The following is a 71,260-nucleotide window of genomic DNA, read 5'->3' as shown; positions in this document are numbered from 1 at the left end:
CATGGATAAATGTGATAAATGCCAAAGGTACGGTAATAATATGCATAGACCTACAGAGATGCTACATCTGGTCACTACACTGTGGCTTTTTATGAAATGGAGGATGGATATCGTGGGTCCACTATCACAAGCAAAAGGACAGGTAAAATATTTGCTCGTACTCACTGACTATTTTACTAAATGGGTGGAAGCAGGAGCATTCAAACAGGTACATGAAAAAGAAGTTAAAGATTTCATTTGGTGGAATATTATATTCCGATTTGGTGTACCAAAGGAAATTGTATGCGACAATGTCCCTCAATTTATAGGCACGCAAATCACAGAGTTTTTTCAAAGTTGGCAGATCAAAAGAATTACATCCACACCTTATCATCCGATGGGTAATGGGCAAGCTGAGTCAACAAACAAAATCATTATCAACAATTTAAAGAAACATTTAGAGGAGTCCAAAGGTAATTGGCCAGAAGTGTTACCTGGTGTTTTATGGGCATACCGCACAACAGCAAAAACAAGTACAGGAGAAACACCATTTTCATTGGTTTACGGAGCTGAGGCTTTAATTCCAGTAGATATAGGAGAGACAAGTACAAGATTTACACAAGCATCAGAAGAGTCTAATAACGAAGAAATGCGCATAGATCTTGATCTACTTGAAGGAAAAAGGGAAGCTGCACTAATAAGAATGGCAACACAAAAGCAGGTCATAGAATGATACTACAACCGAAAAGCACGCCTAAGATTCTTCAAAATTGGGGACTTCGTGCTCAAAAAGGTTTTTCAATCTATGAAGGCAGCTAATGCCGGGAAATTAAGTCTAACATGGGAAGGACCCTTAGGATTCATGATATTGCAGGTAAAGGAGCATATGAGCTGGAAACAATGGATGGCAAGATACTACCTTCACATTGGAATGTTGTTCACCTGAAGAGATACTATTTCTAAGGAATACCCACGGTTAGGTATCTGTATTTTAAAATTTAATTTTTTAATTGTTAAATTTTACTAACGATTTTAGATGATAGGCAAAAAAGCTAGCCCGTACTAAATGATGAGACACGACCTGCAAGGCACGTGGAATAAATTAAACTTTTCGGTCTAGGGTTACAATTATTCTGATAGAAATTTAAACGAGCTAAGCAGTCTTCATCTATAATCGCACCTTTGAGTCCCGTATGTTTTTCCTTTTCAGGGAAAGGACCAAATAAGAGGAACAGTCAAGTGCTCGAGGCTTCATACTTCAACGCTCAAACACTTGGGGGACTATATAATATACACAGGCATGTGTATAAAGAAGGCAAAGAAGATTGGGAAATAATCAAAGATCAAGCCTGAAAAGGTCACCCAATGAATGAGTCAAGTACAGAGCAAAGTCACAAGCTAAGCCTAAAGGAAGACCCTACCATAGCTAGGGTAAAGGCAATGTACTGAAACAGGTTATAAATAAAAATCTCGTGTTTATTTTTCTTTTTTAAATCTGTTAGGAGGAAAACAGTTACGAGAAAGTTATAGATGTAATTCAAATACATGTAAAGTGTTATTCAAAACTAGACAACGTTCAAATAAAAATTTGTCAAAGTTATTTCAAGAAACATGTGTATCTCTATTTCTTTTATCGTATATTAACACCGTTATGAAGTTGAGACGTCTTCTTCATTAAGTGTCGAATATAAAAGGGCCCTCTTTTATAAATTCATGATTAATTTAAGCATTCACGAAGTTAACAGAAGCATTTTTGAAGAGTAAAAATGCAAGTTATTCAGTAAGTTCTTAGAAATAAAGGCAAGAATAAACAAAACAAAAGTTCAAATAGTAACGAAAAACTTCTTAATATTAAAAAGCTTAGACTAAGTATGAACTTAGTCATAAACTGAAAACTGTTTATACATATTGCCCCATAAAAGGTCTGGGGACTTAAGTTTCCAAAACAAACCCTCAAATGAGACCAAGGGTTTTAACCACAATTTTTCAAAAAGAAAAAAAGAGACACAAAGGAATTTAAACAACTTAAACTTGTCACTAAGAAGATGAAGGAACTGAAGCAGGTACATCAACAACAGCGGGTTCAACTTGGCTTGAAGGAGTGGGGATACCTGTATCATCTTCAATATATGCGGAAGCTTGGACCACGGGAGAAGGAAATTCTTGGTTCTGCTTAGTCTTCTCAATAGTTTTATTGATCTTAGATAACTCAGATTCCAAGTTAAAATTCTCTTGGATAGCGTCAACAAGGGTATCACGGCGAGAATTCAAAAACGCCCAACTTACTTCAATGGCAGACTTATCTTCAAGGGTCTCATAATCTCTTTCCCAGTCAGCGATTTCATTCTTTAGCTTTTCATTTTCAGCCAAGGTAGATTAATAAGAAGCTTGAAGAGAGGCATGGGAATTTTCTAAGGAACATACCTTATCAGAAGAAACCCGGAGGTCTTCTTGGGCTTGAGTCAAATTCTGCATGAGTTCACCAGCATAGGCTTCTTTTAAATCCAAGAGAGCCTTCAACTCTCTAATATCCTCACTTGCCTAGGAAGGCTGCTCGGAAAAAGAAGTTTCAAGACGAGCCTTTTCCTTGTCTGCTTGACTAGAGGAAGCCTTTTCAACTGCCAATTCTGAAGTCAAAGCCCGCACCTGCTGCTCCAAGGTACTTTTACTTTCTTCTAAGTACTCCACGTCGATCTGAAGACTTTCATACTGTTCCTTCCAATTATATGCCTCCAATTGGTAATCACACACTAACTGCTCTAAGAGGGTAACTCTTTTCATCATCTCCGTGCCGATGAGATTGGCCTTAAAAGGGGGAAAGGGAAGGAAATGAGAATCCCAAAGGTAGAAAAATGACAAAGTAAGAGTTAGAAAAAAGGAATACCTTTAAAGAAGCATGCACAATGTCATTCATCAATGTCAAAGAACTATGGCTCTCTAGCTTGGCTCTCTCAACAGGACCAATTAAAGGCTTTAGCCACACATCTGCTTGACCCGATTTCCTTAAAAAGTTGCCCACAGTAGGGACTTCAATAATCATTTGCCTCATAGCACCACTCCTACTTGAGGAGCCAACCTCAGCACGGTGAGTAGGTGGAGGAGAAATTGTCGAAGGAGGAACAGTAAAAGTAGTAAAATAGCCTGGGGAGGAACGGACGCAGCCATAATAGGCAAAGTAGGAGTCACAGGCATGGGAAGAGAAAAAGAAGCCAAGGGAGCTTCATCAGAAACGGGACCTAAACTTTCACTACAAACCCGTGGTCAAAAATCTGCTCAACAGAATCACGAGCAGCAGCGGGAGCATCATCAACATCATTAGGGATCACTACAAGGGCTTCAATAGATTCGTTAAGAGGAATAGAACGTCGGTGGGATGCTTCTGCTTCATCATCAGAAATAATGCGTCTACGAGCCCGTGGCCTTGTTACCAAGGAACCCCCGTCTTCCTCTTCTTCGGAATCTTGGTCATCAACGGCTTTTCTTTTTGTTGAAGAGCCCAGAATTATTTTTGAGACATTTCCAAAGAGATACGAGAAGCTGCAACCACCTCAGCAGTAACTCCTCTAATAGAAAATCCTGATAGAAAGAAGGATTGAGATAAGTTTGGGAAAAAACAATATGTAAAATAAAATAAAAGCTCTTACCATGAGTTTTTACTTTCCAACCAAAACGTTGGGAAAGGGTTTTCCAAGATCTACCATCCATTGGTGCAATACTCAACAGCCTTCCTACCCAGTTACAAAAATTGGGAACATCTTCCACAGCTCCCATGGTTGCTAAAAGAAAAGTAAAATTAGAAAAATCAACAAAATTGAAGAAAAAGGTACGAGAAAGTTAGAAGACTCACGTGCAAAATTTCACTTCTCAGGGAAGGGAACGTTTTCATCACCCACTAAACCAACAGTGGGGGCAGCAATAAACCTGGCATACCAGCCACGGTCTTTGTCATTTTCTGGGCTAACTAGAACTCTTTTGCTCCTGGCTACTAGTGTAAAAACACCATTGCGAAAGAGTCTATAGGAGTAAAGATGAATTAGATGTAGGAAAGTAAAAGGCACACTAGATATGTTGGTCAAATGCCTCAAACAGACAATAACCCTCCATATTATTGGGCCAATTTGACCTAAGCAAACATTAAAGAAATGACAGAACTCGAGAATAACAGGATCAATAGCAGGTTTGAATCCTAATGTGAAAGGGTACATATAGACAAAGGAAAAACCGGTTAAGTAAGAGGTAATTCTTTGATTTGGATTGGGAATAAAGATAGGAAAGTCATGACTCCAATGGCAGTCTCTGCGGTCTAAAGAAATCAAACCTTCAGTGATTTGAATGGTATAGATATCAACACGATCTAAAGAAGATACTTGATTTCTAAGAGATTCTCTGTCATTATAGAAAGATAGTTCCGTAGGAAATATCTCCTCTACTAGAGGTTCACGAAGAGGATCAGCAGATTCTTTACCTCTAGAAGAAGATCTGTGTGAAAGAGAACCTCTAGTTCAAGAAGAAGGGCCAAAACTAGGCGAAGGAAGAGAAGAACCACACAAGGATGAAGATCCTAAATTACGAAGCCTACCTCCTCTTCTGCTCCTACTGGGGGCATTAGGGAAGTTATCAACTATGGGGAAACAATAATTATGTAACGTAGCATTTAATGTCTTTAATTGTCTATAATGGCCTTATTATGATAAAGGCAAAACACATATTTCCAAGATAGCTATAAAAGGGAAAGAATGGGTCAATTGTAAACACACAAAATACAATTTGAATACATTGGTTTTACTTTGTTATCTTATTCTTGGCAAAAATCACTTTCCTTTATTCATTCTTTGATTATCAGTAATCCGAGTTCTTATAAATTAAGGCTTTAACCAAAATTCCACTTTTTGGTTAAATAAATTGGTTCCGTTACCGGGAATATGATAATCTATTCCTTTTTAGTTTAACTTTCCTTGTTGCATCAACCATGTCGAACAATAATGACAACATTCAAGAAAACCAACAACTTCAGGGAAATTTACAAGATAATCACACCCCGGTCCCTTCTCCACAAATCTCTCCTCGGCGGTCTCGAGAAGGCACTCCTGATGGATCTCATACAAATGGAAACGCTCAATTTGAAAATGTTGAAGTTGTCGATGAAGCTTTGCAAAAACTAATTGCTGAACAGGTCAATAAAGCTCTTGAGGCTTTTGCTAGCCAGTTACCAGCTGCACCACCTACACCCACTCCAAATAACAACACTTTGGAGAACCCTCGCTCTGGGCTTGTTAATTCAGGTAGTGGTGGAACCCCCAGCGAATCACAAGAGGGAGTACCAGGTAACTTAGTCAATTCTGATTTACAAAATTTAGTATTAACATTGCAGAAACAGCTCAAGGAGCAAAGTGACCGCATAGAGCAAATACCCGGGGTGTTGCCCGTAATCAAAGGGATAGAAATGGATAAATATTCGCAACAACCCTGGAAGCCAAGTTCTGCTCCCCTCCCAATTCCAAAGAAATTCAAAATGCCCGATATTCCAAAATACGATGGAACAACTGATCTACGAGACCACGTGATTGCATTCACAACAGGCGTAAAAGGCAACAACTTGACCAAACAGGAGATCGAATCAGTATTGGTCAAGAAATTCAGTGAAACACTCACTAAGGGTGCATTAACATAGTATTCTTTTCTACCCAAAAATTCTATAAATTCTTTTGCTGAGCTTGTAGATTCTTTGATCAAAGCACACTTGGGAGCTCAAAAAGTCGAAAAAAGAATGGTAGATATTTTTAAAATCAAGCAAAGGGACTCAAAATTGCTTAGAGAGTTCGTGGACAGATCCTAACATGAAAGAATGACATTACCGCGTGTACTTGACAATTGGGCAGCTATAGCCTTCACAAGTAATTTGAATGAAAAAAGCTCAGAAGCTACAAGGCGACTCAAGGAAAGTCTTCGTGAATTCCCAGCTACAACACGGAATGATGTTTACAACAAGTATAGCATGAAGCTGAGGATAGAGGAAGATATTATCTCACGGTCTCAAAAAGAATAAAAGGTAAGTTTGAGACGGACGAAAATCGAAAATAGGTCCGGTAAAAACAGGTACGAACCATACATGGGACCAGCGGGAAAAGACTTACGGTCAAAACAGGACAATCAAAGGTATGATCACACGTCGAGGAATAGAGAGTCGGGCTCGTCATCAAGATTTAGGAATGATCAAAACACACGTGAGTCACGAGATGATGATAGAAACTTGAAGGCGAGGTTTGGCGGTTATAATTTCAATGTGAGCACTTCGAGCTCGTAGCTGTTTTGAGAAGCATGGGTGATAAGGTACGATGGCCAAAAGAGATGAGATCGAATCCAAACAGGCGCAATCCTGATCATTGGTGCAAATTTCACAACGATCACGGGCATAAAACGACAGACTATAGGTTTTTACAAAGTGAAGTTGATCATTTATTAAAACAGGGTTATCTCACCGAATTATTCAGTGAGAAAGGTAAGCAAGCATACATGAAGAATAGGCAAGAGCCCCCTAAACCACCTTCTCCCAAAAGGACCGTCAACGTTATAAGTGGAGGTGAAGACATCAATGGTGTGACGTACACAGCAGCCAATAAAATTTCAAAAGTCACAATTACCCAAGGGAAGCGGATGCGATATGTCTTAGAGGAAGAAAGCATTACGTTTGATGATGCAGATGCGGATGGTGTATTATCTCCTCATAACGATGCACTGGTAATATCTCTACTCGTACATGATACTAATGTAAAACGAGTTTTGATTGATCCAGGTAGTTCCGTGAACATTATTCTATTAAGAGTATTACGTGAGATGCAAGCTGAAGATAAATTAATACCAAAGGCGCATACTCTATCTGGATTCGACAATTCCAGTGTCGTGACGAAAGGAGAGGTAATACTTACTACATTCGCAGAAAGAGTTGTCAAAGATACAAAGTTTCATGTAGTATATATGGAGATGGCTTACAATATGATCCTTGGAAACCATGGATCCACGAGATGGATGTCGTTCCGTCAACCTTGCATCAAGTTATTAAATTCCATCACCATAGGAAATATGTCAAATCCATAGGGACTAACGTACATCCAAGAACATCAACTCTGTAGCGAATTCAAGTAGGAGAAACGAAGAAAAATACCAATCACAGAATCCAGTTGAGGGTACCACAACACAAACCTCAACTGAACGAGGGCGAGCAGACGTGGATTCAAGGCCAGATACCATTCAAGAACCAGAGGAAAACGAAAATATCAAGATAACAATTGAAGAACTAGAGGCTGTGGTGTTATTTGCACAATGGCCTGATAGGAAAGTTTAGGTAGGGGCCAATCTAAGCCAGGACATGAAAGGTAAGTTGATTGAATTTTTGTAAACTAACGTGGAATGTTTTGCTTGGTCCCACTCTGATTTGACAGGAATACCATCGGAGGTAATGACTCACAAATTAATTGAAGACCCATCGCATCCTCCTATCAAACAAAAGAAGAGAAAGTAAGGAACTTTCAAAAATCAGGTGATTCAAGATGAGGTTCAAAAATTACTAAAGATTGGGTTTATCCGTGAGGTAAAGTATCCTAATTGGTTAGCCAATACTGTTGTGGTACCGAAGAAGAATGGTAAGGGGCGAGTTTGTGTAGATTACATAGATCTTAACAAAGCTTGTCCTAAAGATTCTTTTCCACTACCACATATAGATCAACTAATTGATGCTACTGCAGGATATGAATTATTAAGTTTTTTAGATGCGTATTCAGGATACAATCAGATCAAAATGGATCCGATAGATGAAGAAAAAACTTCCTTCATAACTGACAGGGGGACTTACTGTTATAAAGTAATGCCTTTTAGTCTCAAAAATGCTGGTGCAACATATCAAAGACTAGTGACTAAAATGTTTCATTAACATTTGGGGAAAACTATGGAAGTCTATATAGACGACATGTTCATCAAAACTCAACATTCAGGGGATCATATATCACACTTGCCTGATGCATTTCAGATTTTGCGAAAATTTAATATGAAATTAAATCCTAAGAAATGTGCATTTGGTGTTGCATCAGGTAAGTTTTTAGGTTTTCTTATCTCTAACCGTGGTATTGAAGTGAATCCCACTCAGATTAAGTCCATTGAAGAAATCTCTGACGTTCTTACAAGTAAAAAAGAAGTGCAGAGGTTGACAAGAAGAATTGCAGCCTTGGGAATATTCATTTCTAAATCATCAGAAAAGTGCTTTACATTATTTTCAGCTCTTAAAAATCAAGATCATTTCGAATGGAATGAGGAATGTCAACAGGCACTCAAAAATTTGAAGACATACTTATCAAATCCGCCACTGCTCGCAAAACCAAAGGTTGGGGAAAGACTACTCATCTACCTTGCCATTTCAAAAGTAGCGGTAAGTATTGTTTTAGTCCGAGAGCACCAAGGTAAACAATCTCTGATCTATTATGTCAGCAAATCTTTATTAGATGCGGAGACGCGGTATCCTCAATTAGAAAGCTTGCACTTGCATTAATCGTGGCATCTAGAAAATTAAGGCCTTATTTACAATGTCATCCTATTGTTGTAGTAACTGCTTATCCATTACGCAATATATTACACAAGCATGAATTGTCAGGTAGGTTAGCCAAGTGAGCTATAGAATTAAGTGAATATGATATCACATACCAACCTAGAACTGCTATAAAATCTCAAGTGTTAGCTAATTTCGTGGCTGATTTTAGCCAAGGGGTGCAATTAGAAGTAGAAAAAGAATTGCAGGTGCTCAACGGAGCTAACCCAGGAATTTGGACCTTATTTGTTGATGGTTCATCTAACATAAAGGGTGCAGGCTTAGGGATCGTTTTGGTACCACCTACGGGTGAAACCATTTGACAAGCCATTAAAAGTCATTTTATAACTAACAATGAGGCAGAGTATGAGGCAGTGATTGCAGGTTTAGAACTGGCACGAGAACTTGGCATTAATGAGATTGTAATCAAGAGCGATTCACAGCTCGTGATTAACCAAGTGCTGGGGACTTATACCGCTAGGGAAGCACGAATGCAACAGTATTTAGAGATGGTACGGGATCTAATCAGGAAATTCCAAACCTGGAAGGTTACGCTAATACCAAGAGATGAAAATGTTGAGGCGGATGCCTTAACTAATCTCGCATCTACAGCAGACGTGGCAAGTAATAAAAATGCTTCTGTAATACATTTGTTTCATTCAGTGCACGATCCAGATAAAAATGAGGTAAATTTTAATAACTTAACGTGGGATTGGAGGAACGAGATTGTTGCCTTTTGCAGATTGGTATCGTTCCTGAAGACAAGAGGAAAGTTCACGCGCTTCGAAAAAAGGTTGCTCGATATTGCTTAAAGCAAGGCAATCTTTATCCGAAAATGTTCGGTAGTCCCTTAGCAAGATGCCTCAGACCTTCTCAGATAGAATACGTGATGAGAGAAATACACGAGGAGCATTGTGGGAATCACGCAGGAGGAAGATCATTGGTAAGAACCCTAATTAGGGCAGGTTATTATTGGCCCAAAATGGAAGAAGAAGCGGAAAGTTTTGTGGCTAAATGTGATAAATGCCAAAGGTACGGTAATAATATGCATAGACCTGCAGAGTTGCTACATCCGGTCACTAAACCGTGGCCGTTTATGAAATGGGGGATGGATATTGTGGGTCCACTACCACAAGCAAAAGGACAGGTAAAATTTTTGCTCGTACTCACTGACTATTTTACTAAATGGGTAGAAGTAGGAGCATTCAAACAGGTGCATGAAAAAGAAGTTAAAAATTTAATTTAGCGGAATATCATATGCCGATTTGGTGTACTAAAGGAAATCGTATGCAACAATGGCCCTCAATGTATAGGCACGCAAATCACAGAGTTCTTTCAAAGTTGGCAGATCAAAAGAATTACATCCACACCTTATCATCCGGTGGGTAATGGGCAAGCTGACTCAACAAACAAAATCATTATCAACAATTTAAAGAAACGTTTAGAGGAGTCCAAAGGTAATTGGCCAGAAGTGTTACCTGGTGTTTTATGGGCATACTGCACAACAGCAAAAACAAGTACAGGAGAAACACCATTTTCATTGGTTTACGGAGCTGAAACTTTAATTCCAGTAAAGATAGGAGAGCCAAGTACAAGATTTACACAAGCGTCAGAAGAGTCTAATAACGAAGAAATGCACATAAATCTTGATCTACTTGAAGGAAAAAGGGAAGCTGCACTAATAAGAATGGCAGCACAAAAGCAAGTCATAGAACGATACTACAACCGAAAAGCACGCCTAAGATTCTTCAAAATTGGGGACTTCGTGCTCAAAAAGGTTTTTCAATCTATGAAGGCAGCTAATGCAGGGAAATTAAGTCCAACATGGGAAGGACCCGATAGGATTCATGATATTTCAGGTAAAGAAGCATACGAGATGGAAACAATGGATGGCAAGATACTACTTTCACATTGAAATGTTGTTCACCTGAAAAGATACTATTTCTAAGGAATACTCACGGTTAGGTATCTGTATTTTAAAATTTAATTTTTGAATTGTTAAATTTTACTAACGATTTTAGATGATAGGCAAAAAGCTAGCTCGTACTAAATGATGAGTCCCGACCTACAAGGCACATGGAATAAATTAAATTTTCCGGTCTAGGGTTACAATTATTCTGATAGAAATTTAAACGGGCGAAGCAGTCTTCATCTATAATCTCACCTCAGAGTCCCGTATGTTTTTCCTTTTCTGGGAAAGGACCAAATGAGAGGAACAATCAAGTGCTCGAGGCTTCATACTTCAACGCTCAAACACTTAGGGGACTATATAATATACACGGGCATGTGTATAAAGAAGGCAAATAAGATTGGGAAATAATCGTAGATCAAGCCTGAAAAGTTCACTCAATGAATGAGTCAAATACAAAGCAAAGTCACGAGCTAAGCCTAAAGGAAGACCTTACCATAGCTAGGGTAAAGGCAATTTACTGAAACGGGTTATAAATAAAAATTTCGTATTTATTTTTCTTTTTTAAATCTGTTATGAGGAAAACAGTTACGAGAAAGTTATAGATGTAATTCAAATACATGTAAAGTATTATTCAAAACTAGACAAAGTTCAAATAAAAACTTGTCAAAGTTATTTCAAGAAACATGTGTATCCCTATTTCTTTTATCGTATATTAACATCGTTATGAAGTTGAGACGTCTTCTTCATTAAGTGTCGAATATAAAAGGGCCCTATTTTATAAAATTCATGATTAATTTAAACATTCATGAAGTTAACAGAAGTATTTTTTTGAAGAGTAAAAATGCAAGTTATTCAGTAAGTCCTTAGAAATAAAGGCAATAATAAACAAAACAGAAGTTCAAATTGTAACGAAAAACTTCTTAATATTAAAAAGCTTAGACTAAGTATGAACTTAGTCATAAACTGAAAATTGTTTATACATATTTCCCCATAAAAGGTTTGGGGACTTAAGTTTCCAAAACAAACCCTCAAATGAGACCAAGGGTTTTAACCACAATTTTCCAAAAAAAAAAAAGAGACACAAAGGAATTCAAACAACTTAAACTTGTCACTGAGAAGATGAAGGAACTGAAGCAGGTACATCAACAACAGCGGGTTCAACTTGGCTTGAAGGAGTGGGGATACCCGTATCATCTTCAATATTTGCGGAAGCTTCGACCACGGGAGAAGGAAAATCTTGGTTCTGTTGAGTCTTCTCAATAGTTTCATTGATCTTAGCTAACTCAGATTCCAAGTTAAAATTCTCTTGGCTAGCTTCAACAAGGGTATCACGGTGAGAATTCAAAAACGCCCAACTCACTTCAATGGCAGACTTATCTTCAAGGATCTCATAATCTCTTTCCCAGTCAGCGATTTTGTTCTTTAGCTTTTCATTTTCAGCCAAGGTAGATTCATAAGAAGCATGAAGAGAGGCATGGGAATTTTCTAAGGAACATACCTTATCAGAAGAAACCCGGAGGTCTTCTTGGGCCTGAGTCAAATTCTGCACGAGTTCACCAGCATAGGCTTCTTTTGCATCCAAGAGAGCCTTCAAATCTCTAATATCTTCACTTGCCTTAGAAAGCTGCTCGGAAAAAGAAGTTTCAAGACTAGCCTTTTCCTTGTCTGCTTGACTGGAGGAAGCTTTTTCAACTACCAATTCGGAAGTCAAAGCTCGCACCTGCTGCTCCAAGGTACTTTTACTTTCTTCTAAGTACTCCACGTCGATCTGAAGACTTTCATATTGTTCCTTCCAATTTTATGCCTCCAATTGGTAATCACACACTAACTGCTCTAAGAGGGTAACCCTTTTCATCATCTTTGTGCCGATGAGATTGGCCTAAAAAGGGGGAAAGGGAAGGAAATGAGAATCCCAAAGGTAGAAAAATGACAAAGTAAGAGTTAGAAAAAAGGAATACCTTTAAAGAAGCATGCACAATGTCATTCATTAAAGTCAAAGAACTATGGCTCTCTAGCTTGGCTCTCTTAACAGGACCAATTAAAGGTTTTAGCCACACATCTGCTTGACCCGATTTTCTTAAAAGGTTGCCCTCAACGGGGATTTCAATAATCACTTGCCTCATAGCACCACTCCTAATTGAGGAGCCAACCTCAGCACGGTGAGCAGGTGGAGGAGGAATTGTTGAAAGAGGAACAATAGAAGTAGTAAAAACAGCATGGGGAGGAACGGAAGCAGCCGATAGGAGTCACAGGCACAGGAGGAGAAATAGAAGCCAAGGGAGCTTCATCAGAAACGGGACCTAAACTTTCACTACCAAACCCGCGGTCAAAAAGCTGCTCAACAGAATCATGAGCAGCAGCGGAAGCATCATCAACATCATCAGGGATCACTACCAGGGCTTCAATAGATTCGGTAAGAGGAATAGAACAACGGGGGGATGCTTCTACATTATCATCGAAAATAATGGGTCTACGAGCCCGTGGCCTTGTTACCAAGGAACCCCCGTCTTCCTCTTCTTCGGAATCTTGGTCATCAACAGTTTTTCTTTTCGATAAAGAGCCCAGAATTATTTCTTGAGCCCTTTCCAAAGAGATACGAGAAGCCGCAACCTCCTCAACAGTAACTCCTCGAATAGCAAATCCTGGTAGAAAGAAGGATTGAGATAAGTTCGGGAAAAAACAATATGTAAAATAAAATAAAAGCTCTTACCATGAGTTTTTACTTTCCAACCAAAACGTTGGGAAAGGGTCTTCCAAGATCTACCATCCATTTGTGCAATACTCAACAGCCTTCCTACCCAGTCACGGAAATTGGGAAAATCTTCCACAACTCCCATGGTTGCTAGAAAAGAAAAATAAAATTAGAAAAATCAACAAAATTGAAGAAAAAGGTACGAGAAAGTTAGAAGACTCACGTGCAAAATTCCACTTCTTAGGGAAGGGAACGTTTTCATCACCCACTAAACCAACAGTGGGGGCAGCAACAAACCTGGCATACCAGCCATGGTCTTTGTCATCTTCAGGGCTAACTAGAACTCTTTTGCTCCTGGCTACTAGTGTAAAAACACCATTGCGAAAGAGTCTAGGGGAGTAAAGATGAATTAGATGTGGGAAAGTAAAAGCCACACTGGATATGTTAGTCAAATGCCTCAAACAGGCAACAACCCTCCATATTATTAGGCCAATTTGACCTAAGCAAACATCAAAGAAACAACAGAACTCGAGAATAACAGGATCAATAGCAGGTTTGAATCCTAATGTGAAAGGGTGCGTATAGACAAAGGAAAAACCGGTTAAGTAAGAGGTAATTCTTTGATTTGGATTGGGAATAATGATAGGAAAGTCATGACTCCAATGGCAGTCTCTGCGGACTAAAGAAATCAAACTTTCAGTGATTTGAGTGGGATAGATATCAGCACGATCTAAAGAAGATACTTGATTTCTAAGAGATTCTCTGTCATTATAGAAAGATATTTCTGCAGGAACTATCTCCTCTACTAGAGGTTCACGAAGAGGTTCAAAAGATTCTTTACTTCTAGAAAAAGATCTGTGTGAAAGAGAACCTCTAGTTCTAGAAGAAGGGCCAGAACTAGGCGAAGGAAGAGAAGAACCACACAAGGATGAAGATCCTAAATTACGAAGCCTACCTCCTCTTCTGCTCCTACTGGGGGCATTTGGGAAGTTATCAACTATGGGGACCCTTCTTGGGTTAGGGTTTGATAAAGACATGATAGTACGAGGAAGAAACAAACAAAGATTCAAGAACTGAATATTTTGAGAACTTTATATGATAAAGACAAAGAAGAAAACTATATTTATACTGTGAAGCAACCGTCAAAGGAAAAAGTGCAATGATGGAAAAGTCGTAATGAGAACTGACGCTTCGTGGTTAATGAAGCCGTGAAAAAACCCTAAAAAACGCTGCAAAGTTGCAGAACCAGTAAAAGGGGTGTCGCGCATGAAGAGCATTAAATGGAAGTGACAAATGAAGCGTTGATTCTTCTATAGCATTAATGGTGACAAAAATTCCCGTTTTAATGAATTCCACTTCCCATATATTCAATTTATGAATAAATGGCAAGTGGGGGGACTATCTGTATAAAAAAAAAATTGAGTTTACATATTAAAGTGATTCGAAGATGACATGTCATGACACGTAGACTGGTCAAAGAGTTATGATTAGCAGAGAGGCACGAGTTGCAACAGATACGAGCAAAGGCATAAGAGGAGGCACGAGCGGATACTCAAAAGATTCAACGCCCGTACCTATTTAAGTCCAAGAATTAAGGAGAATGAATCTGACAGCACAAGAGAGTACAGATACAGTATTTAATGAGCATTAAATACTAAAAACGTTAGAAAATCTGTATTAAAATACAATGATTATGTAACGTAGCATTTAATGTCTTTAATTATCTATAATGGCCTTATTATGATAAAGGCAAAATGCATATTTCCAAGATAGCTATAAAAGGGAAAGAATGGGTTAATTGTAAACACACAAAATACAATCTGAATACATTAGTTTTACTTTGTTATCTTATTGTTGGCAAAAATCACTTTCCTTTATTCATTCTTTAATTATCAGTAACCCGAGTTCTTCTAAATTAAGGCTTTAACTGAAATTCCACTTTTTGGTTAAACAATTGTCATCATTCTATGACGAAGTCTCTACATAATTATTCGAGTTAAGTATTGCAGTAACAATATTTGGAGATAATTATTATTACTACAAGTTTGAGAACTCTCTTAATCAATTAATATTAAAGATAATTTCATACTCTTTCTACGTTTAGTCAGCTGTAATAAACTATTTATTCCAACTGTTTTTTTCCCTCTTTTGGTGAGAAATGAACTCTTATACTCAGGGGCGAAGGCACGTTGAACAAGCGTTGTCACCCGTCACCGCTTGGTGTGAAGCTCTACAACTTTGCCTAGGAGGTCAAGGGTTTGAAACCTAGTAGGTTACCATATGTTTTTTAGGATTTTTTTTTTTTTTGGGAGGGGAGGGGGGGGAATACAGAAAGCAGAGATTGAACCTCCGACTTCTAACCTAAAATGGTGTAACTAAACCTATTGAGTTGCCATATATTGAAAATGGAGTACTGAGAACTAATTTTATAAAACCATATTGGAACGTGAAGTTAAGCGTTTGTTCATTAATTTAAATGTCGACATCACTTAACAAAAAATTATCTGTACGCCCTATACCTACTTATAATTTGAATATAACAAAATAGTTATACAACCATTTCATATGTTCTATTTACAAATAGTCTTAAAGGATCATATAATTGAATAACATCTGTAATAGACTACCAACCAAAATTCCTTTAATTTTTTGGTCTATCAAAATATTGTAATAGATACCTGAATTTCTATACAAAGAATCAATTACATGTGTATCACTGCCCATTGGATTAATAGTGAATGGAATATGTATAAGAGAATAATTAATTTTTGTCCTATTTTTAGTGGTATTGGTAGGTGCTTACATGAGTGGGGGATAAATAAGATCTTCACTGTGTCACAGTTGATAATGCAAGCTCAAATGATGTGACAGTAAAAGAATTATCTAAGCAATTAACAAAAATGGGAACTAATTTGATGAATGGTACTCACCTTCACGTGAGATGTATGGCTCACATCATGAATCTTGTGGTCCAGGATGGTTTAAAAAAATCTTCAGTTTCTATTGAACGTGTTAGGCATGCAGTGAGATATGTTAGGCAGTCTCCTGCGAGGTTGAAGAGGTTTCAAGAATGTTTTGATGCTGAACAACTCAATTCTAAGAAAACTTTATGCTTAAATGTTCCAACTAGATGGAATTCTACCCACTTGATGTTGCGCAGGGCTGTTGAATTTGAAAGTGCATTTTCATATTATGCTTCTAGTGAAATTGGCTTGAGACATTATCTTGAGCATTCTTATATTGATGTTGGAATTCCTACAGGTGAACTTTTGAGTAGTGATTGGGAGAATGTAAAAAGAATTACAAAGTTTCTTGAAATCTTCTATCTTCTTACTTTGAAGATATCTGGATCACGTTATGTTACATCGAATATTTATTTTCTTGAAATTTGCGCAGTTTCTGTCTATTTGAAGCAATTGATAGCAAATGAAGATATAGTTTTAAGTGAAATGGCAAAGAATATGAAAGAAAAGTTTGATAAGTATTGGGGTGATCCAGGGAAAATGAACAAGATATTTTTTATCTCGTGTATTTTGGATCCACGTTACAAGATCGAATCAGTTGGCTTTGCACTTGTAAAGATGTTTGGTGTAGATACGGGGGCAACTATACAAGCAGAAGTGACGAAGTACATGACTTCATTATTCAGTGAGTATGTAAAGTCCAGCTCAAAAGGTGTTGTGCTTGCTTCATCTTCAGATTGTTCTTCATTAGACACTTCGACTTCCGGGCTTTCTGGCAGTCAAGCAAGCACCCAAAATATAGGACTTTTAGAATCCATCATGCAAGATATAAAAAAATATAAAAGTGGGAGTGGAGGTGTTGATACTAGAACAGAGTTAGATAAATATTTAGGTGAAGAAACTAAGGATGACACTAAAGAATTTGATATTCTTCTTTGGTGAAAATTGAACTCAGCTAGATTTCCTATTCTTGCGGAGATGGCTCGTGATGTATTAGCTGTTCCGGTTTTAAGTGTGGCATCCGAATGTGCATTTAGTACGGGAGGACGTCTTCTTGATTCATTTAGGAGTTCATTAATTCCTAAATTGGTGCAAGCTCTAGTGTGTCTTCAAGATTGGCTTCGAAATGAAAAATTAAAAAAAAAATCATTAGTGTTGAGGAAGATCTTGATAAAATCGAGCAGCTTGAACAAGGTAATAATATTGTTACTATATTTGTTGTATATAAGTGTTGTTGATATGCTTATATTTATCGCACGACTCATTATTTTAATTTTGTTTTCTTCAGATTTAGCCAGCAATGGAAAAGACCCTTCCATAATTGACGTGTAGTGTTAATATATTTGGTAAGATTATTCATTAGCAATTCTTTTTCTGAAACTCATACTTTCAAACTCAAAATCAGTATATCCCATTTACAAACACTCAGCAATCCGCTTTGTACAAAAATTGGAAGCATAGGCATCCACTTTTCAACTTGTTTTACTGCAACCTTTGTGACTTTCCCGGGACAACAAAGTTGTTCATATTTACACCAGAAGATATCAACTTCTGATTCTCCAAACAAGAACCAGAGGCAAAATTAACAAAGTTCAACATAGATGTTGACACCTACTTTTTGATGAAATTACATGATTATGTTTGTCTGCTTTAGAGTTTAGATGACTTTCTGATGATCAACAATGTCTTTTTTGCACGCGCTCTTTAATAATATGTTTGTCATCCAAATGCAGGTCGAGCATGGCCTTTTGTTTGAGCCCGAGCGTGAAGAAATTGCTCAGGAACCAACTTTATCTGTTGTGTAACTGTGTGTCAAGGCATCAGCCACTATCTTGATCTGACTTTATCTGCTGTGTAACTTGTAAAGCTGTTTGCAGCTCTGCTGACTTATTATTATTAGTACAGCCCTGAAGATCTTTAGCATGCAGCTCTGTTGACTTTATCTGCTGCAATGGTGTTTAACTGTTGTGTAACTTGTAAAGCTGTTTGTAGCTCTACTGACTTATTATTATCAATACAGTCCTGAAGAACTTTAGCATGCAGTTCTGCTGACTTTATCTGCTGCGATGGTGTTTATTTGCTTTGTATGTAAAAGCATTTTTCTGTGCAAAAGAGTAACTTAGTTTTCTTTTTGTTGTTTGATAATGTCTGCTGATTTTATATTCTTGAGTAGAAGTTGCAGAAGAAGAGAGTGAAAGGAATTTAAAGTAATCAAGTTTCATACTAACATACATATTCACTAAATTAAATAAGTAGTGTATATATGTGGCACCACTTCAGTTGGATGTGTCTTTTCCTTCACTGAAAGGCATTAATGGAGTTTACTGTTTAGCACGGTTAATATTTTTGTTCAACATACAACTAGAAAAAAATATTGCCACGTTTTTTATTGTGCTTTTGGTATCATGCTACTCATTTGTGATGATTGGTGGTGTTCTATTCTTTAAATTCAGCTGGGGACTATGATTCTGAAGACAATGTCCTCTAGCACTTTCCTTGTTGGCCTCAATCATCATTTGTGAAACTGGATTTGGATTACTATCTTTCTTTTGGATTACTATCTTTCTTCGTAAAGTGCTGAAACAAGGAAAACGCAATTTAGTGAATATGCATGTTAGGCCGATAAACCGCCCGATAAGAGCTAAATCGATACCAATTCGCCCGATATCTTATCGAGTAGCTAACGGATTAATACATTTAAAAGTCGATAACCGTTAAGCCAAACCGTTAAGAGTAAAAAACCGCTCAATCCGCCCGATAAGCAGCCCTAGTTGTCGTCCATTGTAAAGTTGCTGATAGCAAACCTAATCTAAAAACAAACCTGACCCATTAACCCCACCCATACGGATTACAAAACTCAGGCCATAAACAGAATATTTCAATAAGAAGCTGCAAACACACAAACAACAGAGATCACATTACATGAAATTTTACGTCTGTGTTAATCCAAGTCCCTAGCATAAACACCAAACCCCAAAAATAATTCACAATTCTACAGATAAAAAAAAGGACATGACCAATTTATTTATCTATTACTAATCAACAATTCTGTAGAACTCCATGACATACTTATACAGCGCGTGCTTCATTCGCAGTTTCACCAATGGTTGACAAACCGTTTTGAAATTCTAGGCCTGCAATGAATACAGAGTAAAAAAATTCTCAAACAATTCTCAAACAGAGTAAAAAAAGAAATAATATTCTCTTATACGCAATGAATACCATAAAACGGTTTTTGTAGTATTCAACCAGTCTCTTGGGATCCAAGACTTTCGTTTGCTTGTAACCATCAATCTTGTTGACTTCCTGTAAGGCGATCACAGAGTAAAGTTAGTTATCCACGAAAACTAATGTAAAGTGGATGAGCCGCTATTAAGTAAATCTCCAGAATCTTAGCTCCTATACTTTTATATAGGTGAATCATACGCACTTATGCAACTGCAAAAGACCTTCCATGATCAGCGACGGAACCAGAATTTGAGGTTTATGAGTAGAGATGGACCTACGTACAAGTTAGAGGGGTCACCGACACCACCTAAGCTCGGGAAAAATCTTGTATATATATATATACCTTGGAATATGGATGGATATATACTTGATTAGGCACCCTCATACACAAAGCTTAGCTAGGGGCACTGGTGGCGTCTACAACTTAGTTAGGGATCAAATCCAGCTCGAGCAATGCTTTATAATTATCTAGATTTTCTCCTTTTTTTCCTTTAGATTCCGCCCTTCATTCCCTTTTTCTTTTGATTAGACCACTCTTTTAAAAAATATCAAATTTACTTCTCTCCAAGCTATGATCAGAAACTTAGAACTTATCTCTCTCTGAATTTGTAGCTAGCAATTGGCATGCCTCATGACTATTTTAGGAGTGGTGCCCCCGATGCCTCCAAATCATGGGCCCGCATCTACGTATGGGTTTGGGATTCTAGTTTTTTAGGTTATTGGGTTCTGAACATATTTAATGAATTTCTTTAAACAAATACAAGGTTTGAAACGAAGTTACTGGGATTGACCTAACTCATAATTGACACACTAGCTCCGCCCCTGTCCATCATACATCTTTTCGGAGAGCACTAACATTCATATTGGAATAGTAGTCCATATCTAGTAGTAAAGTAATATTAGTCATACCTCAATCCATTTGGCTAGTTTCGGCCTCGCAGATGTGATATCATAGTTAAACACCTCTTGCAGGAAAATTTGGAACCTTTCGATGAATGGAGCATATGCTATGTCAACCTAATACACCAAAAATTTCTTTAGTATGATGAAATTTCATATTCTGGAAAGATATATCTACACTACTCTAAATTGGTTATATAGCATATTTTACTGCAAAGCTACTATAAAGTAAGAAGTCGTCACCTGACTGAATTGACCGAGGAAGAAAGGTCCGTCGTCAAATTTTGCGAGAGCTTTTTCCAGGTAATCAAATTGTGCTCCTAGTACAAGTGTGAACGAACTACAGTTAATTTACACATGGAATTCTTACCAAGAATACGTAATGAGTTTTGAAGTGCCAAAGCAAAAGAACCTCACCAGCCAGTATCTGTGCATCTTTTTTAAGCGAACCATATACTTCCTTGACGAATGTATCACTATAGGCTATCAATTCTTCAGCAAACTTCTGCTTTTCCGGATCCTACACCAGTTTACAAACTTGTGTCAATTTCAGAACTAATCCTTGGTCTCCCCATTTCTTTTTAAAAGGGGGAGCGGAAGAAGAACGGTCAGTAGCAGCAAGAACGGAATGCTGCAGCTTACATCAGGCAGAAGAGATGGCCCTTCAAAGTTACTATCAACATACTTAATCAGATCCAAACTTTCTCCGATCACTTTGTTGTTGTGCTCCAAAGAGGGTACCTACGATAGCAAGAGGCAAACAAGCATTATAGTCAGTACTCATAGAACCTACAGGCCAATTGCTAGATGTCAAAATGTTAGGTCAAGGCATTACACTTGGTATGCATACATAAATAGTGAACGGCCGAGCAAAAAAACAGCTTCGTGTTTCCGGAACAATCAACAATTACCTTATTTTCCGCGTAAACTTTTTCCTTGTACCAAGTAGGCCTATTCTGAAGGTCAATTGGAACTAACTTGATCTTATCTTGCAAGCCCTGAAATTCAAGGTTTTTGAACTTTATTCAGCTAACCAGTCCCATTGTCAGGTCAAAATATACATGAACTAAGAAAATATTAAGATTGAATAATATCAATTCCCTTTTGAAGAACAATAGGGAACAACAAATTAAAAGTTCCAAGTGACACCCTTCTCCCACCCCATTAAGCATGACTCAAGAAAACATGACAACTTAAAAAGAGGAACACAAGGTAACTCGTTTCTGGTGTTTGGATAAGGGTTAAGCATTTAGTTTTGATACATCAATTTCAAATCTTTTTTTAATCAAACTTTGCATACGTAGAAATTTCAAAAGTACTAGTAGTACTATACGTCACAACTGTACATAGTTTAGAGCGTATAAAGTTTTTGAAACAATCTTAGTAAAAGAAAAAAACTTGGTTCTCTAAACAATAATAATCATGTCACACCATAGCTCGGGATGTGTGGAGTAGGCTCACATCACGAGTTCGAACCCTGTAGCAAACAAAACCCTGGTATTTAAGTGGAGAACGGTAGAAGGACGGGACTAATATGCACCAACTTTCAAAACCCTGTGCCAGTTGGCTCTCAAGATTTCTCGATTATCGAAAAATTCCATCTAAAATTGTAAGATGGTGCAAACATATGAGTCATACGTAGCCAAATCATAAACTAATGAAACGAACCTTGACATTCCTGATAATCCACACACGCTGAGCATAGGGGCACATATAATTGATGTATAACCTTCAGCAAAAAATGAAAACAACAGATCCACATCACCAATCTCCACTCAAATAAATCAACACCATCAAGAAGAAATTACTCTTTTTTCCTTCTAAATGCAGACAAGAAAGAATGAGTGATAGGCCATAAAAAGAGAAGTAAATAAAACCTGGTAGTTCCGTCGAAGAGAGACGGAGGTTGGGAAGTAGAATCAAGTGATGGTGGAAGAACTTCTTGAACACTTCTACACAAATAAAACAAACAAAAATACCCATCAATGCCCATATCAAAAGCAAAGTGAAAATTCAACAATTACATATACATACCTATACAACCATTACTAAGATGCAAGATTTATAATGGCCCTGTTGTATCAGCCGCTACCTATTTTTGTATAAAATTGATAGATTTTAAGTACTATTTTATGAGCGCCGGCTAACTGCGATGCTGGGATTTGAACGTTTTTACCCGTTTCATTAAACACTAGGCCGCAAAAACACCATTTCATTAACCACTAGGTACAGAACCAACACTTGTAACAAGAAGATTCAGAGAAACACTAGAATGTCACACCTGGTTTCTAAACCTGTGACAGTAAATTGTTGAATCATCATTGTCACAGAAAAGTTCTTGCTTCAAGAAAATTCAACAATTGTTATATGTACCAAAAAATTTGTTTTTATCCTATTTACGCGATATAATTTTCTAATTAAAATGATTCAACTAACCCCTTCATTAAACTTAGCTTCATCTTGACTAGGCTACAACCTTGGACAATGTAGTAATTTTTTTTTTTCCAATCCTTAAATGATGTATCAACCACTAATTTCATGACAACTTTTCTAACCCCTACTTTTTAAATTTAATATAAATATAATGCTTTAAAAGATTTAACCATATACTCCCTCCACTCCAACAACAACAACAACAATAACGACCCAGTATAATCCCACAAATGGAGTCTGAGGAGGGTAATATGTACGCAGACCTTACCCCTACCCCGAAGGGTAGAGAGACTGTTTCCAGGAGACCCCTCCACTCCAGTTTAGGTGAATTTATTTCTTTTTTGGAATTCCTTCCAAAAAGAATGAACTCTTTCTAAATTTAAAAAGAATTTAGCTTAAACTTTCAATTCTACCCTTAATGAGAAACTTTTATAATCACACAACTACTCTGGGCCTCTTTTTAACTTGTTTAGGACCACAAATTCCAAAAATCTTTTTTTTACTTCGCGCACAGTAAAATAGATTCACGACGGAGGGAGTAATATACAACTTAGAAAGAGAGCCTAGGAACGATGATAAAGTTATTTCCGTGTGACCTATAGGTCACAGATTCAAGCTATGAAAGCAGTCATCAATGCATGTATGAGGATATTGTGCCTGCATCACAGTCTTAGGTACGATACTTCTCCGAACCATGTGTGAACGCAGTCGCAGGATGGTGCCTGGTGTACCGGCTGCCCTTTTTAGTATATATTTTCAGATGCACTCTTCTCCACATACTGTTATTTCGTCCCTGATCACTGTTAACTATTTGCTACAAATTAAACTAGGTGATCAATTGAAAATTAATGAAGGAAAAAAGAGGAAGCTAAACTAAGACTTACGGGGTAGCCATTGATGCTAATTTTTTGCTCCTATGAATGCCAGAGAGAGAGAACTCAGAAAATTCTGGAAGTATGAATTGATAGGAGTATGAGAATGAGAATTGAGAACTTTATAGAGGATACGAAGATGTTGTTTGAGCAGAGCAGTGACGAAGTTACGAGAAATGCAGAGAGTTTTTAATGTATGTGAAGATCCATGGTAAGAGAAATAGGGTGAATTTTTTCTTTTTTCATTTTGTGTCTGTAGGGAGAATTAATTTAAATTCATGCGGCGTAAGATTTGGTAGAGAGCAAAACACTTTTAACAAATATAAAAATTATTTTTAGGACACAAAATTATGATCTCTGATTAATAGTTTCTTTGGCCAAGTTTTTAAAATCAATTTATTTTAAAAAATATTTTTCTCAAAAATATTTTTCAAAAAAATACTTTTGGTGATAAGCAGTTTGTGTTTGGCTAATTAATTTAAAAATTATTTTTGAGCAATAATTAGTATTTGATCAAGCTTTTAAAAAATACTTTAAATATATTTATCTCAAACGTATTTTTTTAAAAAGTAATTTCGTAAAGAAGTTATTTTCTCCCTTCTACTAAAAAAAAATTATCTTTCAAAAAGTTTGACCAAACGCCTTTTAACTTTGTAAAAAATACATTTGGCAAACAAAGAAACACACTTTTCGCCAATTAAAAAAAAATCTTTGTCCAAATAAGAATCATATTAATCTCAACATAATCTCGGGTGATAAATGGGGTGAACTTCTGATATACATGAAGATGACGTGGTTCCTGAGAGTTATCGATAAGCTCACGTCATTACTGACGCAAATATGATGACATTAATTTCGAAATAATCTGTTAAAGAGTTTATCTGAGACTACGTGGCATTTGGAAATTATTTGCGAGTTGGAAATGTGTTCTGAATGATGTCCACGTTTTGGATTTTCAGGAGACATACGTTGGTGTTTTGAAACATATATTTAATTCTCACTTTTCTGATTTTCTCTCTTTTGTATTTATTTGAATTGTATTATACGTAATCATTTACGAAATAATTACTATGTTTTTTAAAATGTAAATAGCATTATATTGGAAGATAGTTTGTAATTGTTGTTCTTGATCGTTTGAGATGTCAATTCATGACAATTAATAGTGATTACAACTTCAATTTCCTCCACTTAGGTGCTCAAATAAACTCTGTATTGATTTAGGTTTTCATATTGTAGGTTGAATACTTTTGATTCCGAATTTGTATTTAGATCTTTCCAAAATTACAATTATAAATTAAAAATTATCAAGTTTGATCTCACCTAATCTAACTTTTGAGAAATTTGAAGGTGAGATTCATGAATGTATGCAGACGATTTAAAAGTAGGAATACTTAGGACCACAATAATCTGGTGGCTATTTAGGAGGTGAGACTCGCTCCCTCATTATAGAGGTGACTTCTTTTGACTTTGCAATAGAACTGTCTATTTATTGATATATTTTTTTGGTTGAAAAACGAAATTCATTAAAACTTAATTAGTTACAACGTATATCCCATTGAGACTATAAAAAACATCTAAGCAAGTAGGGCTGTTAGAGATAGAGTTACTAATACTACTAAGGCTCCCAAGTTCAGCCAAACTATTTAATACGTTTGTAATTACTAGTATAGTGTTAGGTGCTCCAATTTTGTCCTCCCGAAGACTTTCAAAACATCCCAAGGTGGAGAGCTTAATGTTGTAAGGTGGTTGGTGCTAGCTTGTAACGACCCCACCGGTCATTTCGAGAGTTGTAATCTAGTTCCCCCATTTATTGTTCGTTTTGTACTTTATAGTTGTTATGTGACTTATCAGGATAGTCGGTTCGGGTCCGGAGGGATTTCAGAATGAATTGAGACACCGAGTTTTGTTGATACCTAATTTTTACCTATATTTTTTATATGCATAAATACCTTCAAAATAGCATATACATGCATATATAAGCGTGCACAAGGTTTTTATAATTCTTTTTCATAATTTTAAAGATTTAAATTGATTTATTTCCTTCCCTTTTATTCATAAACCCCAATAATTATTTCCCAAATTATTGTTATGGTGACTTAGTCATTTAATTTCTATATTTATGCCAAAATATGGTTAAAATATTTTTTATGCATTTTCATAATTGCATTTTGTATTTTTAAAGCTAAATTGCATATAATTGCAATATTAGCCCCATTAATATATAATTACGTTTATATGCATAAAATTGATCTCCTATATTTTTAAAATGTTAAAAATATATTTTAAATTATTTTAGTGCATAAAATTATTTTTCAAAAATTATTTATTATTTATTATAAATGATATAAGGAAAATTGGCTATTTAAAATATAGCCAGATTTACATTTTAATTGTAGCCTAAATTGAACCCAACCCCAGCCCAATTTCATATTAAACTACCCGACCCAAACCCTGAACCCGCCTACCCAACCCAGCACCAATTAAATCCTGGTCGTTAATCTCCCAGATCAACGGCCCGTATCAACCCTTTCCCTTTTTAATTCCAACTACACCCTAATCCTACCTCATTTCCAAATATCGCCGCCTCTGTATACTCTCTCTCTCAACCACCCAACCTAACCCTAGCTCCCTTCAACCGCCGCCTCCTTCTCCGGTGACCAACCTTCAACTCCTAAGCCTGTAATGGCTCATCTATTGCCAAGCTCATCTTCTTTGAGGCCTTCAAGGGCCCTGGGCCACGCCGGCTTGTATCTAGGGTTTTTTATCTGGCTGTTCATGGCTACTACGGTCTGATTTCGAGCAAAATCACACTGTATTTGTTACGATCTTTGGGTTTCTAAACAAGTTCTTCCATCTCTACTTGGGTTTCTTCTGAAAACCTAATTTTTGTTTACAACTCCTAGATCTATACGATTTTTAAACAATTTGAGTCTGTTCTTTTGATATTTTACACTGTTCTTGAATCTCTTTTACAAAAATCATCGATTTCAAGTATTTTTTACCTTTTTCTCAAACTAGGATTTTCGGAACTTCTTCTACACTTCGTTTAAACCGATTCTTTATGTTTAAACTTCTATCCCTTGCATATTTCGACTGATTCTATGATTTTACTCCTTTTTTAACTCGCTTATGTTGAAAACCCTAATTTCTTAGTTCTAATCTTGGGTTTCTGAGTTTTGTTTGATAACATGTTCAGTTAATCTGTATGTTTCTATGATTCTATGATTTTTGCCTTATGTTTGCTTGTTAGGGTTCCTAATTGTGGTTATCCCTGCCTATTGTGTGATTTTGCCTTATTTTGTTTACCAATGTTTTGATTCTTCACTTCTCCTACCTGTCTTAGCTTACAAATTCAGACTATGCTCTACATGAATCCCTAATTTTATATATATAATTCTTGTCCTAATCGACCTCTTAGGGTTCTGGTTTTGCTTACCATGTGTTTGTTCTTATAAAGTGGTGCTAAATCAGTACTATCTTCTATTTTTGAATCCCTGAATCTTTGTGATTGATCCTTCACTGATTCCGCATGATATCTCTACTGATTGTTACCTTGTAGAATGTTTTCTAACCTTATTCTATGGTCAATTATGCTATTAATTGATTTCTTAAGTCTTTCCTTGATTGAAATATACTGAACCTAGCCTCTAATATATGTTGTGTACTTGTACTATGCAGAAAATATTTTCTTATTTGTCATGTTCAGCCTTATACGATTTCCTTCCTTATTTGTCATGTGTCTATTACCGTTTGAAGTTAACTCCTCAATTAAAGGGAGTACTTGCCTTGATTTCCTGGCTGGCTGATTCTGAGTTCCATAATTACTGATGGACTTTGATTTTTACCTTATTTTGCTACATGCTTTCAAACTATATATACACACTCTCTTATCAGCACAAACACACGAACACTCTTGGTTTCAAAATTCTCTCTCACACTTAAAATTTTTTGCTCTCTTTTGTGCTACTTGCTACTACTCAAAGTTAGTCGGCTGCAAGCCAAGGCTAGCCATTGTATTCTCCTGCTCTTTCACTTTGCTTATTGTTCTCTTTACTGGTATGTTCTAGTTTCAATTCAAAGTTCCAACAACAATATGATTCTTTTATTGTTTTAGTTCATCCTATTTCTGATTTACTTATATTTATGGTTTTGTTGTGAAACTTGTAGTTGATGTTTACATTATTATGTACTCCCCTTTCTTAAGATCAGTATGTTACCCCTCTGTGTTGTTTCTGAACATGTCTGCACCAATTATCTCCATGTGTTTACCACCATGTGTTCCATGTATCCCCAAACCCCTATCAACCGTGTATGTGAGTTTGTTCCTTATGTCTGATTCTGTGACTATGTCTGGTCAGCTATTTCTGAGCATGTCTATACCAATCCCTAGACCTTTGCTTGATTATGTGTTCACAATTCTATGTATCCCCAAATCCCTTGACCCCTGCTTGACCACTAAACTTGTTTTGGTTCCATGACTACTGGTTGTGTATGAACCTGTCTTAAAGATGTTGTGTTTGGACTTGTGCTGACTACTCCACTCTCTTTCAAACTGCCCATGTTGTGTTACTTAATCATTTTCAAACAAACTTCCTTTTTAATACAGTTTTTCCTTAAAACCTTTCAACTTGTGTCAAGCATTTTCACTCTACTCCTAAGTCAATAAGTCCTTCCCCCTCCAGTATGTGTACTGCCTTGGGATTCTCTTGAGAACCCTCTGAACTCTGGCATACTGAGGCTTTCCCTTCCACACTACACTTATTCAATTTTGGTTATCAAATCTAGGTGTAAGCACTGTCTGGGATCCTTGAGATCCTTAGGGAACTTTGATGCACCTAGACTATGATTTTGTCTATAGAATTGAGGCATTTGAGGCTATTGGAGGCTTTTGGAAATCTGGGCCTAATTGAAGGCTCCCTATATAATAGCTTCTTGTTTTCTTATTTACTTATGTAATTCATTCATATGGTCTGTAATAACTTGTAAATAAGTATTGGGGTAACTAGTGAAAGGGATGGGTAGCTACATGTTTATGGGGTAATATGGGTAGAAATCATGCTCATATGACTTTACATTTAATCTGATTGTTGTATCAAGTAGAAATCATGCTTATAGGACTTTACATTTTGTCATCTCACTATGCTAGAAATCATGCTAGGTTTTAAATAATTCTGTAATAAAATCATGTCTACAATGTCTTAAAATCAGCTTAACAAATAGATGTCATGCTTATAGGATCTAATCCAAATTCTGTTTTAATAAGTGTTTATGTATGTTTCCATGCCTGCAAGTCTTTAAAATCAGTATTAAACTTAGAAATCATGCCTATAGGGAACAATATCAAATTATGCATATGGATCTCGCCTAAGTTTGTTTAAATAACTCAATCCGGTTAACGTTTGATTCGCTTCTGAATTGGTTTAAATAAGTAGTTTATATTTCTGAAACAAGTCTTTTAAAACTGCCTTAATCTGTTATTAGACAGCATGCCCATAGGAATTTGAAGTTTGTTTTAAAATCTGCCATGTTTTATACAAAATGCAGTCATCAGTATTCCGTGTATAGGCAAGCCAGTAGGGCATTTTCAAAACTACGTTTCTGAAACTGTTTCTATAACTTAATGTTTTTCTGATCCTAACAAGCCTTAAGAAACTAATAGGCAACTACTGAAGTCATTACTCCTGAGTTTATAAAAACAAATTGCTTGTCTTCTGCATATTCACCTAGATATCCTGCCTTAGGATGCTGTTTAATAAAAACCCTTAATTGTGTTTGAGTCGTGCTGTTTATATGCCTTGTTTGAGGAGGAAACTTTAAGCCTCTAATTGATCCCTTTTATCTTATGTGCTAAAAGTCCTAATTGTTTTGCATGTCGCCTAGAATTTTCACCTTTAAAACCTTAGGGGTCTGTCTAAAACCACCTATAGGTAGTGGTCCTAAATCCCTCCAGGACCATTAAGAAGGTATGGGTAACATCACGCAATAGATCGTTGACCAAACACTCACTTTTTATGACCACTAAGGGGATGAGAAGGGTAGATATGGGATATGATGATTACGCGCTAATGTCACGTGTAGCCCCTCATCAAGAAGTGCTTATCGGACATTGTGTAGGGTGATCCTGTAGGCTAACCAACCTAGGACTCCTCCTTTACCAAAATTCCTTTTTAAAACCTTCGTTCAAAAATCTTTATCTTATTACTTGAGTTGTCCAATGTGCTTTACCTGCAACCTATTTGATTCAACTGTTTATTTATATGGACTAATTTGTGAATATAAGTTCGGCCGGGACCCACAGTTGTGGACCAAGAGGGGTGCCTAACACCTTCCCCTCGAGGTTATTTCGAGCCCTTACCCTAATCTCTGGTAATGCAAACCAATCCAAGAGTTAATTACTCTAGGTGCCCTAACGCACCGTAATCCGTTAGGTGGCGACTCTTCAAATACCCAATTCCCAAAGAGGAAACGAGTTATTACCCCCATGGAATGTCGAAACCCGGACTTCCCCGTCAAGAAGGGAAAAAAGGAGGCCCGACAAGTTTCAAGGTTGAGATCTTAAGTTGAAATGGTTGACCGGATATTGACTTGTGTGTAAACGACTTCGAAATGGAGTTTTGATGGTTCCATTAGCTCCGTTGGGTGATTTTGGACTTAGGAGTGTGTCCAAATTGGGATTTGGAGGTCCGTGGGGAAATAAGCTTGAGATGGTGAAAGTTGGAAATTTAGAAATTTGACCAAGAGTGGACTTTGTGGATACAGGGCTCGGATTGGAGTTTCGAGAGTTGGAGTAGGTCTATGGTGTCATTTGTGACTTGTGTGCAAAATTTGGGGTCTATCTGACGTGATTTTCTAGGTTTCAGTATCCTTTGTAGAAGTTGGAATTTCCTTAGCTTCAATACGCTTAAATTGGGTACAATTCGTGTTTTGATGTTATTTGAGGTGATTTGAGGGCTCGAATAAGTTCCTATCGTGTTTAAGGACTGGTTGATATGTTTGGTTGAGGTCCTGGGGGTCTCAGGTTGATTTCAAATGGTTAACAGATTGAAAATGAGACTTGGTGCATTGCTAAAACAAGGATCTAGTGGTGTAATCGCACCTGCGGAGCTTTGATCGCAGGTGCGAGCTCGCAGGTGCAAGCTGAGGAGCGCAGATGCGGCCAGGATTAGAGAGGACTGTGGTCGCAGATGTGAGGAGTTTTCCGCACCTGCGTGATCGCAGGTGCAACGTGATGGGCACAGAAGCGGAGTTGTGCGCAGGTGCGATGGGAATTCCGCACCTGTGGTTCCACACATGCGAGGGAAAGGATCGCAGAAGCGGAGGCCCAGCTCCAGTGGTTCACTGCACAAATGGGAGGATTGTCGCTTCTGCGATGCCACATATGCAGTTAAGTTTCCGTAGAAGCAGAAAGGCTGGGCATAACCACAAATTCAAGAGTTCGCGATTTTCTTCATTTTGAACATTTCAAGCTCGGGATTGAGCAATTTTTTAGAGGAGTTTTGAGGGGTTTCTCGAGGTAAGTCACTTGTGCTCATTATTATTCATTAATCTTGTTTCCCCATTGAATTTCCTACCTAGATTGTGTGGTTTTGAGGTGAAATTTAGGAATTTGAGGTTAGGGATTTAGAGAGTTTGATTTGGATATTTGGGTGGCGATTTTGTATCAGATTTTGATAAATTTGGTATGGTTGGACTCGTGGTTGAATGGGCTTTCGAGTTTTGTGACTTATATCGAATTTCGAGTCGTGGGCCCGGGGGTTTGAGTCGACTTTTGATTAATAACTTAGTATTTTCTTATGGAATTGATTCCTTTAACTTGTGTCGATTGTATCATATTGTTTGTGGCTAGATTCAGGCATTCGAAGGTCGTTTCGTGAGGCAAAGGTGTGTTGGAGTAGAGATTTGCTCGGATTGAGGTAAGTAACACTTCTAAACTTGGCCTTGAGGGTTCGAAACCCCGAATTATGTGTTATATCATTGTTGTTGAGGTGACGCACATGCCAAGTGACGGGTGTATGGGCGTGCACCGTGAGAACTGTGACCTGTTTGATTCCATGGAATTGTATAGAGGATTTATTTTATTGATATCCGTATTTTCATCATATGATAAAGTAATTGAGCTGCCAATCATGCTAGAAATCATGTTTAGGCTATATGTTGGTACTGTTGGGACCCATAGTGGTCGTTTCTTGCTGTTGACTTATTGATTACATTGAAATTTCGTACTCAGTCATATGTATTCATTGCTTATCATATATCTGTCTCTGATGCTAGTTATTGATATATCATATCATCATTCTTGGGCTAGTTTCACGATATTATGAGCCCGAGAGAGAGAGAGAGAGAGAGACTGGAGAGATTGATGACTGAGTGAGGCTGAGGGCTTGATTGTGAGTGACATTTATGGGATCGGGCTGCACGTCGCAGCATGTTCTATTGATTTATGCCTGGATCTGGATTATTATAGTGTTTGAGATGAAGGAGCTCCTCCGGAGTCTGTACACACCCCAGTGAGCGCAGTTGATTTATATTGAGGAATGGTTCTTCCCTGGGCATGGATCTTGCCAGAATCATTTATATTTAAGGATGGATCTTCTCCTGGGTTGCATTGGCATTATACAGTACTGATTGACTGACTGTCAGTTGATGTGTGTATATATATATGGGATGGATTTTTTGGGTTGGATTGGCCATATACAATACTGTGTGATTGAGTATTCTGAGAGTGTGAGTACACGAGGCTTTCAGCGTGGTGCATCGCATACAATATGGGCATTGGCATGTAGATGTAGAGAGATTATATTCCTCTTATCATTCGAAATTGATCTCTCTTACTTGTACAGATTTTAACTATTGAACTTAAAAGCATGCCTATATTTTTGTACTGTTAATTTCTATATTGAACGGTACCTGTTGAGTTCGTCATTGCTTTCAGTCCAAAGATTAGATTTGTTACTTATTGAGTTGGTTGTACTCACGCTACACCATGCACCTCGTGTGCAGATCCAGGTGCTTCCGGTCACGGTGGTTGCTGAGTCGTGGAGTCTCAGAGATTATCGAGGTAGCTGCTTGGCATTCGCAGACCTTAACACTCCTTCCTTATCTTTCATTTTATGTTTCAGTTTTATTTTACAGATGGTATACTAGTCTATATCTTTATATAGATGCTCATGTACTCGGTGATGCCCGGGTTTTAGGAGAGATTCTGTATTGAGTTATGATTCTTATTCTACTTTTAAGAGGTTTTCCTTAAATTTAACTGCTTCTGCATCTTTCAAAGTTGTAGAGTGTTGGGAATATTTGAGTAGTCGGCTTGCCTAGTCCTATGATGAGTGCCATCACAATGGGTTGGTTTTGGGTCGTGGCACTTGTGTGGATCCTACTGTAGCCAAAACATGCGCAGCGTTGTTTCCTTTTCTGAAATTATGCCGGATCATCGGATTCCCCAGTTCCTTCAATAATAACCTGCACTCATTAACAAGGTTAGTGTAGAGGGAGCAGTTATCATGGCAAAGTAATTGAAATATTTCAGTAGCATTCGTTTCTATTTTAAACTGTGAAAATGGTTGGCTTGTGCAATGTAAAGGCCATGCTTTAAGGCGAGTAGCTCCATGTAAGTAGCTGTGTAGCCATGAGCGGGCATGTAGTAGCCAAGGATCCAGTTGCCATTTTTATTCCGAAAAATGCCTCCAATACCACATTTTTTAAATTGGCCGTTAAATATCCCATCTATATTGAGTTTTAAATCGGCTGCTGCAGGGGTGCCACCTTGCCATTATAGGGGTGGTGATGCCGTCTTGAGAGGTTCCAAATTTTCTTGCAAGAAGTGTATTTGTTGATGTAGTTCATGCATTTGGTCAAATATAATACTCTTTTTTTCCTTTTGAAAAAAAAGAAGCTAATAATACAATGTCAAATTGAGGGTAGTCTATTAGGATTTTGTGTTAGATTGCTAGTGGTTAATGTTGAGTTCACATTACTCTTTCATTTCTTTTAGTGTCAGACTATATCTACTGGTTATTATTTTGCTTTTTGTTTATGTTCTTGTGATGTTGTTGTTTCTTTCTAAGGTTTATTGATGGTACTGATATACAGTCTCTTTTTGTCTTTTTCAGCCGAGGGTCTATCAGAAACAACCTTTCTACCCCTCGGGGTAGGGATAAAGTCTGAATACACAATTCTCTTCCTAAACCCCATTAGTAAAATTTCACTGAATTATTGTTGTTGGATACACTGTCAATAAAAAATACCAATTCGAACGTTGAGCATGAATATTTTACTGAGTTTAACTTCCAATATACCGAAAGTCTAACAATTTTATGCGGTCAGGTCACATTAAAGTAATTAAAGATTACAATGTCAATAGAATGATAGATACAAAATGAATCCCATTTTATGAAGCAGCTGCAAACAGACACACGGCACTCGGCAGAGATCACATACCAAGTCTATTACTCCTACTAATGCACAAATCTGTAGAACACCACGACACGTTTCATACTTAGGCGCAGTTACTTGTAATTATCAGTTTATCACCATTGGTTGATCCGCAATTTTTTAGACCTGCAAGAGAAAGAGAATGAAAAATCAGCATCTATGCAATTCTCCAACCAAACAATTTGAGAATAACATTTTTCACGCAATAAGTACCATAAAGCGGTTCTTATATCAAGTAGAGCTCCAAATCTTACAATTCTATATACCTAAAAACCAAGCATCTAGCACTTAAAAGTTTAACTTAATTATCATCAAACTGTCATCCGGTAAATACTTATCTGCACTTGGTATTTACACCAAATCAAGTAATTTAACCTTAAAACGTTAATTTTATGCATATAAAAGACATGTGTCTTGCATTTATTAGTTTGGTATAAACATAAGGTATAGTTGAGACTTTACTCTCCTTCCCCCAACCAAACAAAACATAAAACAAGAAAAGAAAACATTCATGTGTTCCAACCTTAGCCTCTAAGCTTTTAATAGCAAGTCATATACTCGGTTACAATGAACCTTCCACGATACATTTATCTGAGAAGTGAATGTTGGTAAATGAATAGTAGTCTTTCTCTCTTTTTTTCTTTAACGAATAGTAGTCGATATATAGCAGTATTAGTCATATATAAGTTTTGGCCTATATATGTAATATCGTAGTTAAACAAAGAAAATTTGGAACTCTGAATCAACGAAACATATGCTATGTCGGCCTATTACACCAGAGTTTTCATGTCAGTGAGATGAAATTTCTAACAAGAGATACATGGCAACATAGTCCACCCCACTTTTTGGGTCGGGGTAGTGATTTTTTTTTTTAAAAGTGAAACGGGTTAGAAAAAAGAGAATGGGTCAATTTAATATGGTGCAGTCATGAAATTAAGGGTACTTTTATTTTTATAGTATAATGATCAGCTTAATAAATATACAAAATTAATACAATTATCTTAGACAAACGAGTCTAGTCATCTGTAATATAGTAATTGAAAACTATTCGATCCTCGTAGCAAAGTGTAATCACTAGTTATTTAAATAATATTCCATCTATTTCAAATTATGTGTTGTATTTTTCTTTTACACGTTTCTTAAGAAACATTGTGTTTAAGGGAGACTGAATTATTTTACCCTTATTTATATCTTAAGATACACTCTTTCTTCATTGAATATTTAATTATTTATGTGATATATCCATCTTCAAAAATAATTATTATTAAAGGTAAAATAGAAATATATAATTTATTTTGCCTTGAACATCTAAAATAAATAATTTGAAACAATTATTTTTAAAAAAACACAACACATTGGGAGTACCAATCTATAAATGAAGAGTTTACCAATAATCTAGGCTTGTCCTATTATATCACTAGGAATCTCACTAGATTGGTTCGATTCCCCTTACCACCCCTTCGCCTTCCCTTGTCCTCCAATTTAATTATTATTATTATTATTATTATTATTATCTATATAGAATAAGAGAAGCAAATTAATGTGATGATGTCAAGTGTAACAACAAATATTTAATAAGTGCCAAATTTTAGGACAAACCTCCAACAAATTTGAATATTCAAAAATTATTTTTAAAAAAATAAAAAGAAAACTCAGAAAGAAGTTAACTACCTAAAATTAACACTCAAACGTGGGTGAGGGTTAGTTTAGCTTAGTTAATTTCTTTGTTTTTTAAAAAAAAATTATTTTCTTTTTTAAAATAAAAAGTTTATTTATTCATTAAAATTCATACAATATTATTGAGAACAATAGAATAAAATTAAAAATAAAAAAATATTTTAAGAATAATAAAATATATATCTTTTATTATATTACAAAAAGAAAGTAGCAGACAAAAATACTAAACGAACTAATATGCTAATAAAAATTTCTATTAACAATATAATAATACTAAACATTGGATAATATAATAATGAAAAATACATAACAAAAAAGTTATTCGATATCAATATAAGTCTCTTTAATTTAATAAAGATTTTATTCATTAAAATTCAGATAATATTGTTGAAAATAATAGAATAAAATTTAAAACAAAAAAATATTTTCAAGAGTAATAAAATATATATCTTTTATTATATTACAAAAAGAAAGTAGCAGACAAAAATACTAAACAAAGTTATATGCTAATAAAATTTCTACTAACAATATAATAATACTAAATATTGGATATATAATAAAGAAAAATATAGAACAAAAAAGTGTCTATATAAGTCCCTTTAATTTAATAGAGATTTTATTCATTAAAATTCAAATAATATTGTTGAGAACAACAAAACAAACTTTTAAATAAAAAAATATATTTAGAGTAATAAAATATATATCTTCTATTATATTACAAAAAGATAGTAGCAGATAAAAATATTAAACAACGTAATCTGCTAATAAAAATTTCTATTAAGAATATAATAATACTAAATATTGGTTAATATAATAGGTAAGGTCTGCGTACACACTACCCTCCCCAAACCCTACGGTGTGAGATAATACTTGGTATGTTGTTATATATAAGTACATTTATTAATAGAGATTTTATTATTTGGTATATTATATTGACAAATAAGATGATAATTAAAATTTATAAAATAATACGATCTAATATGTTCAAATAATCACGATTACAATTTAAATTAATTCATATTTTTTAATATCGACCACGCATCGCACGGGTATAACTACTAGTAAAAAAAGAATACAAAAAAGAAGGGAGGAGTTTTGTGGGCATTTCGGAAGAAAGAAGGAAAAACATCAAAAGATTTTTGTTCTATATGGATTATGGAGTAAAAAATTAGGATAATATTTACCCGATTTAGCTAAGTTTTTCATTTATAAAAAGTAACGAAAGTTTTTACAGAATATATATACACAAATCAGGCCAAAAGCTACATTTATATATAATTTGTATAAAACTTTTTATTGTACAAAATTTGGTCAAAAGGTACAATTTACGTATAACTTATATATAATTTTTTGTTGTATAAAATCCGGTAGAACACGTACAACTTGCATACAATTTATATTTGTTGTATGTTTTTTATATGCCATTTGTACACCCCACTTATAATTTACATATAATTTATTTATGTCTTCTTCTTCAAGTTTCAATTTAAAATTCCAACTAAAATCAACTCAAATATTTACCAAATTTCTTCAAAATTGAGATACAAACTTCAAAAGATATTCCTAAGTAATCTAATATATTATTTTGTATATAAATAATAAATAATATATATATATATAATTGAATGATAATTTTTTTTAAAAAAAAAGGTAAATAAGTTAATAATATAGCAGAGACAATTAAAAATTACCAAAAGAAAAAGATGGAAAAACATCTTCCCCCCCCCCCCCCCCAAGGAACTCCAAACTTCTCTTTATCATCTGTTGCCGTATTGAAGCAGAGAGACCTTAGCTTCAATCTTCAGCAGTTCGATTCCTATCTCCTTTTTCAATCCTCACCCATGACTACCACAGCGGCGCAGATTCCCGAAAACCCTATTAAAACCCTAGTTCATTCCTCCGATCCTAATCCCACCCCTCTTTCCGAACCTCCGCCGCACGATTCCGCAACCGACTCCTTGAAATCACCACAACCATCTGACAGCGCCAAAGACCAGCCCGAGAAAGAGGCGGCAGCGGCGGGGGATGGCGGCGGAGGTCAGGCTACTGATATAGAGAAGAAGATGAAGCGAGCGGAGCGGTTCGGAATGCCGGTTCAGCTTTCCGAACAAGAGAAGCGAAATACTCGAGCTGAGAGGTACTTTTTTTCTTTAAAATTTTTGTTACATGTTTTAGGGTATAGCATTTTGCTTATAAGATACTAAATTATAAAAATAAAAAGATAAAATTATGTACCATTATGGAATGAGATGTTCCGGACTAGAACAGAATAGGTATAGATGATTCATATAGCCAGGGGCGAACAACAACAACAACATATCCAGTAAAATTACACTAGTGGGGACGCTAGGGCGAACACAGTGTTGAACTTATGAGTTCATCCGAATCCAGTATATATGTTAAAAAATCCACCAAATAAGTATAATTAATAGATTTTGAACCCAGTAAATCAAATGGGATGATGTAGAATTCCAACTGAAACCCATAATGGTCAAATCCTGAATCTGCTTTTGCATATAGCTGACCTCAACTAGTCTGAGATTGGTTAGTCTGTTGGTTGGTAAGCTTTAGACTTTTTATTTGTCTTAAGCGATGAAATAGTTACTAGTATTGGATGAGATGGGCCCGAACAGAGAGAATATGTATATAGATGATTCATATAGCTGATTCATGCTAGTTCTGGATTGGGGCATAATTGATTGGTTGGCAAGCTTTATGTTTTGTTCTTCTTGTGTTTATTTTCACGATTTGCAAGGCGTAGTAGCTAGCTGAACTCCTTGTTTAAAACATTGAGGCTTATTACTGCTTAGTAAACTTTAGGGTTTTGTTCTTGTTGTATTTGCTTCCACAATATGTGAAGGCATAGTAGCTGAACTCCTTGTTTAGGTTCATTGATGATGGTATTGGGAAAATCTTTTGCTATCCTTTTACAACCATAGAACTTATCATATAAAGCTATCTCCTAGTGTCACGGGGTCATAATAGGGAATTGTCGGACTCTATCTAAATTTGAATTGCGAGAATAACTATTAAACGTGCCATAAGGGGTCATTCTCCAAACAGTGCGGGACTCGTGCTGGGAAGGTGTTAAAATTTCCCTTTGCCTTTCTTGTCTAGCGAGGTAGTTATCTCTTAGAAGCCTAGCCTTGTGACCTTAAATTGGTGCACGAAACCCTAGCAGAGTGGGGTAAAGCAGCCAACACTGCGTTCCTTTATCTTAGTAGGCCATGAAAGTTGAAATGCTAAATAGCTTATTTGGCTTTCTGTATCCTTCATAAGTAGAAAATATTATTGGAAAGTACAAACTTCCAGCAGCGGGTTCCTCAAATTGCTCATCTTTCTTTCCAGCTGCCATATGATTGATTTTCAAGCCTTACATAGTCCAACAGGCATATCTTGCATTGGTACGGAAATGGGATTACCAATAGCATAGTCACAGGACTTATATGAAGAAAACTTAATTAGTCTTGAACATAGTTAATGACATACCTAAGTTGTTCTTTACATCTTTCTGTTGGACTCTGTGTCAGGTTTGGCACTGCATCTGCAGCTCAGGGATCAGATGCTTTAAAGAAATCGGAGGAGCAGAAGAGGAAGGCTAGAGCTGAGAGGTATCTGTACTATCTATTTGGCCACTGCCAGCTTGGACAGTAGCATTTTTATGAGTTTGTTGATAGATTTTGGTTCTGTCAGGTTTGGGCTTAACCAATCAGACAGTGCTGATGAGGAAGCTAAGAAGAAAGCTAGGTTGGCAAGGTTTACATCTACCGTGAAGGCTGATCCCGTAGAGGAAGACAAGAGGAAAGCTAGGGCCCTCAGGTTATAACAAAACTTTTGCACTTCTTTCTTTATTTAGCTTGCAGTCAACTATATCAATGTTACTTTGGTTTACGGCTTTGGTTGATAGTTGATATTATTTTGCAGGTTTTCACAATCCCAGTCTGGTTCCCAATCACAAGAGAATGGCAAAGGAAAAATTGAGCAGGTTTCATTTTCTACACACTTGGTGAAGTTTGTGGTTTGAAAAGAATTGGGAAAAAAAGAATATTAGTGTGTGTTTGCTTGAGTTTTCTCTGTGATCATGTGGGTGGTATTCATGTGATACCTACCTTTTACTTATACGACTTTCTAATGATTGCATACATTCTTTTACTCAGGATTCTGTTGTGGTGGAGAAGGCCGGAGGAGGAACATAAACCACTCTCAAACTTCGTTCAACAGTGAGGCTTGCTTATAATGTATAGCTTATTGTTGCTGCGCAGTGTAGGAGTTTTCTTTAGAGTGACTTTGAATTCCCTAAGGTTTTGTTTTACCCCTTTTTGGAGATTTTCCCTTCCTTTTTCTGTTTGGCAGGTTAGAATTCTAACATATTGCGAACATCCCAGTAGAATCTAAAACACTATCCTTCAGATTAGGGTAGCGTGGCCTTTTGTCTCATAGTTTAGCCAGTAGCACTAGGATACATGGACAAAACCTCCTTGGTGTCGTCGATCTGTCAGAAGTGACCCATAAAGAATATCTAAAGCGAACTTATCCAAAAAAAAAAAGAGACACAATATTAGAAATGATGAAGTTACTCTCTAAATATTTCCTGCTTGAAACCTTTGATTTGATGACTTCATCATCGGGCTTTCCTCAATTAATCTGCAATTATTCTCTCACATTCTTGTGGTTTTACCTATCACCAAAAAAAAAAGAGTTGTGTGTTGCATGTCAAGGATCAAGTGGCAAAAGCTATTTGTTTATCACTTGTCGAATGCTCAATGTAGTTTTGAAGATATTTGATATTAGATGTTTCTTTTGTTGGGGTGGGTAGGGTACAATCTTGTTTAGATCTAGATGTTCCTTCATGACTTGTTAGTGTAGTAGATTTTGATATTTTAGAAGATAAGTATTCATCCTTCATGACATCCTGGAGGCATCATATGTTATTTCTAGTCTAGCCACATTCTTAGTGATATTCCTAGTTGGCCTTGGCAGTAGGAAAGGTAAGAGTACTTGTTTATTGCATTATGTGGTTGTTAATGCATCTTTGTTTCATCTCATGGATCTCCTGAATAATATTAAGGTACTTAAATTTTGTTTTAAGAAAAAAGAACCACTTGATTGTGTTACATGTTTGCAGAGTTTTTGATTTGAGCAAAGTTGGTATTACTGTCAGTTACTGCCCATATGGTGATGAAGTCATCAAAGCCATATTTATATAATATTTAAGCTGGTGCTCTTGCGTTTTATTGATGGCTCTTTTTTAGTAAGGTTCGTTGGTGAAAAACTATTTTCAGGTTTTTTGTTTCAGATTTTTTTGTTGTGGGTCATATGAGACAGATTAACACCAAGGAGGTGTGTTCAAGTACCTGGTATCACTGGGTGAATCCCTTAGGCTGTAGTCAATAGATGTCCAAATTAGTATAGAATGACTTTGAAGGCAACTGCTTGTTCTTTTTTGTGCTTGGTTATTGAAGTTTAGTTGCAAGGAGTACTTTTGTTACTTGAATTGTAAAGACAGTAAATTTACATTCTGATTTTGTACTCTACAAACTTTCATTGCGCTTGTGGTGGCTTTTCTTCTTTTATTTACTTGTTTATGAATGTTCAGGCCCAAATTACTTGTAAAAAGCTGTGAATGTTACAGGCCAAAATTTGAGGCTCGTTAAGCGTGTATAAAAATTGCCTACAGGGAATTTTGAATGTCAATTCAGGACTTGTAAGAGAAAATGGAGACTCCAATTGGACTAAAATGCCTTGATTAATGACCAGTGACTGGTGCTCATTTCAGGTTTATGGACTGTGAACACAGTTGATATATTCTGATGGTAGGGGCTGGTTAGCTTTTAGCAATTTGAAAAACAATGTAGAGGCGCCAAAGAATTATCTTCGGTGTTAACATGTTCATATCCGGTTTCTTGTTTTCGTTTAACCTGACTGGATATAGGAATTTTTGTTGTGATGAAGGAGATCTATGGTTTATGACCTACGAGAGGTTTTCTACCCAGTGAATGGTTTTGTATACTTATTACCTGTAAAAAGGCAAGTGAAATTCACCTTATCATGTACCATTAATTTAGTAATAGTAAATTTCCTGGTACGGAGAGGAAAATCAAGGAGCTTAGTGTAGGTGAATGCTAAATGGTTGTGGTTTTGCATTGATTGTTTGCTATGGTAACGCATTCTGATCTGGAAGTTGAAAATCCCACGGCATTACCAAAAGTTACTAGACGTCTAATTTTTAGAGGCAATGCTGCAGTTCGACTGTCTCATGTGTCATCTGACATGCATGAAAGGCTTATATTATAATTGCAACGCCACAATCCCAAGCAAATTGGAATTGTTATATGACAAAATCTTCACTGTTATCAGGGGAGTAGAAAAAGGAAGTTTTACGAATTTCTAAAGAGAACTTGCTTGTAAAATGAGTTAAGAAGTTAGACAATAGGGACAGCAAAGGACTAATTGTGATAAGTTTAGAGCCTTAAACAAACTATTGGTAATAAGCCAGAAATACAAGGCAAAAAACAAAGCGATTTGAACATTGAAGAAGCAACGTTCTCGTCCTAGCTTTTATTCTTGCTGCAAACGATCGCAATACTACTTTTTGCGTGTTGCTGTTCTCGCAATATCTTGTATACCTTTTTACATTGCCAGTAACACGAGGCTAGTACTACGCACAGGAAGTAACAATCAATTGAAAATCAAGGAATAAAACAGCGCATGACAATTAAATTACACACAAAAAAACATCAAGAAACTAAAAGGAGTAAAGACACAAGAAATTTGGCTCCCAGACTTTGATCAAGTGGTAAGAGACGTGATGTGCAGATTAGGTGCACACGAGTTCAAACAATGTCACAGACAGAAACCTGGTATTTAAGTGGGAAGAGTAAATGGAGAGTCCATTATCCACCAAGTCTCAAACCATGCGCCAACTTGACCCTCGGGGATTTCTTGGTTATCAACAGAAAGAAAAAAAAGACAACAAGACATTCGAGGCCTCCAAAAGAGAAGCTCTCTTTTTCGGATGTTGTTTTGCACATGTGGTGGTTACAGTATGTTCTGCAGTCTTTCCAAGTGGATCGATTGGAGTGAGAATTCGTTAAGTCTTGGAAACTATCGTTTGGGAGAGGCGGGCATACCTCCTCCTCCTCCTCCTCCTCCTCTAATGGAGAGTATTGGACTTTGAGAAGAGCTTCTATTCATGGAATATGGATCCATAAACACAACCACGACCGTGATATCATCATGGAAATGCCTCCTTACACCTCGTTCAATCTTCTTCAGGTCTGAGTATCTCATTTCTCTTTTCTTAGCTGCCACTCGAAGAGCAGCTTTGATTAGTCTCCTTGCAATCCCCTGGTCAAACAGTAAGAAAAAAGCACCCCGAATTAATAATCTCATTTAATACGAAACGTGGAAGAACACCGACATAAACAGTTCCTTCCCCTCTTAAAATTAGTAGATTATGAAGTTTTTACGAAATCTATTGTACCAGAAAAGCCTCTTTCAATTGAGTGAATTTTCTACTGTATCATGGACTCTTTAGATTAACAACAACAGCAAAAATCCAGTGGGATCCCACAAGTGGAGTTTGGGGAGGGTAGTGTGTACGCAGACCTTACCCTACCCTAGGAAGGTAGAGAGGTGGTTTCCGATAGACCCTCGGGTCAGGAACGATGAAACAAAGCAGACTCTTTAGATTGTTATTTAACAGTAAAATCCTAATGAAGGAGAATATAAAGGGCATTATCCGCTTACATTTCGGGGTTGACTGTGGACTATATCAACAGCCTCCTGGTTACTCAGATGTTCCCAGAGACCATCTGAAGCAAATATGAGGAACTGATCCTTGGAAGTCAACCTGTGAATGAATATTGATGGCTCCGCACTGAGAATTGGCGTAGAGAAGGAGGGCAATCTAAACTTTGCTAATAATGGTGACTGATTGAACTCTGCCTTCTTAAGATAGGCATCACCAATGGACCTTGAAACCTGTAAAGAGGATAACATATGAACATCAACTCTTATGCCATGCACGATCAGCGACACCTTAGGAACGGCTTTCTTCAGAGTAACTTATATAAGGCACATTTGGGAAAATCAACACCAGATGGCCAAAAAACTTAACTCTTCTACAAAATAAAAATAATCACCTGTATGATACCCTTGACACGCCAAACTTTGTGTTTGAGAAGCACAATCTGCGAATCCTGGGGATGCAATGATCTAAGCTCGTCTCTCACAGACTCATTATTAGCGTTGTGCTCCATGGACAATTGAATAGCTGTCACACCCCTTGCACCTTTTTCTGCTCTACCTAATACCACTCGCGAATCTCCGGCATTGGCAACATATAGTAGTCCACTGCAGATTACGCCCACCAAACAGCATGATCCCACTGATGCAATTTGTGGCTTCTCAAACCATTGTTGCTTGACAAGTGACAAAAACTCCTCTTCCGTTGTCAAGAAAGCTTTTCTTATGACATCTGCAGACATTTCCTGATGTTCTGTCGCAAATTCTGCAAATGAAATGACAAATGTTAGTAGAAAAGACCTATTAGCGTTGATTCTACTCCACAAACATGAGCTCAAAACTTTCCAGAATATGAAACAGGTGAAAATGACATTTAGGGGATAATCATATATATTTAGGAGGAAAATTTGATCTTTCTGCGACAAATTTTAGGGTGAATAATGCACATACTGAACACCGATCTATCTGTTCAGTGTTGTAGGACATGTATCACCTAAGACTACTAAATTGACCTAGCTTCCATTGTGTGAGCGGACAACTCTCGCTCAAGTAGTCATGTCTCCAAAACTTATACCATGAGTATTTCATTAGACTGGCCTACTTGTACAGCGATAAAAGAAGTGTTAAATGTAGTAAGGTTGAATCACAAAAGTATTGAAGATTCAGATCAGGATATTTTAAAAAATATAGAGCATCTGGAGATGGCACCATATTTATATATATTCCTAGTGTACCTCTACTCGAGTGTTATTGCATGTAGCAAAAGTTTAGTCATTAGGAGTATAATATTTCTATTCAAAGAGGAAAATAGCAACCTGAAATGTTCAACTGTGATGATGGTTGTGTTTGACGAAACTAAATAAAAGTGACCAGCCAGATCATATATCTCAGAAGTTTATTTAGTGTTCCAATTAGACACCAAATTGCATTAAGAGCACCTCCTAATTATAAACTATCCCGTTAGCTAATACACTAACAAAAGTGTTAAAAGAGCTTATTTGAGAAGAAATGCAAGTGGGGTCTGATTAACCAAAAAGATAGCCTGAAAACACCAGTAGTTGAATTGAAAGTTCTGTAGTATCTTCCTATATTGCGCGGACTCTCCAAAATGCTGCCGCACCAATGTTGGATCCTCCAAAAATGTCAGCACGCATCTGTCGACATTTTTGGAGAGTCCGAGCAACATAAGTGTCTTCAAGGGGGTAAGTAAAGCAATATCGTAGTAAATACTAGAAATTTGACAAATAACTTGAAAATCCTCTATCAAGAATACGCAAACAGCAATTACGATCAATGTGAGCTCGTCAGATATTTGTGGAAGTCACCATTGCAAATGATATAACACTTTTGTAAAGTTAACACCTTCTTGGCTTGTCAATGAAACTTAAGACTTATCAAAAAAATGTAAAAATGGCAAATGGCACAATCTTGTAAAGATCAGATCTAACAACCTGACCTCTTTTAGGAGTTATGTCAAAACTTAAACAGCTTTGGCATTCACAGCCTTATAAAACTCAAATATTATGAGAAATCATTCCATTTGTTCAATCAAATAATTCAATTCCACATAAAAGAAATACCATAGCATGAACAAGACACATAAACAATTTTGAACTTTCAACATAATATCAAGAGAATCAAAACAATAACAACCATTTATGCAATCAAAAAGCTAACAAGACTTACTCTTAAGATTGGAGAACAAAGTGTTGTTTACGAAACGCGACGTTTCCGGTCCTCCATGTCCATCATAGACTCCAACAAATGTTCCATTTGGACCTGATTCAAGACAACTCAATGGCCCTGATTCAAGTTGACTTTGATCCTCCATCAAATTATTGGCTTGTATAATTCCCATTGAAAATTCTCCATTTGCATGAACCCCCAAATCCTTATACCACATTAAACCATCAACCCTACCCCTAGAATCACCACCCCTTCCTACACCATCCCCCTCAACATAAGGCTTCCAACAAGGCTTAATCATCTCTTTTTTGCATACAACAACAACAACAACAAAAAACCCAGCGTACTCCAACAAGTGAGGTCTGGGAAGGGTAAGGTGTACGCGGACTTTACCCCTGCCTTGGGAAGTTAGAGAGGCGGTTTCCGATAGACCCTCGGCGTGACAAGGAAGCAACCAACAATATCAACCACAAGAAAAAAAACAAAGATACAAGGTGGATTTCTATCAAATTACATGTATATGTGCTTTATTCAAAAAAAAGTCTACCAATCTTGATAAAGTTTGTATCTTTTTAAGCCCCCTTTTTAGGTAGTTAGAAAAATTATCCAAAAGAACCAGCAAACAATATATTCATCAATCCTAACCTTAGCTCCAGTTTTTGTTTATGTTCAAAACCCACAACCCCAATTCTTGATATTATATCCCCACCAACACAACAAGGCCTAGTCACCATTAATAAGCAAAAAACTGATAAAAGATGGAAAAAGACCAAAAGGGTATGGGCAAAATTGAAGCAGCAATATGTTCCCTAAGACAAGAAAGCAATAGTTTTTATTTGAGTTCAGAGAATATGGTACAGTGCTGTTGTTTTTGCATACCTTGAACCTGATTTTCAATATATATTGTGGACCTTACCATAAATATTTTTGTGTCAATTTTCAACTACAGACTTAGCTGTTAAAAACACATAAAAGATTGATGGTGACAGAGTTTGTTCCTGGATCAGAGGGATTAAACAGGGAACGGATAACAAAAATAAAAATTTGGGTTTTTTTTTGGGAAGTTTTTCTTTGGGGTCAGAGGATCTTTTGGATTGGTGTCAGAGAAGTCTCAGAATATGATGTAGAGAGACAAAATATTTAGGGCAAAGAAAATCTTTTTATTTATATGCTGACAATTTCTTTTTTATTTTTTTATTTTACTATTTTTGTAGCAGAACCCCTCCTATTTTCTCTCTTTTTATTGCCTTTTCTCTCCTTATTGTTTTTGAATGTTTCAAGTAATTTTGGCCATGTTGCTTTCTATGACTTTTTAATTTTTTAATTTCAATCTCTCCATTCTAATAGACCATAATAAATATAAATTTATATTTATTTTCAAGTCTCAACTTTATTTTTACCCCATCCCACCCCGTCAGGGAGATCAATAGCATTCCCGCTTACTCTATAGTAAGGCTATCCAACGGGATAGGACGGGACGAGACAAAATTAACGGGACGGGACGGAACGACATTTAAGCGGGACGGTGGCAGGACGGAACAAACGGGACGAAACGGTCGTCCCATCCCGTCCCGCTAACAAACGGGATGAGAGGGGACGGGACGGGATGGAAGGGGACAAGACGGGACGGGTTCGTGTGCCTTAAGTGTTTTTTTTTTTTTAAAAACGTCTAGTTTTTTAAAAATTACTATATTTTTAAAGTTTGCAACGACTAGATTTTTGACTTATTTAGTTATTTAATAAACTTAAATATTATTATGTTAAAACGAAAATTAGAAAACTAAGTAAAGAATTATAAAAATATTAAAACAAAAGGCTTGCAATGAAATATTCTAGTAATTATAAATTTATAATAGAGTTATAATTTATTTAATATAATTTCAAAGTATTAACTATTAAGTAACTAAGACAATTCATTAAAAAAAAATCAACGCGTAGATCCTTTTATTTTATTAATAGAACTTTCAAATCTCAAATACAAATATAATTCTTTTGAAGAACACCTAATCTACGCAGCCACCTTTTAGGAAGGGTTCTGTTTGAACTAGGCCTCTTAGTAGTTAATTACAAATTATCATACTAATATTTGTAAGCTCCTATATTGCTTCTTTGTAACTTATCAATAATATCTCTCGGACATTCTGTTGGAATTGGCAATGTTGATTGATGTTCCATGAGCTCCATGCTGTCATCGCTCCCAATGGTAAGTATCTCATTATATTCTTCTTCTTCCCTAATGGTTAATTTTTCAAAACCAAGATTTCTTCTTTCTAAATTAATCCAATCACTGAATAATACGGAAATCTCTAGACTATCCTCCGCTAATGCATGTCTATGATCTCCAATTTGAAATCTTGTCGCTAAAAGCACTCTCCGATGCTACTGATGATGCTTGAATAGCCAGGATATCTCGGGCCATTGTTGAAAGTGTTGGAAAAGCTTTGCCACACTCCATCCACCATGACAAAAGTTGTTCATTGTCTTCTTCGTCTTTAGCACTTTCCAATCCTTGATTAAGATAAGAATCAAGTTCATCATCAATAGAGGAATCAAAACCTGTTATATCATCCATATCTTCTCATAAAACTTCTGCTCTAGACTTAGAAGTAGAAGGAGTAGTTTCAAAACCTGGTGTATCCATAGATTTATATTTATCAAACATTGATCTAGCATAAGAATATATGCTAGCTTGGCAGTCTTCGAGAGATGGTTGTTCATTTTCTTGAATTACTAAATTCTCATAAATTTTACGAACAAGTCCCTTTGCACCTCTTAGTTTTAAAGATGGGTTAAGTAGAGTAGAAATTAAATAAGCTTCTGGAATAGGGAAAAAATACTTTTTAAATTTTGAATCATTTCATTAATGGCCGGTGCATAAACTGGATTTGTTTCATACTTACCAAATACAACAGAAATTCCACAAATATACCATAATATTTGTGTAACAGTAGGATAATATATACTAGAAAATTGTTTTGTAGCATAATAAAAAATTTCTAAAAATTTAGTAAGCTATTTGATCTCATCCCAATCAAAATCAACAATTTGATCAGCGGGGATACCATTATGCATATTAAATACCTTTTGGATAGGCACCCGATAATCATAATCAACTTTAAGCATTTCATAAGTAGAATTCCACCTTGTACAAACATCTTTTGGAACTTTTCTAAATGGAAGGTTAGCACTAGCACATTGTTGAGCAAATTCACGAATTCTACTTTATTTATGAGCACGAAAAATATAGCCACAAGCATGTTGTATTTTACTACAAACATCAAATAATAAATTAAGACCATCTTTCACAACCAAGTTAAAAATATGACATGCACATCTAACATGAAAAATTGCTAGATTAATTGGACAAAGTCTAGATTTTAAGCTATTTGTTGTGGTTGTGTTAGCAGAAGCATTATCTAAGGTGATAGTTAAAACTTTATCAATGAGTCCATAAAAATTAAGTATTTGTAGAACAATAGTTGCAATATATGCTCCAGTGTGTTTTGAATCAACAAATTTATAACCAATAATACGTTTTTGCATGTTCTAGTGATGATCAACCCAATGACATGTAACAGTTAAATAATCACAACCATTAGGACTACGACCTATATCAGATGTGATAGACACTTTACAATCTAAGTGAAAAAATACACAATGAATATACTGAAGATATTCGGTTTGAAATTTAAAAACATCATTTCTAATCGTGGTCTTAGGAAAACCTTGAAAAACAGGGTTATAAGTTTCTTGTATATAATGCACAAAAGCAGGGTGAGAAGGAAAAGTAAAAGGTAAGCCACAGACAACCAATCATTTTTGCTAAGTTCTCACGATCTCTATCTTTGTTATAGAGGTGTATAACATGACCAGAAGCAAGGTCAAGTTGTTGTTGAATTTGATTAGAACCAGATCCACTAGGAGTGCCAGTACTGATGGTAGGATCTATAATTTTTCCAGCTTCTATGTTAGCTTTTATCCATAAAGATTTGTGATCCCTTCTTAAGTGTCTAGTTAAACCTCCCGTCCCACCACTTGTTGTGTGTGCAAATTGTTGCTTACATTTTTCACATATAGCACGATGATTGACTTTATCATGTTTAAAAAATTTCCATACAAGTGATGTTTTGGCATGTTCAGCCTTAGGCTTACCCCTTACAGGGAGTACACGGGGTAAAGCTCCAGACTGAGATTGACTTTGAGTTGGAGCTTGTGTTGCGGGACTAGTGGGTGTTTCATCTTATTCTTCTTCCTCATTTCTTCATCTTCAAAAAAAATATCATTGCCAAATTGTCTTTGTAAAGTTTCATGATCTAGTTGTTCTCCGACATGAACATCATAAAATGCGGGGGGTTGGGAAAATAAAGTTTCATCAACATGAGTCATTTCATCTATATGTTTTCTAATTCTAGGTCTAGGAGAAGGGTTAGGATTATGACTAGGATTAGGATTACTACTACTTTTACCTTTACTATTTTTTTACTACTTTTTTTTAAAAATGCCAAATACATTTTTAGGTGTCATAATTTAAATACGAAATTAAATTAAAAAAGCTAACACAAAAATTAAACACACAAATGAAATATGAAAATAGAACACGTAAAGTAAACACAAAAATTAAGCACTAAAATGATACACAAAAATTATATATTAAAATTAGGAGATGGAACGAGTGCACCGTGATTAAATATTGAAACTTTAAGAAATTGCCCAAAATATTGCTCCAAATACTTGACGAATTAATTTTAAGCTTGAAAGTTGTTCCAAAAAATTTGCCAAATACTTGAAACTTGAAAGTTATCACTTGATACTTGATAGTAACAAAATTGAGAGAATAATATAGATAGAATATTAGAATGTAAGATATTTGAGAGAGAAGATTGATTTTTTGTGGGAAAAATTAAGAAGAATGGGGGGTATTTATAGTAGAAAATAGGGCAAAAGTGTAATTTAATAAACTTAGGGGTTATATTAAAAGTTTGGGGGGAGGGAGTGTTTTTTTGGAGGGGCTGTTTTGACTGTTTATGGCCGATGGCAACAACTATTTTTACAATTTAAGCTGTTACCTAACGACTAGATTTTAAAAAAAAAATCTGGCGGGACGCAGGACTGGACAAACGGGACGAAATGGTCGTCTCGTCCCATCCCGTATCCTGTTTAACATTGGCTATCCCCTTTAATTTGAAGCGGGACGGGACGGGCCGACCCGTCTGGTTGGACAGCCATACTCTCTAGCATGACTCAAATCCTCAAATCTCAATTAATTTTGAGATGAAAACACAATTAATAAATATTTTATAGAATTTTCATCGTATCAAATATTAATGTGATGGCCTAATTAGTAAATTCGCAGTAATATGCATGTAAAATATATATACAGCCTATTAGTTATAACATTAAGTAATTTTCTTATCTGGCAAAATTATTTTGTATGTATGTTGGTGAGAGCTAGCAGATACTCAATGAATAATTAGAATGTGTTCAAGATGACTTGGACACTACTATTATAAGAAATAAGAAATAAATTAATTCATCTAACAATTTCTTTTTCTTTTTTTAAATATTTTAGGGGCAAAAACCTCCTATTTTCTCTCTTTTATTACCTTTCTCTCCTCCTTGTTTGACTATGTATCATGTGATTGTGGCCATGTTCCTTTCTAGTCCTTTCTTTTTCTAAAATTTCAAGAACTCCATCCGATTAGACCGGAATAGAAATAAAGTATATAGCGAAATTTAACTAATTTTGAGATTGAGGCGTAGTTAATTGATAATTTTTAAAGCAAATTTTCATCATATCTCTATTAAACAAATACAACTAATTAGTGAGAAGTCCGTATTCTATGTTGTGAATCAGTTTGAAAATGTTTTTATATAATTTTTAAAATGTAGTGCAAGTCATGCTCTATATATTATTATACTCCACAGATCACACCTACAATTAATAAAATAAAGTTTCACATAATTAAGATGCTTAAGTGTCACTTTCTTTTGATTTTATGGTTTTCAATTCATGAACTTTTTTCGCAATTTTTGTGTATATGAAGATTTGTAATATTTATCTTCCTAAACAAAAATTAATTAGTTTGACTATAAGTTGCATATATGCCTAACCCCAACCAAATAAGGTAAATATTCCAACTTTAATTGTGTAACGTAAGATTCCACCACTAACAATAATGTCATATATAGGGTAGGAGTCTAGGTATAACAATAAACAGAATACTTATGCCCAACCATAGTTTTCTTAACCCTGGTTTTTCTATAAACTATATTTTACTTATTTGATACTCCTATATGCTCAACCCTAGTTTTCTACAACCTATTCTAAGAATGTATATTAATTTATGCAAAGTTGTGACTTACTCATATTACACTGAGCCGTAGTCTGCCACTAATGAATGCATCATGGTAGACTGTCTACATTATACGCAGAAATTTTTGTAATTAAGCGATGTCATATTTATATAAATAAAAAATATTATTTAATCTCATTTTCGTACAAGTTGAAAGCTCTGACCGAATGGTTTAGTTGAATATTAAGGGGGTGTAAGTTCAATTCTCCTTAGCCTCAAATTTTTAACAAAAATTCCCGCACAAAGATCTTCGAAAAATGGAATGTCTAGGTCCATACTCGAACATACGACCTTTACAAGAGCAAATAAGAGCTTGATCAGCGGACCAAGAAGTAATCTCTGTCTGGAAGCGAAATCATTACTATATATTACTTCATTTTTGTAGAATAGTAATATTAATATTTAATATTTTTTTCCAGCAAAGCAGTGTCAGATGACTATATGCGTTCTCCCTTATCCCTTGGGGTGTGCGCTTTCCCAAAATCCTACATGAATGTGGAATATTTCGTGTCCGACTACTTTTTTACATCGTGTCGTCATCAGACAGACACTAGCGACATTGATGTCGAAGAAAGTATTACGTGTTAATATATTATTACATGGAAGAAGTAAACAAGTGAATTCAATTGGCACTAAAATATATATGTTTGCCCAAAGTTCTGTTGAAACCTACAAACAACCTAAGTTTTTATTGTCTAGGATGGTTTCCTCAAACATTTTTTTTTTTTTTGGAAAAGAAAATATTGCTCCCTCCTCTCATTTTATACGAAAGAATTGGATTACAAGCGTCAAAACATCTAGTTTTTTTTGTGATTTGGGTATATAATTTTTGTGTTTTTTTAAAAATAAAATAAAATTGCATATTTAAAAAATTATATCTAATAATTCAACTTTTTGGACGGCAGGATCATGATTTGAATTTTATTGGTTATGAACTTGCTCATACTTCATTTTAGTTACTAGGTTTGTAATTAAATATTTATACATATTTAATATATTTCTTAATAGAACACAAATCTAAGCAAAAGCTACTGAGTTCATTCAAACCATACCTAATACTCTAGCTCCACCCATGATCTTCGACCTGGCTTAACATAAACCTACAATAACGAATAATATCATATTAATGTAAATTATCAGAATGAATTCACTGTATTTTATATATTGGCTGCCCAAAGAAACAAAGTCACTATTTTATTGGCAACTTTATGAATGAAGAAATTAAAAGCAAAAAAGTGCAGACAAGCAAGTTTGGTTTATGGTTAAATTAAAGTGCATGTGCTTCTCGTGATCAGTGTGATATCTTTCTATATATTTCAGTGACAATTACTTTGTTGAGACTCTTGAGAACATAACAAACTTGATTGACTAGTTCACATAGTTAGGCAGTGATTTGGACTAATGTTTCAAATTATATAGAAGTTGTAAACATCATCACTGTTGTCAAATGTTGGTTAGGCTGCTTTTAACCTAGCTAATAGAAAAAGGTTATTTTGGCAGCAAATGGCAAGTCTCACTTCATTGATTGCCATATGAGATTATGAATGTGTAAATATTTGTATAACCAAAATAAGAAAAAATGTTATATTTAAAACGGTAAATTTGTCTTTGTATTACTTATAGGTCATGAAATTGAGAAATGGATTTAATTACTGATCCTTACATTAGGGTAGACTATTAACATTATACCTTTTTGGATGTTGTCCTTTTCCGGGCTACGCATGAATTCATGATGCTTCATGCACCGAATTCATGTTGTATTTTACTTAAAAAGATGAGATGAAAAAAAAAAATTGTGTTTGGACATGTGTTATACTTGAAAAGAATTTGACGTTTTATGAGTAAAAAAAACATCAAAACTACTCAAATCTATTTTTGGGATGTGTGAGTTTTATTTTCAAAATCTGCCAAAAAATAATTAAAATCTATAAAAAACAGATATTTGAAAATAAAATCCGAAAAAAATACTCACAAATTTTATGGCCAATGGGAGCTTATCAATTGTAAAATGGTAGGAATTAAGTTGACAAGTCACAAAAAAAAAAAAAATCCAGAGAATTTCACACCACCCCATATATAGCTTTTTCTGTTTATTTTTTTTATGGTTTTAAAATGTGTCTTGAACAGGAAATTAATTACTTTCAAGAAGGTTCCATTTCCTTGTCCAAATTTAGAAAGTAAATATATAAAGCACAGAATTTTATGCTGCTAGGAGATTTATGATTGTGCAAACCAAAGGAAATTTTATTACACAATGTTCCCTAATTTGTGTCCAATTTTATTTAAAAAATTAATTTTCTAAAAACAACCCCATTTTGCAGAAAGAAAAACAATATATTATCTTTGTCTTTGGACGTGTGTTTGCCAAGCAAACTAATACAACACCAGACGTCGATTTAAGGTTTAATTTCCGAATAAAAAAAAAGATGAAAAAGAAGAGATAAGTGTGTTGCTTCCCCTCCGGAAGACATGAGAATTAAAGGATTTAATTTGTATATATTGATAATATAAATAATGTTTACATTATCAATACATTTTTACACTTTGTAGGAAGTATCACAAAAGTTTTCCTGAGCCGAGGGTCTATTGAAAACAACTTCTCTATCCTCACAAGATAGGGGTAAGGTCTGTGTACACATTATCCTCCCTAAACCCCACAGTGTGAGATATTATTGGGTATGTTGTTGTTCTTTATCACATTAACATTGTATTGTATGTTATCTTACTCAACTTTTTAGCCCCTGTTTGGATATGATTTTTTTATTTTTTTATTTTTTTCAAATAAATTGAAAATATAATTTGTTCATGAAATTTGATCAGTTCTTTATTTTGGATGAAATTCTTTTCTTCCACTTGTAAAATTTAATTTTTGTATATATGTCAACTAAATTTATATTTAAACGCTAGCTTTAACTCATCGTTGTAAACTCAGCTGCATGCCCTCCCTTTCGTTAATTTCAACTACAATTGAAATAAAAGGGACAGTTTTAATGTTATATCCTCCAACTTGTGAAAATAGAGAGATAAATGAATATCGTGTGAGAATTAAAATTAGTAAAGAATGAGAAAGAAAATTACGTTGTGCCAACATTTTTATTGTGAATTATCCCACGTAAGCTCCAGAAAACAAGTAAGAAGAAAAGAAGGCGAGAGTTGCCGACAAGTAACTTATAGTAATATGTTTCACATATTTTTAAATATATAAATTTTATTTTTTTAAAAACTTGAAGAATATATATCTGAATTGACGCTAGACGTTTTAACACTCGTAGTAAACATGATTATTAATGTGAATACCTTTTCAAAAGTATAAGCGCTAAGCCAATGTGGTCTTTAGCCCTAATTTATTCATAAATTTATCATTTTATCAAATCCAATTCACTCACCCTAGCTAGCTACCAAATTACAATGTCATGTAGTAACAAATCTAGGACATCGTATAGTTGGCCTGAGCTTGTCCATTGATACTTTGAGAAAAGGCATAAATTGCCCATTAAACTTGTTTGGAAATATCATTCACACACTTAAACTTTAAGGGTGATCTAACACCCCACTATTCTAGTTTGAAGTGAATTTATTTCCTCCCTAAGAGCTAACTTGGCAAAGAATGTGTTATCAAACCCTTACATGCGCGTGAAAAGAAAGAAAAAAAGTTAAAAGCTGACTTAACTATACACGTGTCATTTCTGTGATAGATGTTGTCAACGAATTAGACTTAATTAATTATTCTTGATATCTTTTTCATTTTTCCATTTCTTATTCTTCACTGTTTTCTTTCTTTTTCTCTTCTCCTTAATCGTCTTCCCATGTTCGTGGTCTTCAATGGCCACCAAATCATTAGTGTCTGATCAAGATCTGGCCGGTGTTCAGCCGGAAAATCATCGTCACCACTAAAATTCATATTGTCCCTTACCAGGAAACCCACCTGGAACGACCTTCTTCGCCATCAATGAATCAAAGACCATGTTACTAAAAATCGATTGGATTCCAACAAAATCTCTGTTTTGATTCAATTTATCGAACAACGTAAATATCATCATTGGGCTTATAATAGGGATGCCTCTGTGCCCGTTGAAATAAACTTCCATAACTTTCAAGGCTTGCATAATATAAGTCATTTTTAGTTGAAATTGGAGCCTATCCAATTGGGTCTTCTTTTGAAAACTATAGTACCTACCAAAGAAAGTATCGTTTGCATTGAAATTAATTAACCCAAAACTGTTCAAATTCGCTAAAATCAATAAAAATTTGATAAATATGGACTAAGTTCTTGGATTTCCCACCTCCAAAAAAAACCCCAAGGAAGAGGATTTCGCAGGAGAGAGGTCGTAGGTATGTGATGTTTAGCATAGAAAGGGAGAAAGAGATGCTAGAAGGAGGAAGTGAACGAAAAGATAAAATGAATTTTTTTTGGGGGGGAGGGAGGGTAGGGGGGTAGGGGATGAAGGTTCTATTGAAACTGAAAAAGAAGGAAAATGGAAAACAAATGTAAAAAAGCAACCTGCCAGCGCGTGAAAAATATAGTTTGGACTGAATCTGGTTGTAATATTTTAGGGGGTAAATAAATTCACTTCAAATTAGAATGGTGAGGTGTTAGGTCACCCGTAAAGTTTAGGTGTGTAAATGACTTTCCTAGATAAGTTTAATGGGCAATTTATGCCTTTTCTCTTGATACTTTCAATTCATTATACATATATATACATACATATATATATATATATATTAATTGTAACTCGCAAAACAAGCAAGAAGAAAGACGATATGAGACTCGAGGCGAAAATTGCCTACGAGTAATTGTTAAATGTTCGAACAAAGTCTCATATTAGTTAGCTACCAAAATTATCGTATACAACTAGACTTCTCTATAACAACATCCTTGTATAACAACAATTCACTATAAAAGCCAAGCTTTTTCCGGCACTTCACTATAACATCCAAAAATATTCGGAACCACTGAGACTGTAATATTAACTGTAGTTACAAATTAGGAAATTAGTAAGGCAATGGTAATTAAAAATTGGAACCACTAGAAAAAAGGGTTGAAAGAGAGTTGAGTGATGGTTACATGTTTCTGTAATTGGATAACATTCAGTGGATGTGTAAAGAACACATTATACTGTACAAAGAAGAACAGACATTCCTGTTTGTGTCCAAATTCAATTGACGAAATCCTCCTTACCCCAAAGGAAATTCACCAATTGTGAACAAAGTTTGGTTTAGGTTGATGGGAACTTTTTTACCTTAGTATTTTTACCTTATTCTTCACATTGCATTTCAGTGATCTTTTGATGTGTAATTTGTTAACAAATTGAATTCAAATACAATCAAACTTCTCTATAACAGACTTGTTTGTTCTTATATTTTTTTGTTACTATAGTGAAGTATTGTTACAGAGGACATATATTATAATATAACATAATAATCGGCTTCAAAAAAAAACTTGACATTTATAGTAAATGATTGTTATATGGGAATATTGTTATAGAGAGGTATGACTGTATAACGCAGTTATGCACTCAACAATAGTTTTAGCTTGAAAGGTGTCTATCGTGGAAGTCATAAGGAGGCAGGGCGGAGCTAGCTCTTCGTCTACGGCTTCGGACAAACTTAGTAACTTTGGTAAAAATTTTATATTTGTATGAAAAATCTGTATAAATTATTAATTTAGAACCAAAACTTAAAAGAATTAGAATCTCAAATCCATAAGCTTCAAATTATGGCTTCGCCTCTGTAAGGATGGACCTTTTTTGCACCCTCCCCCCACCAAACAATGAGTGTTAGGTTAAAGTGAAAGTGCTTTTGATTAATCCTACTAAAATAATGTGACATAGAAGGGAGTTTTGAAGCAACAGTAAAATTATTTCTATTTGACCTATAGATTATAGGTTCGAGCTATGGAAGCAGCCAATAATGCTTGCATTAAGGTAAACTGTCTATATCACACTCCTTGGGGAATGACCCTTCTTCGGACCCCGCGTGAATGCAAAATATCTTGCGCACCATACTGTCCTGCGTGAAAATTGACTTTCACCTAGTTAATTTTTCAACAAGAGAAAATCGGTGCACAAGTAATTCTTTGATATTGAGTAAAATGAAGTCAAATCAATAAAAGTGAACACCCAACTTTTTTTTTAAGACTTTGTTAAGAAGCTTGTACTATGCAAATTGAACCTATTGAAGGGAACACTCAACCTCTTTACTATTCACATAACGTGAGCTGAGCAATTGTTGCCAATTTGCTTTATCCTACTTGGATTGTAGTCTTATAGATTTGGTCAATATGGATACATGGGGATCAGGCATCAGATTTTGTCAACCTTGCTTTAATAAATCTTTTTTCATATTCCTCTCGTCCAATTATGTTTGGCGAATTTTTATATTAATTTGGTCCATGTATGGGTCAAAATCTGACCAAACGAGAATCGGCATGGAAAGGGAAGGTAAAAAGTTACTTGAGGCAGCCGTATCCATACAACGCTATAACGACACGCACCTCGGCCATGTATGCAGAACGCTTGGGAGGCGAATTGGATGTTACAGCATTTCAAGGGGTCAACCCGTAATACCGTCAAACGACTTAAGTATCATGGTTTATGACCGTTGGGTAAAGGAGAAGACCTAGTGTATAAAATAAGTGAGAAGGAGAAGAAAAGGGGGCGGAAAAAAAATCCACACATACATGCCCTTTGAGAGGAGGGATCTTCATCTCTCTCTCCCCGAAGGAGGAAGCAAGGAAACTCATATCCTCAATTCATATAGTTAGTCTCACCACAACAGATGTATGGGGTTCTACCTCATTAAAGATCGGTGACCCTCTTCAGCTATGTATTTTTTATGGTTGTTCAATGTTATGAAAATCATCATCTTCTTATATATGGGACATTGTCCCTTTGCCAAGGAGAGAAACTCAAATATTTCATTCTCCCTCCATTTCTCATTCATCTTCTTCGAGCTACACCAAGCTTAAAAGCCCAACAGTAGCTTCTATTAATGTATTGCTTTGATTTCTCATTCAATTTTGTGATAAAGACTTCTTTTAAAATTTCATTATGAATCAGATTAATTGAATGTCATAGTCATTTTACTACTTTTGCACTATTGCTTATTCCCCTGTTTAGAAAATTTTTATCGTATGATATTATATTACTCTTTCTTGATCATCTAGAGGTAAGTTTTTGCAGATATATGATTCTTTGTGCTTTTAGTACATGTGTTGTAATTTACTTTGAAGTTTGATTCTTAGTTACGTTAGACATATTTAATTTGGCATTCAATTTATTCACAGCAAAGTACTTTCTGACCACGGGATTTCCTTGTCAATATATTAGTTTATAAGTTTTGATAGATATAAGAATTCGGCATCGACTTGGTGGGAATGAGACAAACTAGAATCATTGAGCTTACGGGTGTACATGGCGTTAGGTTTTTATCAAAACCAAACCAAACCAACTATATTTGGATAGGTTCGATTTTGTTGGTTTTTTCGGATATTTTTTTATTAATGAATATTATTTCAATCTTACTTTGTTAAAGATATAGATATAGTTTTGATAAGTGAATATACAACAACAACAACGACCCAGTATAATCCCACAAGTGGGGTCTGGAGCGATAAATGAATATATGTTTAGTAAATATTGAAAAAATTGACCAACATGATATATTAAAATATTCCAATGAGAATTCTTTTAGTGACACATGATAGTTATTTTCTTAGTCGTCTAACAATAATTTTCCGTTAATGTATGATTTCATGGTTAACACATGATATGATCCAAAATATTTCTATATCTTTTAAAGAAAATTCAATATAAAGTCTTAAAAATATATATAAACATTAAATATTTATGTCGGTTTGGTTCGATTTTTCTACTCAATACCAAACCAAGTCAAACCAAATCTAGTCGGGTTTTTCAATCGGTTTGGTTTGATTTTTCGGATTGGTGCGATTTTTCAATTCGGTTTGAACACAGTAAATTTCACAAATGGTCATATAACTATGATATTTTTTCACCAAAATTCATATAACTTTGTTTTCTCACATAAATGTCATAAAACCTTCACTGCTTCACTCAAAAAGTCATAGTTACCAGCAACAACAATTCTCCGGTAATTTTTTCGCATTCTACCCTTTTTTTATTTTTTAAATTCAGTCTAATATATTATGACTCAATTAAAATATGCATGACCCAATCCTACCCGACCCGATATCCACAAATTAAAACATCCCCCAAATTCGATATTTCTTTTTTTTTTCTTTTTTCTTTTGGCAATCCGCTAGGCAAGCGCCTAGGGCTAGTTTTTTATTAATAAGAGAAAAGAAAATACAACAATTCGGAAAAGTACAAATAAGGGGGACAATAGCACGGGTTTTATTACCCATATGTCTTGGCTATATAATCACTCCTCTGCGCCTCACATTGCCTTATGATGGCAGCCTCATGTAGAGGATTCATGGGGTAGCTGCCGGCAAAGTCTCACGATGGCATATAATCTCATAGTCGTGTGGATATTTTCCAAAGGCATAGGACCAAGGTAACACAAACCTGGTTAAACCTTACCTTACTATTCCTATTGAGGCTTTAAATAGCCTCACCTACTAGCATGCATGTAAAAAATAAGAACTGGAAAGTACCAAATATTCAATGATCATCACAGAGTTTATAACATACTCTGTGATGATATTACAAATGAGAATACTAATATAATGGTAGAATAAAATGATGAAGGAATTAAAATATTGTCCTTTCTTGTCCGAACTTGTAATTTCTTCAATTTGTAACTCTTTTTCATCCCAATCCCAATTCTTCAAGATGTATTCAAAATTCATGATTTCTTTTTTGAACGATTGGACTTTGTAGATGTAGTTGGGCGGCCTTCTTTTGTTTGGTAACTCTCATTGGAAGTCGCCTAACATTTAAAAAATCACTAACCTTGTCGTCCCAACTATTTTTCCTTGTATGAGATTTCCTATTTTTTCCGCTATGCATAGGTGACAAATCACCTTTTCTTGCTGCCTCTACCCTGCATTGATTTAGAATATCATCTTCCTCACCTATTTCATATGTATCTCTGCCCACACGCACCTGATTTTGCATGTCTTGAACATGTTCTTGAATTACCACACTGTTTCCATCCATTGCATCCAATAGCTTTCTTTCCGCTGGTGTAATAGTAGCAGTGGTTGTCACAATTTGTTGCTGCCCAGAAATTGTTGTTACTGTTGATGGACGATCAACAATAGGTTTAATAACTGGATCATTTTGATTAAGCTGCTGCTCCATTGCATCGAAGATTGGATTATCTGTTACAGTATGTTGCTGCCCAGATTTTATTGTAGCTACTGTTTGATCAATTGCAGCTACTGTTTGATCAATTGCAGTTGGGACTAATTGCTTTGTATGCGTTGCTGCAGTTCGCTTCAAGCTTCCAGTTGGAGAATTTCTGGGCAAAAAAATTGGAGCATTGATGTTCAATTTGCTCCTATGACTTGTTGTTGGTCCCTCATCATATTTTGCCATTGCTAGACAGTCAAGATCTTCACCTGCACTCTCTTGATCGACCTCCTGATTAGCTTCTTCAGATGAATACCCTGTATGACCATCACCCCAATCCTCGTCTTCGTCATCCTCTTCACGTTGTTGTAACCAAAGTTTAGATTTGATCACCTTTGCTTGGATAAATTCTTCATTGTTTCCAGTTGACAAAATAAGCTGCCCAGCTTCACTTTCAAACTCGCCATAGGATTCAACTGATTGTGATGGAACATCAAATACAGAGGTATTTAATGTGACCAAAGGCTGTTTAACCATTGTGGAGTTCCTCATCATTTCATTCTGAGCATTCTTGATTATTTGTTCTACCTGAGGATTGGAAAAATGTAGTGTAGGAACTTTGGAACTGTGAGCTTGGATGCCTATAAGTTCATTCCCCAAATTGTTGTTGGAGTCTTTTCGTCGAAAACCCAAATTTTCAGCCAAGTCGTGACTGTCTTGCCCTCCTCGTTCATTACTGGGCGTTGGAACTAAATGTTTGGACATTCCACTATCAAGTACACCTTTTGCATCAATTTCAGAGTCCCCATCAGCATTAAGAACCTCGAAATTATTTGTGCTAGAACCAACATTGAAGTCTGTTCCTCGAACATTTTTATTCTATTGTTTTGGTGAGACCTGCTTCTTTGTGGGTGTTTTTTTATTTGTTACCAAGCTCCAATCTCCTTCCTTTTTGTTCATGTCAGCTTTCTTAACATCCCCGATCACCTTCCCATTTTGATTTTCCCTCAATACGCTCTTAGTCCCAATGTTTTCATTACCAGAGTTCTGGGCAGTAGCTGTTTTGTCAGAGATTTTCTCTGCAGTTTTTTGCTGATCATCAGCAAGTGTGTGTGCAGCTGGTTGTTGCCTTACACCTTTTGGAGAGTGTTTAGCTTGTTCAACACCAACACCTTCCAGTTCTTGTTGCTCCTTATGTACATCGGCAGCTGTACCTGATGCTCCAAACTGCTGTTGAACCATATCATGCTTGTTAGAAGTATCCGCTCGATCGGCAGCAGCCTTCAACGCACCAGCAGTAGCTGAGTACATCCTTGTAAAATCTGTAGAGGCAGGGATATCCTTCAACCTTGTATCACCAATTGCAGCGTTATGATTAGCAATCCCAACAGGATGTCGATTAACAGTTGCCTCCAGCTTAGAACCAACAGTAGCTGGTTCTTGTCCAGCATTTTTATGATGCTCTACAACTGCTATTGTTGCATGCTTACCCTCCAATTGTGAGCCTACATGAACTGGTCGTTTTTCATCCTTAGAAGTAATAACAGCTGAAACTTTATTTAGCTCAACACCTCCCTGTAGCCCAGGATTTATATCAAATTTTGAAGCATCACTCAGTTTTTGCACGTTTGATTTCTCCACTGCTTCCACTACTGCAGCTTGATCCCAAGTTGCATTCAAAACAGCATTATTCACTAAAGTATTAGCTGCTTCAACATGCACTACAGTAGTACTAGGAACGCCACCTATATGTGATATCTTGACTGAACTTTCACCATGTTCATGAATCCCAGTTTGATTTTCACCCATTTTCTTTTTCGCCAAACTATTTTGTTCTCCAGCAAATCGATCCCCTTCATTCACTCCCCTCTTCTCATTCAGAAGTTGACGTAAATCACCAGTGTACTTTTCCCCAGTAGTTTGTTCTTGAAAAACTTCAAGTTCATCAATCGCAGCTGGGTTGTGAGTCTTTTTCGATATATATCGACATGTTTTCTCGTCGTGGCCCTGGTGTTTACAACAGTTACAGTACAAAGGCATATTGTCATAAACAATTTCCTAAAACACTTCAATGATTTTTCCAGAGATTGTATCCAAGCTTTGGATCCTCACACGCTTGGGATGCTTGTTCATTAGGTCTAAGATTACCTTTACCTTCGCTGTGCTTGGTCTAGATTTAAGTTGTGTCGCTTTATCAATGGCAATAGGTTTACCAACAGCAGAAGCGATTGATAACAACGAACGCATTGCAAATAAATGCAACACACCAGCTTCAGAGCTTTCATTGAACAGGAGACTCAAATTGATACTTGAACCCTAGACATAAATGCAATTTAAAAGCACAAAAATAAAAATCGATAAATATCAAAAAATCCTAGCCCATAATCAGTATCCAAATATACAAAACAACACTAAAATAAAGATAATCCCTAGCCCACACTCATTGTCACAATATACAAAAATTCTAAAATAAAGCAAAAACCCTACCCCATAATCAGGGTCACCAACTAAAATTCAAACTAACAAAGGCAACACAAACAAAAAATAATAATTTTTACCTCTTTTGGAGTCATTCCTAGTGCAGCAAAAGCATTTGTGTGGTCACTAAGTGCAGCAAAAGTATTATGGTTGTCCCTTAAAGTACTCCTCTGAGATGGAGAGGAAGCCATCTTTTTGGCTTGAGAGCCCTGAAAGACCAGTGCTTGAGAGCCTCGAAACACCGGTGCTTGAGAGCCTCGAAACACCGTTGCTTGAGAAGAGAATTGAGATAGTAGTATGTATTTTGCTGATCCTTGCTTGAGAGCCCTAAAAGATGCTTGAGAAAGAACTAAGTATCAGATTTGGGGGATGTTTAATTTGTGGATGTGGATATCGGGTCGGATAGGGTCATATTTTAATTGAGTCATAATTTATTAGACTGAATTTAAAATAAAAATTGGTAGAATACGAAAAAATTACCGGAGAATTGTCTTTTCCGGTAACTATGACTTTGTGAGTAAAGTAGTGAAAATTTTAAGACTTTTGTATGAGAAAATAAAGCTATATGACTTTAGTAAAAAAAATATTATAGTTATATGATATTTACACAAGGTATGAAGATCTCCCTAGACAGGTCAGGGGAATGATGCAACTAGACAAGTAGGAAGTAGCATCTTTTCGGATCAGACAATTGAAGGCAGCTGAAATTTGCTATGATCCACCATGAGCAGATAGAGATGCAGTTGAACTGCATTTTTCCTTTAGTCTCACAATTATGAACGATAATTAGACACAATAGATTGAGGATTAGAGTACTAACCTCACAAATTCAACTGGAGGGTAAGGTATTAACTTTTAACACCAAAACCAATTAAGGAAGAAGCTCACATAACAACAGATTTATCAACCTAAAGCATACCAATGAGGAAGGGTCTGAGAAGGAGAGTAGAGACATTTATCCCTCTATCCCCATGCCAAACTAGATAATTAAATCTCCTTGCACTTGTCGTTTAAGACCCCAAGGCCCAAACACCTACCAAAACTGACCCCGAGATTCCCTTGTAATAAAAGCACCTGCCCCATCCACGAAATAACATCACTTACCAAAGCGGCAAAAAGTCCTAGTCATCTCGGTCACTGCTTGTTTGAGATTCTTCATCGATGCCATACATAACTTCATCTACCTCATCATCCTCACTTTCATCCATCCGCCCCTCGAGTGTTAGTGCGGGGCTTTTCCTATTATCAGCCTTCTCGATATGAAAAGTAAGAACAGACAAGGGTTCGTGTGAGAACATGTACTGTACTGCCAAATTTCTTTTACTATTCAAGTAACCAACCTGTGCCATTACGAGCTGCAAACGACCAGATAACTGCAATAAAGAGCTCCGGGCTGCCACCTTTGACCTGGTAAGCTGAAGAAAGACAAACGATCAAGTACTTAATACCTTTCAAAGTTTTTCACAGTCTAACAATAGTGAGTTTTTGTCATCATGAACAAATACGACAATCTTCAACTACCGAGAGACAACTAATTATGGTGACAAATTCTTCAAAATAGTTGGAAAACAGGGGTTGATCTGGGCCGTTGTTCCAATTGGAGATCCAATTCTTGGGAAAGTGACAAAAAAATGAGACATTTATAAAGCATAATATCATGTTGGTGGGAGTTAGCACTCTATTTATTGTGGCGATGTGGCTCCATAGAAATGAACATGCCTACTCGGAGACATTAGTGCCAGTACTTCATCAGAGTTTTTTAAAAAACTCAACACCGAATAGGAAATTGAATAAACCTCAAGATATGTTATCAAATATTGACTTCAGTTACCAAACAAATGAGAACCCAAACTAATGAATATTGGAATGGAACAGGTCCAAATGAAGCGGAATGGATTATTTATGTAGTCAACCCCAACTAATTTCCGATTAAGCTATTCACCAAATAATGTACATTGTAAAATGAATTCCATTTCCCTTTGATTTTTCATTTTCAAACTTGTTCGGTGATCAAACTTCAATAAGCGTTCATGACTACTAATCTTCTTGTAGTCTTGTACAAAGCGAATTCTGTTGCAAACTTGACAAGTTTGGAAGGACAAATGTCACTGCCCACCCAATGAGTTCCCAGCTTAGCTACTCAAGGGCCACTACATTACACTTCAGATGTCCCCGCTAACCACCCCTGTGGAGGAAGGAGGGAGCTTTGTAAGATACTTGCAAGATTTTTTAAGACAAAGAGGAGGAACATAGTTAGCCTTAAGCATGAATCTCTTTGCTCCTTTTTTGGTGTAACATGGCTAGAATCAATGTTAATGACGTAGAAGCTATGATATATTCTATGAGTAATCTGCACAGCTTGTAATTGGGTTGTACATGCCAACCAGCACTTTCTCCATGCTGGTTTTTCTGATATAATACTACTCTCCAATTACTTATCGCAAAAAAAAAAAAGACTGCAAGAATGAGTCTTCAACTTAGGTTACAAAATATAAGTAAAATAATCAACTTACATAAGGCACTTTCTCCGTTAATCAATGGAGGGAATATGTTTCCTTGCACAAATATGCAGGTTTTGCCGTACTAAAATAAACTGCAGTATCGAGAAAAAATGGAGCTCCATAAGGCAGTGTATTGCATGGACTCTTTGTTTACCTAGATTATATGGACGGGTAGCATGGGTGTGAGCATTTCCTTTTTTCTTAAAATAATAGTGATATCTAGGCCAGCTTGTGGACTCACTATACCACAAGTTAGCTGCAACCTCCCACCACAGGTATCGGCGAGTAACTTTACCCACCCAGTCTTCCGCAAATCGAAAGAAATCACCTAAGTAGGCGTTTGGACATGAATTGGTTGATATTTGAAATTAAGTTGAAAAGGGTATTTGGGAATTGAAGTTGTGTTTGGACATGAACGTACAAATTGAAGTTATGTGGATGAAAACTTGAAACAAATCTTAAAGCCTGTTTTTCAAACTTCAAGTTCCATATTTCAAGTTTGAAGTTGAAATAATGAGCCAGTTTAATGAACAAATCGTTATTTGAGATAATCTCCAAATATCATTTCAAATTTTTGAAACCAAAGCTATCGACAAATATTATTTCGAGTCTTTATCTCTACTGGAATTTGAACCTGGTCACCAGGGTTTGCACCCACTTCATTGATCAATATGCCACACCCTTGTAAAACCCTGGTGACCAGGATTATGCTGTTCCTCATCTGTACCTCAATCCAACACTCTTCCCAAATCATGTAATATATATGAGGAACACCATGATCCTGCCATCATCACAATTTTTACTACAGCCATGATCATGGGCAACCTCCTCTACACACACAATAACCAATATTCTTCGTATAAATGTGTGTGATACTATAATTTTTGGCATGGAACAGTCATCGGCATCCCAATGAAAGATTAGTTATTAGCTTTGTCCTTGACAGACTTTTTCCATAACTTAGCATAGCTGTGAAACCTTCCTCCTTCATAACATACCATCTGGAAAACTGTGTCCCTTTGATATGGAACAGAATAACACTCATCACATTAAGTTGAGAAAACAAAAGGAAATAATTTATCAAAAAGATCAATCAGAAAAAGAGTGCGAAACATACATGTAACTAATCAAAAAGATCAATCAGAAACAAGATTATAAAAAGCATGAAACCATCAATAACTTGGCATCCCCAAAATAATCACATAATTGCCAAGCAACAGTAGCATAGTGGCAGCATATCCTACCTTGTTCAAGGAATCCAGAAGAGGAGTCAGTGGTTCCTGCGATGTAACAAATTCATTGTGGTTCACCAATATACAGTATACCCATGGAAGAACATGTCTTCCCATACTTGATCTACAAAAAAGAAAATACATGCAAAACGAAAAAAAGAATTATGATATGCATAAAGATTTAGCTATCAATAACTAAAAGGTTTCCAACTGGTGCAATCATTCGTTCTGCCAAATAAAGCAATAACTAGCCTTTTTGCAGAGTTAAAGGAGGGCAAATTCTGCTATGAATTTCCAAATGTATCTCGAATTGGGGCAATGATTAGTACTGCGACGTTATGTTTAATGATGTTGATACAGAAAAAATTAGCTATTTTAGAGAGTTTCAGGAGGATGAAAATTTTCCAATATGAATTCCCAAATCCTAACCTAATCGAGAAATCCCCAAAGGGCAGGTGCTGCCAAAAGTCGGTGAATAATGGGCCCACCCTTACCCTTCTTCACTTTACCAAGCTCCCTCTGCCCTTTTTCACTAAAACACCAGGCTTTTGTCAGCGCCGGGTTCGAACACGGGAGGTGTGCCTAACCTACACATCACGCACTGCCACTTATCACTAGATCAAAGCCCTGGGGCTACTTGTTGGTAGTATTTTCAAGCTATGTTGCTCGGAAACTTTGAAAATTTCGCCGGGTACATGTCGGATCCTCCAAAAGTAGCGTATTTTTGGAGGATCCGACACGAGTGCGGCAGCATTTTGGAAAGTCCGCGCAACATAGTTTTCAAGTAGTTTCAAGATCTTTCAATTTTATCTCAAAAATTCTAATGACTAATGTCCAAGAACAGTCTGTGGAATTAGTTTTCACATCCAAGAACTGAACCAGGCCATTATTTTAGGGACTTAACTCAAAATAGAGTACCAATTTTTGTAATGCATTTCTTTTTTCCCCTTAAGTGGGAGGATGCAGTGCATCTCCACTCTTGAGGTACAATATGGAGTTGATACGTGCAATCTCCTTCGAGGATTTGAAGAACCCACCTGGACTGCCATGCAGCCACCAAGGCATTCAATAAGTTGTAAGCATCAGGTGATTCCAGAGATAAAACAGCTGATTTCATCTGCGTTCAATGAATACAGTTAAAACAAATTATTGAAGATATGGTAACATAAAAAGTGAGCAAATCAGACCCAAAAGTATCCTGAGTATTCCAAGAGATGCAGACCTTCTTCGGTGGCATACTAGCATCAACACTTATTCCTTTCAAAATCTTAGGATCAAGAATTGAGCTAGGCGAGAGATCATAGTCACTGCATTATACCTATGGATCTTAACTGGTCCTCCATGCAAATTGTGACCTCATCTTCATCTTGTTTTCCAATGACATCTGCAAATAGCAAAGCAAAAGCTTCCGCGTTAAGTAGTAAGCATTTAGGTAACATATCTAATTTATTCTCGAGATAAAAGGATAAAGACAAAAAAGTTAATTGAGACAATATTCTAGCAGTCCATAAAACTCGGGATGAGAACTATAGTTAGCGACGAAAACTTCCGAGTTCTACTAACAAAATCTCATCTAAGGTCACATAACTTACTCTTCACTAGTACTCCCTCTGTTTCAAAAAGATTGGCACATTGCTATATTTCCTTAATGGGAAGCTTTTATAGCCACACAAATGTTATGGCTTGTTTAAGACCACAAGGGTCAAAAGTTTTATAGCCAAAATGTTATGGCATATTTAAGACCACAAGTTTCAAAAGTTTTCCTCTCTTTATTAAACTTTGTGTCAAGTCAAACTAAGACAAACAAATTGAAACGGAAGTAGTAGCAAAGTACTGATGAAAAGTGAAGAAAGTTCCTCTCGCACATTTGAGTTGACAAATTAAATATTCAGTGCAAAAGCACTAGTCAGATCATGGATCACAAGTCTCAATATGACGATTAACCCGAATAAAGCAGGGATCTGAGAGCAGAAGAGAATCTCAAATGAGTGCTGTTTACAAACCTAGGAACAATTCTGGCATGGAGTAACCAGTTTTATCAGCAGTTCTAATCTATAAGATTCTTCCTCTTAGGGAATGGCAATGTGCCTTGAATTCAAGATACGCAACCACAACAAGTTCGAAATACACACACACAAAAACCAAAAAATAGTGCCCAAAAAAACCAAGATATCATAAAAATTGGTGCAATGTTAGGTGATACCTTTGCTCACTGTGGGCTTAACTCCATGCTCGACACCAACCTGATCAGGAATCTTAGGCAAAGGAAGTAAGGCACCCTCTGCATTTGCACAATCGAGAGCAGTAACTGTTCAATGCAAAAAAAAAAAAGGATGTTAGGACAGACGTGTATCAAACATGCAAATTGATCATCGCATTTAATGATGGTACAGACCATGAAACAGGAAAAAGGGTTGTCTGAAATCATTGTGATTTTTAACCTTTAAAAGTGAACAAATAGCACTTTTTCCTTCCATCCTGAAGAAATAGATGGTCAAAAAGGTAAACGTGTTGCAATTACCATTTATCAGTGTAACTCCATAACTCTGTCTCAGGAAAATTATGCTGAAACATCTCAAACATCACCTCATACTTATGCATATTAAACGAACGCCCTCTGTCTCGGGAAAATTATGCTGAAACATCTCAAGCATCACCTCATACTTATGCATATTAAATGAACGCCAAAATCATACACAACTTGCAGCTTAAGGATTACAGAAAGGAGGAGGAAAGATATTAAAAGTACATAATGGCACAGGACGACTGTCATCTCAAGCCTTTGGACAATTTTTCTTTTGTGATTAATATGGCATAAGATTGTATTAGATGGGCGCTGAGAATACAGAAAGGGGCTAGAAACAAGAACGTGGTGCTGGATAGGACCTACTTTCATCCTAGACATTTTCAAATAATAAAAGTTAAACAGAGGATTCACAAGGATACATTGGGCTCTTCCACCTACTGGGCCACATATTAGGAGGTCGAAATTCTCTAACAATCTGGAGATAAGTTAAGGGAGGGAGGAACATGTAGAAATTAGCCACGTGGAAAGAAATGAAAATGCATTAAAATTTGGGAGGGAATAGCAAATTTGCTGATATAAAGGAAGATTCCAGAAACATTTACATCGCCATGCCAAATCTGTCAATAGCAATCCATACCTATTTAACCCGGCAATTTGATTATCAAATACAGGGTTCAATAATTTTATGTTTTGACATAGAAATTAGAGAAGACAGGAGAGGCAAGTGCAAAGGAAGGAGGAGAGAGTGTACCCTGACTCTGAGTGTTAGATGCTTGTTTAGATTTGCAAGATTGACTGAAGGGTAGAAGGATCCCGTCAAGTCAACTTTTTAATCTGATATCCGCCCCAGGCTGCACCATAACTTTTTCAAATGATGGTTTTATTAACAAGCCATGTGCAACAAACATATGACCGGAACCAGATGTGCCAATAGATTGCAATTTTGCTGAAAAAATACTATGCACGGCTTCATTATGTTTCTTCAGAATTTTCTCATCTAAAGATGCGCATATTTTTGTGGGCTTCAAATTGTGCAATTCCTCAAAACTCTTTCCATGCCAAAAGTAGCAAACACCAATTTCTGAAATGGCCAAAACACCTAAACTTGCATCATTGTCAACTCCAGATTTAATGCAGTAACTATCCAAAAAGACAGCAGGGTGATCCATTGGAAGTAAGCAGCACTCTGATTTCTTTTTGCTGCCATCTAACTTCCAAACTGCTATGTGTCGGTCACCAACAGCAGAAGAAAGAACATGTCTCCCATCTTCAGAGAAAACCATACACCGAACAGCC

General features: G+C 35.9%; 6 protein-coding genes and 1 pseudogene across 9 annotated transcripts; 3 read left to right on the top strand and 4 right to left on the bottom strand.

Moving 5' to 3' along the window:
- The first annotated feature begins 5,824 nt into the window (after window positions 1-5,824).
- LOC138874008 (uncharacterized) lies at window positions 5,825-10,469 on the top strand. Its single transcript, XM_070152508.1, has 6 exons — window positions 5,825-5,956; window positions 6,448-6,717; window positions 8,003-8,063; window positions 8,918-9,240; window positions 9,297-9,497; window positions 9,903-10,469. The coding sequence occupies exons 1-6, from the start codon at window positions 5,825-5,827 to the stop codon at window positions 10,467-10,469; spliced, it is 1,554 nt and encodes a 517-aa protein (XP_070008609.1).
- A 5,589-nt stretch (window positions 10,470-16,058) lies between these two features.
- Window positions 16,059-17,063, top strand: LOC104246817 (zinc finger BED domain-containing protein RICESLEEPER 2-like). Its single transcript, XM_009802701.2, has one exon. The coding sequence runs from the start codon at window positions 16,059-16,061 to the stop codon at window positions 17,061-17,063; it is 1,005 nt and encodes a 334-aa protein (XP_009801003.2).
- Window positions 17,064-18,981: 1,918 nt separating this feature from the next.
- On the bottom strand, window positions 18,982-23,717 carry LOC104246814 (glutathione S-transferase L3-like). 4 transcript variants are annotated; one of them, XM_009802695.2, is made up of 11 exons: window positions 23,567-23,699; window positions 23,366-23,482; window positions 22,127-22,201; window positions 21,918-21,978; window positions 21,161-21,247; window positions 20,892-20,990; window positions 20,667-20,769; window positions 20,493-20,569; window positions 20,259-20,366; window positions 19,344-19,427; window positions 18,982-19,255 (listed from the first exon to the last, which is right to left on the bottom strand). In XM_009802695.2, the coding sequence occupies exons 1-11, from the start codon at window positions 23,575-23,577 to the stop codon at window positions 19,250-19,252; spliced, it is 828 nt and encodes a 275-aa protein (XP_009800997.1). In that variant the 5' UTR covers window positions 23,578-23,699; the 3' UTR covers window positions 18,982-19,249. The 4 variants fall into 4 exon arrangements, with proteins under 4 accessions (XP_009800997.1, XP_070006753.1, XP_009800998.1 ...); XM_070150652.1 differs by having other exon boundaries at window positions 22,127-22,198; XM_009802696.2 differs by lacking the exon at window positions 23,366-23,482 and having other exon boundaries at window positions 23,567-23,717.
- A 13,715-nt stretch (window positions 23,718-37,432) lies between these two features.
- LOC104246815 (protein MODIFIER OF SNC1 11-like) lies at window positions 37,433-41,238 on the top strand. Its single transcript, XM_009802698.2, has 5 exons — window positions 37,433-37,802; window positions 39,196-39,276; window positions 39,359-39,484; window positions 39,590-39,650; window positions 39,823-41,238. The coding sequence occupies exons 1-5, from the start codon at window positions 37,507-37,509 to the stop codon at window positions 39,859-39,861; spliced, it is 603 nt and encodes a 200-aa protein (XP_009801000.1). The 5' UTR covers window positions 37,433-37,506; the 3' UTR covers window positions 39,862-41,238.
- A 1,086-nt stretch (window positions 41,239-42,324) lies between these two features.
- LOC104246816 (probable protein phosphatase 2C 38) lies at window positions 42,325-46,471 on the bottom strand. Its single transcript, XM_009802700.2, has 4 exons — window positions 45,599-46,471; window positions 43,810-44,177; window positions 43,415-43,648; window positions 42,325-43,012 (listed from the first exon to the last, which is right to left on the bottom strand). The coding sequence occupies exons 1-4, from the start codon at window positions 45,897-45,899 to the stop codon at window positions 42,770-42,772; spliced, it is 1,146 nt and encodes a 381-aa protein (XP_009801002.1). The 5' UTR covers window positions 45,900-46,471; the 3' UTR covers window positions 42,325-42,769.
- A 15,634-nt stretch (window positions 46,472-62,105) lies between these two features.
- On the bottom strand, window positions 62,106-64,826 carry LOC104241604 (uncharacterized). The gene is made up of 2 exons (XM_009796547.2): window positions 63,785-64,826; window positions 62,106-63,542 (listed from the first exon to the last, which is right to left on the bottom strand). The coding sequence occupies exon 2, from the start codon at window positions 63,264-63,266 to the stop codon at window positions 62,106-62,108; it is 1,161 nt and encodes a 386-aa protein (XP_009794849.2). The 5' UTR covers window positions 63,267-63,542; window positions 63,785-64,826.
- Window positions 64,827-67,543: 2,717 nt separating this feature from the next.
- The window catches only part of LOC104241605 (uncharacterized), a 6,126-nt pseudogene continuing 2,409 nt past the window's right edge, over window positions 67,544-71,260 (bottom strand).

This window comes from Nicotiana sylvestris, chromosome 7 (genome assembly GCF_000393655.2).
Source record: "Nicotiana sylvestris chromosome 7, ASM39365v2, whole genome shotgun sequence".
Taxonomy (NCBI): Eukaryota; Viridiplantae; Streptophyta; class Magnoliopsida; order Solanales; family Solanaceae; genus Nicotiana; species Nicotiana sylvestris.
This window is presented reverse-complemented; position numbering and strand designations above follow the sequence as displayed.

What these genes read in the sequence shown, in the direction of transcription:
- LOC104246816 (XM_009802700.2), bottom strand. Translation starts at nt 45,899, where the DNA reads ATGATTAAGCCTTGTTGGAAGCCTTATGTTGAGGGGGATGGTGTAGGA. An exon ending in TTTGTTCTCCAATCTTAAGA is followed by an intron (nt 44,178 to 45,598) that starts GTAAGTCTTGTT and finishes TTTCATTTGCAG; the next exon opens with AATTTGCGACAGAACATCAG. An exon ending in TCCACAGTCAACCCCGAAAT is followed by an intron (nt 43,013 to 43,414) that starts GTAAGCGGATAA and finishes CTGTTTGACCAG; the next exon opens with GGGATTGCAAGGAGACTAAT.
- LOC138874008 (XM_070152508.1), top strand. Translation starts at nt 5,825, where the DNA reads ATGACATTACCGCGTGTACTTGACAATTGGGCAGCTATAGCCTTCACA. An exon ending in CTCCTCATAACGATGCACTG is followed by an intron (nt 6,718 to 8,002) that starts GTAATATCTCTA and finishes GATGCATTTCAG; the next exon opens with ATTTTGCGAAAATTTAATAT. An exon ending in TGCATTTGGTGTTGCATCAG is followed by an intron (nt 8,064 to 8,917) that starts GTAAGTTTTTAG and finishes ACAATGAGGCAG; the next exon opens with AGTATGAGGCAGTGATTGCA.
- LOC104246814 (XM_009802695.2), bottom strand. An exon ending in CTCTTCGACGGAACTACCAG is followed by an intron (nt 21,979 to 22,126) that starts GTTTTATTTACT and finishes TTTTTGCTGAAG; the next exon opens with GTTATACATCAATTATATGT. An exon ending in GGATTATCAGGAATGTCAAG is followed by an intron (nt 21,248 to 21,917) that starts GTTCGTTTCATT and finishes CTTGAATTTCAG; the next exon opens with GGCTTGCAAGATAAGATCAA.
- LOC104241604 (XM_009796547.2), bottom strand. Translation starts at nt 63,266, where the DNA reads ATGCCTTTGTACTGTAACTGTTGTAAACACCAGGGCCACGACGAGAAA.
- LOC104246815 (XM_009802698.2), top strand. Translation starts at nt 37,507, where the DNA reads ATGACTACCACAGCGGCGCAGATTCCCGAAAACCCTATTAAAACCCTA. An exon ending in AGGAAAGCTAGGGCCCTCAG is followed by an intron (nt 39,485 to 39,589) that starts GTTATAACAAAA and finishes ATTATTTTGCAG; the next exon opens with GTTTTCACAATCCCAGTCTG. An exon ending in GCAAAGGAAAAATTGAGCAG is followed by an intron (nt 39,651 to 39,822) that starts GTTTCATTTTCT and finishes TCTTTTACTCAG; the next exon opens with GATTCTGTTGTGGTGGAGAA.
- LOC104246817 (XM_009802701.2), top strand. Translation starts at nt 16,059, where the DNA reads ATGGGAACTAATTTGATGAATGGTACTCACCTTCACGTGAGATGTATG.